At 50.1% G+C, this 69,787-nt stretch overlaps 2 protein-coding genes and 1 long non-coding RNA gene across 5 annotated transcripts; 2 read left to right on the forward strand and 1 right to left on the reverse strand.

The window, feature by feature from the left end:
- Nucleotides 1-13,751: 13,751 nt before the first annotated feature.
- Nucleotides 13,752-19,177, reverse strand: LOC119539689. The gene is made up of 5 exons (XR_005217919.1): nt 18,963-19,177; nt 17,987-18,052; nt 16,465-16,615; nt 14,964-15,125; nt 13,752-14,340 (listed from the first exon to the last, which is right to left on the reverse strand). It is a non-coding gene; the product is annotated as an uncharacterized LOC119539689 (long non-coding RNA).
- Nucleotides 19,178-20,516: 1,339 nt separating this feature from the next.
- MLN (motilin) lies at nt 20,517-28,323 on the forward strand. The gene is made up of 5 exons (XM_037843392.1): nt 20,517-20,551; nt 23,183-23,306; nt 25,113-25,229; nt 27,245-27,353; nt 28,194-28,323. The coding sequence occupies exons 2-5, from the start codon at nt 23,190-23,192 to the stop codon at nt 28,202-28,204; spliced, it is 354 nt and encodes a 117-aa protein (XP_037699320.1). The 5' UTR covers nt 20,517-20,551; nt 23,183-23,189; the 3' UTR covers nt 28,205-28,323.
- Nucleotides 28,324-33,830: 5,507 nt separating this feature from the next.
- Nucleotides 33,831-59,558, forward strand: LEMD2 (LEM domain nuclear envelope protein 2). Of its 3 annotated transcripts, none has more exons than XM_037843389.1 (9): nt 33,831-34,578; nt 36,313-36,353; nt 47,438-47,513; nt 50,067-50,143; nt 51,006-51,085; nt 52,768-52,913; nt 53,883-53,984; nt 54,062-54,164; nt 58,164-59,558. In XM_037843389.1, the coding sequence occupies exons 1-9, from the start codon at nt 33,861-33,863 to the stop codon at nt 58,312-58,314; spliced, it is 1,494 nt and encodes a 497-aa protein (XP_037699317.1). In that variant the 5' UTR covers nt 33,831-33,860; the 3' UTR covers nt 58,315-59,558. The 3 variants fall into 3 exon arrangements, with proteins under 3 accessions (XP_037699317.1, XP_037699318.1, XP_037699319.1); XM_037843390.1 differs by lacking the exon at nt 58,164-59,558 and adding an exon at nt 57,978-58,147; XM_037843391.1 differs by lacking the exons at nt 53,883-53,984; nt 54,062-54,164; nt 58,164-59,558 and adding an exon at nt 53,183-53,872 and having other exon boundaries at nt 52,768-52,911.
- Nucleotides 59,559-69,787: the final 10,229 nt, after the last annotated feature.

Raw genomic sequence — 69,787 nt, forward strand, 5'->3', positions numbered from 1 at the left:
CTGGGTACCCGCCCTCCTCACATGAGGAATGTTAGGAAATTCCCTCTTCCTATTTCACAGTGGGGGTAGGGTAGGGGGTAGGGGGCCCTGACCACACAGTGTTCCCCTGTCCCAGCCTCAAAGAGCCACCCCCCACCCAGCCCACCCTTCCGCACTTTATTTCTTTCCACACTCCTGGTCTCCCTCTGACGCATATATTTTTTAGTTTTTGTTTGTTTATTGTCTTTTTCTCCCAACTAGGATATAAACTCCTGGAGGGCAGCTGACTTTGCCTGTTTTCTTCCCTGCTGTTTTCCATGGTCTGGAACGGTGCCTGGCACATAGTAGGTGCTTGATAAATGTTTGTTACATCCCATTCACTTCAAAGAGTGTCTTTATGTAGCAGAGGCTTTCCTTGCCTTCGTTCACGAACACAGATCACACGGGTGACCCATGGGAAAGCACAGGGGAAAAGGGAGCCCTTTTATAACATTTTAGTCTCACCACATCCCCCTCGAAAATCACCCCATAAATTCCCTTTATCTAGAACGTAAACTCTCAGAATGCTCAAAGCACATATTTTTTGTTCGTGTATTTTGCTCGGACATATTGGAGAACATCCGTAGAGCACTCTGCCCTTTTGAGATGGAGGAAGTACCCCGACTCGCCCTATACCACCCAGCAAGCAAGCGGCCCAGCCAGACCCCCACTGCCCTACTCCAGGTGGGGGGGCACCTGCCACGGCCCACACTAAAGACCAGACCACGTGCTGACTTTGGGGTTTTGTTCCAAAATAAACTTCATGGATCTGTGGTAGAGTCAGCACCCCCTGCACCTCCAATCCTGGCTGGAACCTGGGTTTTGAGGGAGGCCTGGGTACAGAGATACCCAGATCACCTAGGCCAGTGGTTCTCAAACTTGAGTGTGCAAGAGCCTCCCCAGGAGGCCTGGTTAAAGCACAGACTGCTGCCCGCCCCTCGCCCCATGCCCCCATCCCCCCACCCCCTGCTGCTGATTCAGTAGGTCTGGGGTGGGGCTGGGAATCTGCATTCCTCACACATGCAGCTGCTGCCTGTCCAGGCACTGGCTATGTGAAAACACTCCCAGCTGTTTGTAGGCTCTCTCTGGGGAATTAGACTGGGAGGAGGAGAAGTGGGTGGGTGAGGAGGGACTTTGGCTTTTTATTTATCCACTTGGGTACCCTTAAGATTGCTTAAAAACCATAGAGATCATTTTAGTAGTAATTTTTAAGTTTTAAAAGAAAACGAGCAATTCATGCATGGCATGAATGGCAATTATCTATTCAAACTAACAAGCATCTATTACATGCCTACTGTGTGCAGGGCAAAATTTTAAAGGAATAAGACCCAGCCCCCATTGTATGGACACTTAGAGCCCAGCGGAGAAGTGAGACAGATAAAGCAGAATTAACAGAAAGAAGGAGGACCGGATACTCGGGGTGTTCACAGGTATAAAAGGAACACAGGTGGCGATCAATTCCACCTGAGGAGGCAGGCAAAGCTGCCGGAGAGAAAGCAGCATTTCGCTCAGCCTTGAAGAACCCCAGCCAAGGGGAACTGCATGATCAGAGCGTGAAGAAACATGGTAGCTGCATTTTCTAAAGAACTGAACCAAGAGCCTGGGGGATTGGAAGCACTGGAGGCAGTCCAGGGAAAGCAGGTGGCAGGCAGGTGGCAAAAGTCCCTGCCTAAGGAGCTAAGTGGCTGTGCCTTCGCAGAGAGCCCTCTAAGTTGTGAAGCGGGAAGACGTGCCCTTAGAAGTGTGTCTTAGAAGCGGGTCCCAGTTCCTATGGGGGTGGGCTGGATGGGATGCAGCGGAGGAGGGAGGCTGGAGACCACGGAGGAGGTGATGGGGTCCTGGATTGGGCAACGGTAAGGGAGAGGACACCGGGAATGGGTGGGCGTCAAAGCCTGACCTCAGAGAAGGGAGAGGGAGGGGCCCATGTGCTCTGAAGTTCCCAGCTTGGCCACCAGGTGGTGGTGGCGCCGTGGGCTGTACCATGTAACTCCACCCTATTTCCCGGGTCACAGCCAATTGGTCCACATCTGGGCACGTGATCCAATGGGTTGGGGGCGCTTTGGGGGCTGAGTTTCTGCCTGAGACCTGCTCTGGATGATTCCTTGTGAAATATATATAACTAAGGGCTCACCCCTGATACCCCCTCCTCTTAGCCCCAGCCCAGGGCTGGCACTCAGCCTGGTATTCACAGAAAAGGAGGTCAGAAGGGCTGGTGCAATCATAGAAGGCTTCCTGGAGGAGACAGTTGGATTTGGATGGGCAGAGGGAAGGGCAGAAGCAGACCTTAGGAGTGCAGGACCAAGCGGGTCCTTAAGGCCATCTCTCCTCTATCCCTCTCAGGGATAGAGCCCTGCACATCTGGGTCAGGACTCTGGTCCTCTCCCACCTCCCCAGCCTGGGGACCCTGAGAGCCACTCTCGCAGGAAGTATTCAGGCCTCCTAGCCCAACAGATGAGGAAAAGAGCAGAGACTTGCCTCAGGTTGCACAGCCCTGCAGGACCCAAATCCAAACCCCAGTTCCCCCTAGGGAGGTGGCCGGGGCTGGCCAGACCCCCATGTGGCGAGAACTCCCAGCCTATTCGGGACATGGAGGACTGGCCCAGGGGTGCCAGCTCAGGAGCCCCGTGCTGAGGGCTGGCTTCCGAGGGGATGGCATCTGAGGAAGAGCCACAGACCTGCAACAAGCCCTTCCAGGACCTCCTCCAGCTCCAGCCCCTCCTGAGCCCCGGAGAGGAGGCTGGGCCTGGGTGCCAAGGAACTGACTTCCAGGAGCCACTCTGACAAAAGGCTTGGTGACTTCAGTGACCTCGTTCGGATGCCCCCCTGCCTCTCCTCTAAGTCCCACCTACCTGGCACAGAGGGGCCTCTAAACCCCCCTTCGGTGCTTCCACCACAAGCTGCAGGTCACACGGGACAGGGGTGAGGGGGCTGAGAAGGGGTGCTGAGTGGGGGGCAGTAGACCTCATGGTGGCAGAGGTCGCAGTGGAAGCGACAGTAGTGGCCAGTGTGAGGTGCCCAGACCTGCAGATGGATCCATCCGGGAGGCAGGTACTGGTGCAGGAGAAGTAGGGTGCAGATACATCTACAACTGAGTCCCCTTACCCCCCCAAATCAGGATTAATTCCACCCTGTTAACACCTCCGGGCTTGGGTAGCAGCAGGAATCACTGCCACCTCCTCTCTTTCCCTCATCCCTCGCTACCAACCTCTGTTCTCTTCCGCCACCCCACCCCACAACACCCTCCATCCTTTCCCTCACACATTCTGACCCACCCCACCCACCCCCACCTCCGCAGCCCTCGACTTCCTCCTTCCTCCCATCCCGTGTCTGTCCCATCCCTCTGCTCTTCTCCTTCCCTCCTCCCCTCCCTCCTCCCCCATGGATGTTATTCCTTTGTGTTAAGCATTGCCGTCCTCTTGTGTCCTCTTGTTAAATATCTCTGGGGAAGGACTCGGTATATCCGTGACTTCCCTTAATGATAGGAAGACAGCTGGCCTAGCAGGCCCTGGAAGGAGGAAAATGAGGACACAGAGAAAGTAGACAGGTAGAGAGCAGCCCCCCCATCCTCAACAGGTGGTAGGAGGCCAAGCGGGACTCCCTTGAACCCTACCTTGGGAATTACAGACACAAAAGGAGAAGCCAGATAAAGAAAGGGAATACTGGGGAAGCTGAAAACTGTCAGCTTTTTCCCACAGAAATGGGTTGGGGCAGGCAGGGGAGGGAGAATACTGGGATGACCCAAAATTTCAACCCCAGAAGTGCTCGGAGGCCAACAGACAGGGGCAGGGACCTTGGAGAGTCATCTTCCTCCCGTCCTTAGGTGAAATGCTTGTCACCTGCCTAAGGTGATGCAGCAGGTGGAATTAAGTTACAAGATGCAAATGAAGCCATCCCCCATCACACACTGTGCCCAGGGGCTGGCCTGTTTTAATTTCCTCTTTGCTAAAGCAAATACCATGCAATGGGTTGCCTTAAACAATGGGAATTTATTGGACCGCGGTTTTGCACGTCCAGTGCTGTCTTCCAGAAGACTGTGGAGCTGTGGGGCTGGTTGTTGGTGATCCTTGGTCTTTGGTCCTTAGCCCTCGGCTCCTCTGCCACATGGCAATGCCCATGGCGGCCTCTCTTGACTTCTCCCTTCTCTTCCAGGTTCCACTGAGCAGTCCCGGCTGTTCCCTCTGGCTTTTTTGTCTTTCACTTTGCTTATAAAGGACTCCAGCAATCCAGATTAAAGCCAGACCTGATTCATTTGGGCCACACCTTAACTGAAGTAACATTCTGAAGAGATTTTATTTACAATGGGTCTACACTGATGGGGATGGATTAAGTTTAAGAACTTGTTTTTCTTGGGTACACAGCTGCAAACCACCACACAGCCTACCACCCCACCGGCAGCATCTCCAGGGGAGGTTCCCTGAGCCGCCCAAGTCCCCGCCCTCAGCCTCCAGACAGCTTTAGAATACGTCAAAGATTTCCTTCATCACGTGGCAACCAAACACAGTCTACAGACAGTGTCACACACACTTGGACTACCATTTTTTTTTCTAATTTACACACTCTTCATATCCGCCAAATGTACAATCCTTCTTCTCCCACCCCTGATAACCTCTAATATAATTTCTGTCTCTGAAAATTTGCTATTTCTAGACATCTCTTATAAGTGACATCAGACAATATTTGTCCATATGGGTCCTGCTTGCTTCACTGAGTATAATGTTTCAAGGTTCTTCCGTGTGGCAGCATGTCTTAGAACTTCATTCTTAGGGCTGAATAACATTCCATTGTATGTAGGTACCACATTTTGTTTATCCACTCATCCGTTGCTGAACACTTGGGCTGTTTCCACCTTTTGGCTCTCGTGAATAATGCTGCTGTTGTCATTGTTGTGTATCTGTCTGAGGCCCTGTTTTCATTTTCTGTGGGTGTATACCTAGAGAATTGCCAGGCCATAGCACTACCATGTTTCAAGTGTCTAAAGATGCTATTGTGATTAATAAAATGCAAATTCATCCAAAGCATCCTTGACTCCATAGCAGATTTGCTTCATTGTGAATTTCCTACATGGTGACAGATACTAAAAGTGCAGTTGAAAGTTTTTGTTTTCGAACAAAGTGGTGCTGCTCTTTTATTCTGTTTTGTTTTGTTTCGATATTTTATTATAGAGAATTTCAAAACTACCCAAAAGTAGAGAGAATAGTCTAATGAACCACAGACACCCATCACGTACATCCACAATCACCGACTCACCGTGCCTTGTTCTGTCTGCACTCCCGCCATGCCCCCTCCCATGTCATTTTGAAGCAAACCCCAGACATCATATCATCTCATCTGTCAATATTTCACTACACATCTCTAAAAGATAAGGGCTCTTTATTTTTAAACAGTCATAATACCATTTCCACACTTCAAAAAAAGCTTAATGGTAATTCCTTATTATCCAGTCTGAGGGTGTTCAAAGCTGCTGATTTTATTTTTTATGTCTAACATGGATCCTTAAACTTGAAATCACAGAGAATCCTTGGCCTGCATGTTTTCCCCTATTTGACTGGAACTGTTCATGTGTGCCTCTCGTTCCCACCCCAGCCTCTCCCCAGCATGGTGGGTGGGAGCGTTGCCAGGCCAGAAGGAGGATCAGAATCCTCTCCCTCCTCAACCTGCAGGAGAGAAGCAAGTGATGGCCACCGTGGGCTCCTCAGCGGATGTACCATACACATGCTCAGTTGAATTGAGTGCACTTTTATGCTGGGCCTGCAGGTGTGGCTCTAAGGCCCGAAAGCTTGGAGGGTAGAGAAAAGCAGTGGGCACCCCGCCCCGGGCAGGAGCAGACTCACCGGCGGAGAGTCCACCTCCAGACACGGGTGGGGACAGCCAGCTTTGCCCTCTCACTGCCCAGAACAGTCCCCATCCCTGAAGGGCTGAGCTCTCTTCACTTCTCCCCAACTCCATCAGGTCTTGTGAGAAGCTGTCCCTGAGCATTCTCATCTCCACTTTGCATCTAAATGCCACCTCCTCCAGGAAGCCCACTCACCACTGAAGTCTCACCAGCCTTTGTCCTTTCCATCCTCTGGACTTTTCTTTGCCCACCCTTTACTGGGGCTTTGGATCATTTGCCTCCCCTCTGATGTAGCTGTGAGCTCCTCAAGAGCAGGGACCATCCATTGTCCATCTCTCTATCTCCCCATCCCACCCTTATTGCTTCTCTCCAACTCTTAGATCATTTTCTTGCTTTTTAAACCAGTGCTTCTCACAGTCCATTGATTTCACAAACAGTTAGTAATCACCATGTGTGCCAGGTACAGAGCAAATCCCTTGGGGGAATAAAGGGAGGAGAAGGTGAAGTCACTCCACTCAAAGCAAAGTCAGCAGAATCGCAGGTGATGAGGACAATGTCAAGCATGTGTAGATATGTGTGCAGGCAATTTCTCCAAACTTTCCACACACAGATTGGCCCCTATGACCCCTCAGTCCACACAATCCCAACCCCACAGGGGCTCTGCCCCATGTCCAAACTTTGGCAACTCAAACCCAAATCAGATACTCAGGCCTATCCTTGGCATGGATGACATTTAAGATGGCAAAATATTTTCACATCCACATCTGTTCAAATCTCAGACAAACTTGGGGGTGGTGGGTTTGGAGGTGGGATTAACATGCTCAGCTGATGGAAATGGGACACAGAGAGACACAGCCAGGCAGCGAGGGAGAGTCTGGACCCGAACCCAGCTCTCCACGCCTGCCAGTGGCCACACGACCGACCTCCAGGGATTCACATGGAGCGGAGACCAGAGTCCACACCCACCACCCTTAGTCTGGTCCCTTTGCAACCCCCATGTGGTCACACAAACGAGTTTCCCCTTTTCACTGTTGGGAGGGGCCTCTAGGACCCCCAGTGTGACCTTTTCCCCACCCTACCCCTTAAATTACAGTTAAAAACTGAGCCAAGATGAAGAAAATGCCTCAGCATTAATTGAACACACTATATACACCAGGCTCTTCTCATCATTATGTTATTTAATGCTTACAAAGCCCCTGTAAGATAGACCTTGTGACCCCCCCATTATTCACATGAAAGAAACTCTAACCAAGGCGATCCCCAATATGTTCACAACCTCAGTGCCCAGAATTGGGAGAAAACTTCTACGTCAAAGCTGTCACTGATTCTCTGATTCACATGGCGCAAGGACCGCTCTTTTCTTCTAGGGAAAGTAATTTAGCAGGCTTTTTGTGTAAAAGTGCATCCAAACTCCTCTTCTCAACTTGAAAGGATGGATCTGATGGGAGGCACATGATCTTGAAGTCAGTTCAGCATCTCAGCAAATTATGGGTGCCATCTCTCTTCTCTTCTTTGTCTCTCTCTCTCTCTCTCTCTCTCTCTCTCTCTCTCTCTCTCTCTCTTCTCTCCCCCCCGCCACCCCTGCCAGTAGAGGTTGGGGGCCTGGTCTCTGGGTCAGAGGTCAATGGACACAGTCACTCTCATTAGAGGCTGTGAGCATGAACCCATCACATCAGGCCCAGCTAAGGTGAGAGCTACCTGGTGTGGGGAGGGCATAGAGGCAGGGGTGGGGATGGCGGGCATCTGCTAACCAATTCTACTTTTCTGTTGGCTGAGACCTAAGTAAAATTTGCTCCAACTCCAGAGCCTGGTCTTAGCCAGGCTTTTAGAATTAAGGGAATTAGGCTCGTGTCCAAGCTTGGAGGAAAGAGGTTTGAGGAGGAAGGAATTGGTGTGAAGATGCCCACAGTGAGGAGGTGGTGGGCAGAACCCAGGAACAGCTGCCAGCTGGATAAGAAGCTGGAGGAGCTGTGACCATGAATTTGGGGGATGTGCAAGAAGTCCTTGGGGATCCCTAGAACTACTACTCCTATTTCCACTTCAAAGGAGAATATGCAAAAGTCAGGACTTCCTGCACACAGAAGGAGGGTGCAGAGTATTGTTGTGTGGGCACTGAAGGGAAGTGCAGCCTCCAAAGACTGGAGAAACTGAGGCATCTGTGTTGCTACAGATGAGAAAATCGAGGCCCAGAGAGGAGAGGTGGGCTGCCCACGGCTCCGCAAAGCTCCTGCTCTCCCAGCCAGAACAAGAAAGCCACTCTCCTGGCTCAGCCCTTTCCATTTCTCAGTGGAACTAGTTTCTCCTCCAGCTTTATTGACTGATTGATGGAGTTCCCTTTGGTCTCCATCTCCTTGCCTCTCAATCTGGAGGCTCCTCCATCTTGCAAAGAGATCCAGAGTTCTCAGCAGGGGGGAGCCCGCCTTGACACGTCTATCTGCCTCTCCCTCAGCTCTGATTGACTTTTTACTTCCCTGCCTATCCAAGCAATAATTAGGATCCCTTTTTCCATATTAAGAAGCTGCTGTCATCACCACTTCACAGCACTCCTAACCACATTTCTCCCGTGCTGTATCCTGGAGGCAGGTTTCTGACAAGTCCACTGTTTCCATTTCCCTGGGAGGAAGGCACAGGATGTTGGAGATTGAGGCTGGGGGTGGCAGGGGGTGGTGATGGGTTTCTAAGGAAATGAACAAGGCTGGCTCTGACTTCTGGGGTACACTCACCCTGGATGGAATAGAAGACCACCCCCAGTCTCTGTGGGGCAACTAGGAGAGACCCTCATGACCCCTTCCCAACAGGTGGACCACTCCCCAACCCACCTGTCCCTGATGCCTGAATCCCCCCATTAGGATTTGGGGCAGGCAGAATTAGGGCATTATCCCATGTTAAAAATACAAATATTCCTGGAAGGAGACATTTTACACTGTTACAGTGATTCCCATGTTTGGTAGATGTCTGTGCTGGTCTCTTACCTACTCTGCTCTGTATCACAGCAAACTACATTTCCCAGGCTCCTTCCTGCTGGCTTCCTGTCAGGTTCAGCCAGTGGGAGCCCCTGGCTGGAGAAAAGGAGAAGTCAGGGTATTCCTTCCCCTTCCTCCGCTCTGGGTGGTGTCACAGTGGCCACAACTCTGCTGAGGCCTCAGCTACCACGGGTAGTCCCCTTCTCCACAGTTCTAGTTCCAGACTGGCAGCTGGCCACACAGCCCCTTGGGTGGCCCCTTGGGCAGCCCTTCTCCACATGCCGGCTCCCACTAGACAGCCCCAGCTCCTGGGCTCTGGTAACACTGCCTCTTAGCCTTGTACCTCCACTACACAGCAGGAGCAGATTGCTGCCATTGGTGATGTCTGGGCTGTTCCATTGTCTTCCATTTTAGCTCTTCCAGCACCTCTGTAACTGGTTCTGCACATTATATTCCCTCTATTGAGCTACCTGGCAAAATTCTGTTTTCCTCCTTGGACCCTGTGGTGGTTTGGAGCTGTATGGACCTCCAGAAAAGCATGTTCTTAAACCTAATCCACTCCTGTGTGTGTGAAGTCATTGTAAGTAGGACTTTTTGATGTGGTTACTACAGTTAAAGTGTGACCCACCTCAATCACGATGGGTCTTAATCCAATTACTGGAGTCCTTTATAAGTAGAGTGAAATTCAGACATAGGGAGAGAAAGCCACATAGGGAGCAGCCAGAGGCCGAAATCAACAAAACCCAGAAGAGAAGGGAGAGACCAGGAGATGCCACCACGTGCTTTGCCATGTGACAAGCTAAGGACCAAGGATGCCAGCAGCCAACCCCAGAATGTCACAGTCTTGGGAAGAAAGCATCACCTTGATGATGCCTTGATGTGGACTTTTTCCCAGCTTCAAACCATGAGCAAATAAATTCCCATTGTTTAAGCTGACCCATTTCATGGTATTTGCTTGAACAGCCCAGGAAACTAAGAGAGACCCCTACTAATACAGCAGCTCACACATTAGAAGTCCAAAATGGAGCTGTAATTTTCATCTCTCCCCATGCATGCTAGTCCCTTCCTTCTTCAGTCTTCTCCAGTTCAGTAAACACTACCACTGTCTACGCAGTACTCAAGTCAGAAAGCTAAACACCATCCTTGATTCTTTTTTGCATACAAAATGTCACCAAGACCATTTCCAAGAATATATCTTGAACCCTTGCTTTCTATCACTACTGTCATCTCTCACCTGGCCTATAGGAATTGCTTCCTAACTGGTGCCTCTGATTCTTTTCTTGCCTTCTCACAATCCACTCTTAACACAGTGCCCAGAATGATCTTTTACAAGCATATCTCAGATCATGTCCTCCCATGTCTAGAACCATTCAATGACATCCTATGCAGGGTCAATCAGGATGCATTCATTTGTGTGTAACAGCACCTGTTTCTGGCAATCTTAGCCAAAAAAAAAAGCGGGGGAAGAGGTGCTCTGCTGGAAGATATTGTGACCCTCAAATTGATGACTTGGAAAACAGGAAAGAAGCATCTTCTGGCAGCAATAGCCTGAACAGGACATTCCCAAGGCTGCTAGGTGACATCACCCTTCACCACCAAGAATGAGCCTCACTTTCTTTTCATCTTTGGAAATTTAAGATTCAAAGTCCAGACTGGGAGTGAGCAGTTGGCCACGTGAGGTCAGGTCCGTGATGTAGTTGAGAGAGAGAGGATCTGGCCTCTCTGGCCTCCCTTTCTCTGATCCAAAATGGGAAGAAGGGTGGATGCTGGATAGTCAAAAACAGGATAAAAGTCCACCAGTGGCCTTCAAGGTCTTGCGTGATCCAGCTTCTGCTCCTCCTCAACCGCATTCACCCCCCAGGGCTCAGTCCATGCCATGCCAACCTGTCAGTTTCTAAAAACATGGTTGAGCTCTTTCCTGCCTCTATAGTCCCCCATCGGGGCTGCCCCTCGCAGGTGGTGGTGCCCCATGACCCAGCTGTCCCTTGTTCTCCTGCTCCCTCCACTTTCCCTGCTGGAGGGGTGGGAGGAGTAAGGGACATAGCCCTTTGGCTGGCCAGTGCCCGGCCCATGCTCCAGTCAGCCGTAGTGGGTGACCCTAACACAACCTTCTGGGCCAGGACATTCGTGGAGCTGGGTATCATCATCCAACCTGAGTGTTGTCAGAGGGGTTTGGGGTCCTGGGCTGCTCCCCCAAGGGAGCATGCTCCACTGCCGGCCACACCCTCCCCCAGGCCTGGCATCAATGAGGGACGGGCGCTTGCAGAGGCAGGACTCATCCTCAGCGGGCACAGGAAACCTGCCCCTCTTACCATCCCTTCTCCCCAATGCACCTCCTCCCACCCCTCCCCACTCCCAACTTCTTCACCTCCAACAGCTGCAAATTTTCAGCTGAGAATATAAAAGACAGGTGCTTGTCTTTAGCTTTATTCTTTTAAGAAGAAAAACAATGAAGAAACAAACCCTAGGAAATCAAGTGAGGGAAAAAAAAAGCCTACGTCCTAGGGAAATGTTAAATCAGCAAATTGAAATGCTGCAGAGGAAAGCAGGAAGGCTGGGTGGAGCCTGTCACACCCGCACTCTGACAATGACAGTGGAGCGATTGTGGGGAGAGGCATGCCCAGCCGGGGAAGGGGGTGCCCCCCCAGTCAGCCAGGCCTGGGCTCCCCAGGGCAGGCTGCGTGGTGCCCCCACAGCAATGCCAGCCTGTGAGGTTTGGCATCAGCACTGCTGGCTCATGAATTCCCTTCCCCCTTGTGACTCCCCTTGGACCCTCCTCTGGCCCCAGGGTCCTCACAGTCTCCCCCTCCACCTTTACAGTATGGTTTAAGGAGCACGCTTTTGCCTCAGCCCCCACTCTCCACCACTGAATTGTATGTAAGTACCTCACCCCACCATCATTTAGAACATTCCCTACTGGTCTCAGCAAGTTTGGCCAAGAGATGGTGGCCTCCTTGGCTCTCCAGAACTTGCCCCTCTCAGAAGCTGGACCTTCTGGAGGAGAAACAGCACTCCTGTCCTCCTCTCTCCCCACAAAGAGTTTAGTCCTCAGGGAGGTGGACTTGCATCTGTGTTTCTCAGGCTTGCACCACTCAGTCCCCTGGCCATTAACTTATGCCCATGGGCCTGCTGGACACAGGGTTTCCTGTGGGTTAAATACTTAGGGGAAAGGAAAAGAGAGAAAGAGGTGCTGATGTCGTGGAGAAGGACCCATCTGATGGAGCCACTTGGTGCTGGGCTTTGAGATGGAGTGTTAGGCAGGGAGCAGAGAGTGTTTGGAGAGGAGAGCAGAAACCCAGAGAGGCAGCCTGGGAGAGGGAGCAGGTTAGTGGGAGGAAAGTGGAGGCCACAGGTGCCCTTCCCCAGTACCTGAGCTGCACCCAGGCCTAAGGGGGTCATGCAGGACCTCAGGGAAGGCAGCTTGTGAGCCGGAGGGTGAAGGGAAGCACTTGATGCCCACTCTGCATGGTTGACACCAGGCCCAGACTGTTTTCTCCTCTAATGAGTTGTCTTCTTGCTGCACAGCATCTGCCCATGCAGCTTCTGTGTGGAGCTTGTGTCTGAGCGCTTGGCCGCAATAAGCCAGCTGTGAGAGTCTTCTAGGACAAAGTGGGCCTTCTCCTTGGAACAGTGCTGGGACCATCATCATGAGCTTTGAGGGAAAATGCTGGGAGGCTGGATTGAATCCTCCCCCCCACCCCCCACCCCCACACACACAGGCCTCAGAAGGCCAGAGGCTGGGGAGTTGGGGGGGAGGGCTGGAAATGGTTGTTATGGCTGGTACCTTCTTCTCAGGGCTCCCTGCCTTTAAGCGATAACCACAGGCATGTCTCCCTCCTCCCTCCACCTTCCCAAATCTCTGGTTTCTCCCAGCTCCTGGCAGGGTTGCCCAAACCCACACTACTGAGTACCCTTGAATGAGGGATAATCATTCCAGAGACACAGTAGGGGAAGTTTTGTTGCCCTTCAGGGAAAGGGAAATATTCGTAAGTCTATTTGTTTAAATTATTCAGCCTTCCAAATTCCAAAGTTGCATGAACAAGTGCTGTGGTGGCCAGGGAGCCTGGTTACATGGGGCAGCTTGAGATCTTCAGCACCACAGACAGCGGTTGGACGTTGGGGAGGGGCTGACGCCATGCCCAGGGAAACCCCACTCTTCTAAGCCCTGAGAGCACATCCCTTTCACTGCAGCTTGAAGGGCCATCAGATAAAGAATGTCACTGCCGGGCCCAGATGCCTGGTAATCAACCATCTTCAGTGCCATGCATGGAAAGGCAATTAAAGCAAGAATTAAAAAGCCATTGCATCATTTAAAATCCAATAACACGGCTGGCCTGAAAATGTGTCCTCTGTCTCTGGGGAGGGGGTGGACGGGGGTGTGGGAAGGTTCTGAGGGCAGAGGGATGCGGCAACGAGGAAGAGAATGAGGCAGAAAGTGGGAAAAGAGAGTGACAATGGGAGTGGAGACAGTGATGTTTGCATGCCTCCCACCCCACAGCCAAATTCTATTCATCTGAGACCCTTTCCCCTGCGTGGACGCCCTCCCTAATGACCATGGCCTTAAGGGTGTTTTCCCTGGAGTCTCACAGAGCTTACTGCCCATGCTCAGACCATCTTAGGGTGTTCGGTATGGATTACTGGCTGTTAATCTGTCCTTCCAAAGCAAAGCATGTGGCACTGCAGGATACTCATATCATCAGCCTTGTCTCCCACCCACCCCCCCACCAAGGGCCTAGCACAGAGCTGAACATTGGATGGGTGATCATTAAGTGCTCATTGATTGGTGCATTGGAGGAAGCTTTTGCACACCACCCTGAACTAAACATAGGCCGATCCCACCCCCCACCCCCCACCCCCACCCAGCACAGCCATCCCCAAAATGAGAACAGTAAAATTCATGAGGAAGTCCATCATGTGCAACACAAAGCAAGTCTGGCCATTTCCCCTTTTATGTCCAGTGTCAAAAAGGGTTCGTGCACACACCTTCACGTAAAATCTCTGTATTTGCTTTCCCATTCCTAAGAGACCCGGACAATTTCTAATCTAGGAAGATGACGTTAACCCTGTTCACATCAAATAAAGCCCTCCTGCAGGTAATCTTCCTGTCACAAGCTGACTGCCTTGATGTGACTTGGAAGAGAGTAGGAATACTCAGTTCCCTTTCATTTTCCATCCTTAGTAAAATCCTAAACCGGGAGGATTCAAGTTTGATGAGAGCCATTCTCACAGTTTATGCCTCCCGTCCCCTGGGAGCTTACACGTGTCTATTTTAAATAGATTCTCCTTTTTTCTCTCATTTTTACAAAGAGCAACTGCAAATCTTCTCTGAGGAGAGCTTTTCTTTGGAGTGGAATTCAGTTCTGACAGTCAAACCTTCATGAGATGGGGCCCTGAGTGAATAATGATTAAACGAATTCTCTCTGATTGGATCTTGCCTGAGATCTGGAGATGTTCTCTCAAGGTCCTGCAGTGTTTTTGGCTGCAGTTTCCCAATAACTTGTTTGCTCTTCCAAGAAGAATTTTATTCTAAAAAGTGAGGAAGGGAAAAAAGGGATGGGCAGGAGAGGCAAGGGGAAGCTCTCGTGCTCCCCCATCTTCAGAGCTGCTCTGGGCAGTCCCTTTTTGCTTTAGATCCTGGTGAGAGTGAGCTGAGGCTTGCCACTAACCAAACCACACTTTCCAAGTTCACCTATCTACATCCTCAACCCTGTGATGTGAGCACAAAACAATGCCTCTGGCTCACCTGCATTCCTGCCTGAGATTTTAGGACCTGCCCCATTTGGCGCCTATTTCACTTAGATATGGCACATGACAGACCTCAAGAATTCAGGAAATTAAGAACGTGTTCAGTTACAGAAGCAGACAAGGTCTCAACTCAGCCAAACATCTATGAAGGGGTTGAGGTCTGAGCTTCCTGGGGATATGGAGCTGTGAATGGCCCCTGAGAACCAGATCTGACTAATAAATAATTCCCACACAATTTCCAGGCACCCTCCACCAGCCCTCCCCCCTCCACACACACACACACACACACACACACACACACACACACACACACACACACACACTTCCCCAGATCCCACCAGGCCACCCAGCCCTAGCCCTGAACCACAGAGGAATCAGAATCTTCCCCTTTCCCTGCCACTCACCTCCAGAGTGGGCTGGAAGGAAGGAGGCCTGTGTTTCTGCCACAGCTGTCATCGCCAGAGGCTGCATGTGGCCAGGTGCTCCCATTAGCAGCCACTGGCAGCCCCCCAAATCCAAAAAAATGTCAACCCAGCAGAAGTGGAGAAGTCAGCGACTGAGGTTCTCTGATGCAAAGGAAGAGAAAAAATTTGGACAGTTAGCGCCTTTTAATGGAATCTGCCCTGGATTAGGCTGACATCTGAAATGACTTTGGCTCTCATCCACCTGGAGTAAAACCTCTACCAAGACTTCTTTCCTTCTTTAACATGAAAGCACAAACTTTTTTCAACCACAGACTTCCTTAATCATTTATGAAAACGTGTCAACTGTGCCTGCCTCCTTGTTCTAGCACTTCGTGCCCTTGGATCAGGGAGCCAGGGACTGCCTGCCCTGAAGAGGTTGAAGAAAAAGGAGAGGCTTTGCCTTATAAGACACCAACCTTCCCTTATAATTAATTTGTCACTTCCAAAGCCATCTGCTTTCTCTTCAGACACATCCATCATTGCCATAAAAAATATAAATACATGTATTTAAAATTCAATTAAAAGGAAACCTAGTGTCACCAGCTCAATTCAAGGAAGGAACAGAAAAAAAACAAAAAATCCCACAGAAGTCCGACTGATAGACCCTGCTCTTAGCACCTGCCCACTGTCCCTGGAACAAAAGTTATGTGACCTCTTCTTGAAATTTTATAGCAGTAGCTTTCTGATAAACTCTCATAAATAGAAAGGGAACCCAGAAGCAAGTCGGTGACTGGGATATTTCTAGGACTATTTTAACAACCGGGAGAAATATCGACCGGGAAGTCGGCAGGGATGTTATTGTAAAACTCAGCTGAGCCCCCGAGTTGTGTGAACACTGTCAATAGTCCATGAAGCTGAATCGAAAAGGAAAGCATTTTATCGGATTGTTTCGGGTCCACGTTGCTGGCCCTCATTGAGTGGGCTCAACAGGAAGTGGAGTTTAATTCGAAAGGCAGATGTAACACACAAACAAGAAACTCGACAAATTGGAAATTAATTCTGGGAGGGCCCTCTATGCGTTTGTGTGCATTTTCTCTCCCACTCGCGTTATTGCTACATCATGGGGTTCTTGGTGTATGGTTTCTGCTGTGCATCATTTCTCACCGAATCATTTGTGAGTTCCAAAAAAAGACCCTGAGCCATAGAAGGAAAAGAATAACAATATCCTGCGGGTCACCAAAGCCTGTGTCCCCTGGGCCAGGGCATAGTTGTTGCCTAAAATACATTGCTTGGCCTAGTTTTAAATGTCATCCCCATCAACTAGTATTTTTGCCCATGAGCTCAGGTGCACCCCTCTAGCTCTGTGAGGGACGTTGGAGACCTTGAAAGTGAAGGCTTAGCCAGCACTTATCCCACCCCCTGTTCTTCCATTCTTGAGAAGCTGGGTTCTTTGCTTCTCCTTGGCCTTTGCTTAACATGAGCAATGTAGTTTAATTCTTACCAGAGTTCTGGGCAAGCCAACCTTTTGAAGCCTTTCATTTTTCACTTTTATACCTTCAGCTTTGGCATTCCCAACAATCCCTGGGCTATTTTGGCTCATCTGAACTCTGCCTTCCTTTAGCCACCATCCTCTGCTTCTTTGCAGGAGCCACCTGGAAAACAGGGCAGTGTCTGTGCGGCCTGGCCTCTCCACAGGTGCAGCTTGCTTTCTTTGCTGGGCCCCTCCCCCTTGCTCCATCCTGTGTTCTCAGCCTTAGTGACATGCGCCCAGCAGCTCACCTGGCCATTTCCAGCTTGTAGTTCTGACCTCCCCACGTCTTCTTGTATTAAGTCTCTGTCCTCCCTGATGTTTGCTACATCTCCCAATTTAGTATCATCTGCAAATTTAATTAACATACCGTTGCCTCCCTGTTCCAGGCCACTAATAAAGATGTTATGACAGCACCCGGCAAACAGTATTTTCAAGGTCAAGAGGAGAGGCGAACTAAACTGCTAATACCTCTGCTCGATAAGGGGAAAAAAGGCAATCAAGTGCCCATGGGTGTTTGAGTCATTTCCTCTGAGTTTTGCAAACTTCTTTTCCCAGACTTCAGTTAGACTTTTATTCCCTCCCTCTGCCTCGGTGGCAACTTTTATTTGGAAAATGAAGAACAACAGAACATGCATTCCGTTTATTTTTGTCCAGTTTCTAGCAGGAGAAACAGCTGCTAATTGAGCATTTGTAGGGATAGACAATGTACACAGTAAAGACAAAGTCAGTGTTATTAAGCTGTCATCTACCTCTCTCCACTCGTAAAGCACTAACTGTGACAGTAGAAAATACATATCAAGGACAAAGGCAGCCTGAACAAAGATGGGAGAGAAAACATGCTCCTGGTCAGAGGGTCCTAAGGACCCACCCACAGGTCTGCAGCCAAAAGGGGCCCTAAGGAGGGGCCACTTCCTCCTAGCAGCTTGGGCAGCTAATGCTGTTGACCCAGGAGCAGACTTTGCAGCCCCCATTAGTCTACATTCCCCTCTAGCATTACAAGGAGTAGTTCATTGTGAACCCTGATTTGCCTGCTTTCCACACCAAACTGCAGCTATCACACTGTAGTCCTGCAAATTGCTTGGATCAGAAATACTGACTCATGAGAGAAACCCAGGATAATGCTATTCCAGCCCAGAAAATTGAGCTTGGGTTATTTACTGTTTCCAGCCCTTCCCTTCTCCCCATCCCTCATTTCAGGCCTGTCCCGGAGGCTTCTAATCACTTCTCAGTGTGTCTCGAAGGTACCTCTGGACCACAGCCCAGACTGGCCCCACAGAGGCAGGACACAAATCTCAAAGCCCTGGAGTCGAGGGGGTTTCGGGGAGAGGGGAGCAGCTTTGCATTTCCTCTTGCACTCAATGGGAACAACTGGCCCACCATTTGCAATCCTCCTCCTGTTCAGGTCTGGCTTCTGCAAACCTAAAAGCACATGAGAACGGCCTGCATTTGCCCTATCGATCAGCTCAGACTACATCACGCTCAGACAACTTACCAGGGGCAAATTTGTAGAATTTGCACCTCCCCAGGGATAGGCATCCATATATTCCTACATCAGGTGCTGAGAGGCAAAAAAGGCACAGTGGTTGAAGCTTGGATTCTGAAGCCAGACTTACTGAGTTCAAATCCTGTCTCTGCCATTCTAATAGTCTGTGTGACCTTGGGCCAGTGGCGTCACCTCTATGGGCCTCAATTTTCCATATGTAAAATGGGATAATAACTGCACCAACCTCCTTGGGTTCTTTTGAGATTTCAATGATCTGATATGTGTAATGTCTGGCTGATATTTATTATATATACAGCATCTATCACACTGCAGATACTGTCATGGTCAGGGGGTGAGTTTTTTTGTAAAAGACCAGATAATAAATATTTTCAGCTTTATGGAACATAAGGTCTCTGTCACAATGACTCAGTTCTGCCGTTTAACACAAAAGCAGCCACAGACAATACATAAATAAATAAGCAAGGCTGCATTCCAATAAAACTTTATTTATGGACACAGAAATTCGAATGTCATAGGATTTTTGCATGTCACAAAATATTATTTTTCTCTTGACTCTTTTCAATCATTACAAAATGCAAAAACTGTCTAAACTTGCGAGCCATACAAAAACCAGCAGTGGGGTGAATTTAGCCCACAGGCCACATTTCCCCCGCATCTAGATAGAGATGCAGATGTCAACACCCCCACCCCCAGGTGCCCTCCGCATGGATGGGGCCTCCCTGGACCCCGAGAAACCAGTGGTCTGCTTCAAGACCCTCGTGCTATTTCACCCCCACCAAGGTCTGTGGCCTCATCGCAAAAAGCCCCTCTTAAAACTCAGGCAAATGAGACTCCAATCACGCCCAAGGTTAAGGAAAGGCGGTTCCGTTCCAAAGCCTGGCATTTCAAGCTCTAATTCCTAAAAGACTGCAGAGACACAATGTGCACAGCCAAGGCTGGCCCTGTGTGCTAGCAGAACTCTAACCTCAGGTTCGGAGAGTGGAGTGCTGTGCGCCGAGACCCCGCTGGTAGGAAGCAGGGACACTGAACAGCCGTCTGTTTCCAATAAGCCTTGCTGAGTAGAGAATTTTAGAGGTTACCTGGGTTTGGTGTGAAGCATCACAAACATTTATTTCTTTCTGAGGGGAAAGGGAAGGGCAGAACAAAGAACTGACTGGGTAGGGGTTTCTGGGCGAGAAGCAGTTCCCCTCCGGATGTTCGGGGCAGCCTTTCTAGCAGGTACCAGTGGCCGGATGGCCAGCCTGGGAAAATGGCCACTGCCCAGCTCAGACCCTGCGACTTCACACCCAGGCGGCTCCAACTTCCTCTTCGCTGGTTTCCCAGCCTCTAGCCTCTCCCCGCTCCAGTGCCTGCACCCCACCATTGAGTGGCCTTTGGCATGATGCTTTTGTCTTGTCATCCCCTTCAAGACACCCAAGAAGACCCCCGATTTTCTCCCACATCAAATCTAAATCCTCTGCTTGGTTTTTAAGGGCCTCCCCTCTTGGGCCCCAGGCAGACCCACTCCCCACCCACATGGGTGGCCTCCTGAGATGCCCCACATCCTCTGAGCCCATGTGTGCCCTGCATCCCTGCAAGCCCCCGCCCTGCACCATACCTGGCCACATCCGGCCTTGACCTTGGTATGAAGAAACCTTGCAGTGGGGTTACAGATGAGCTATTTAATCATGCCTCAGTCTCCTTATCTGAAAAACGGGGAAAAAGAAGCACCAGCCTCATGGGGTTGTTAAGGTTTAATTAGAAAGTGCATGTCAAGAACATCATCCCCTGACCACATTCACCTCTTCCCTGTTTGAATCTTTTAAACATATTATTTGAATTACCATGAGCCATTTCCTGGATAGGTGTCTTGTCTCCCCCTTTAGGCTACAAACCTCAGACTTTACAGACAGCCACAAGGCACACATTTCCTCAGCTCCCTTGCAATATCCTGCACTGCACGCCCTGGGTCTGGACTCAGGCATTTTCTTTTCAGTGCTCAATTGAAATGCTGCCACCCACTTCTGAACCCTTTCTTTTGTGAGGGGCTTTGGGAGGAAGACTGGAGAGAAATTATTCTAATACAGCGCTCTGACAGGCCAACAGGGAATTTGCTCCCTAAGGAGTTGGCCTGGAGACCATCAACAACATCATGCGTATAAGTAACAGAAAAAAGAGGTTTTTGCCAAAATGACTCTGTGAGCAGCAGCTGAGGTTTTTTCTTTTTTTTTCTTTTCTTGTTTGTTTTTGGTTTGCAGCAGCTGAGTTTTAAATGAGCAGGTGAATGCCATTTAGGTGGGGTCTGGTTTCCAACAAATCCTGCTGTCACTTTCAGAAGAGGCCTTCCAGAAAAGAAAGGCATAGAAACCCACGGCATGGCAGTCCCAGCCCATTGTTTCCATGAGCCCCAAGCATTCAGGCTCACCCACCCCAAGCCCCCAAAGGTGTGGCCAAAGGTTAATGGGCTCCAGAGGGAGGGCAGGGGGTATATAAGGGCCCGCCAGACTAACCAGACATCCAAAGACAAGCAGCAAGAGAATCCCAAGTCCCTCTCAGACCACACACACTCACGCTGTAAGTATCCGAAGAAAAAAGTTGGGGGTGGGGAGGGCGGGGGTTGTTGGCATGAGCCCTAAAGCAGAACAGTGGTGCAAGCTGGAGCCCAGGAGCAGGCCCAGTCAGACATCCCTCTGGCCTGGCTGGCCTCAGATTCAGGGCCGGAGCTGATTTCCAGGGGAGTAGGTTACAGCTGAATACTGTGAGCCTGAGGCCTGGAGGTAGAGAGAGGAGAGAGGCGGCAGTGGGCTCAATTCCTGGTAGGGGAGACGCTGTTTGCAGGTGACAGGGTTGGGGGAGGTCTGTGTTGCAGACTATAGACCAGGAACCCAAGCCAGAGCTTGGCATGTTCACAGGCCTCTGCTTGGCAGGGCGGGTCTGCTCTGGGCAGTTAAGAAGGAAAAGCTGGTCTGTAGGGAAATTACATGGCCTGGCCTGGTGCCACTGGGGAGGGGAGGGAGATAGGTACCACCTCACCCGATCACTGAAAAGCAGAACACTTAAAGGCCCATCCATGATAATGGAAAAGGAAAGTCAGCACCTCATCGCACAATGAAAAGCTCTCTCTCTCACTCTGAGCTCTCCAGAACACAAATGAATATAGGTGACATGCCAGCTGCCAGTTGGATCAAGAAAATGAGCAGCAATTGGATTTTGCCTTTTTTTTTAATTTAAAATTTTTATTTATTCTTATGGCGTGAATTAAATGAGAACATCAGAATGAAAAGGGATCTATAGCATCTCTGAAAAGGAAATGGGGCACCATAAATACAACATATCCATCTCCGCTGGGAGGGAACATGGGGCCCCAGAGACTCTGCTATAAAAGATAGAGGCAAGAGGCATGATGATTCGGAGCCCACCCCACCCCACCCTCTGTTCAACTCAAGCTCCTCCTGGGGGGGGGGGGGGTCTGTACAGGTCCTCAGCTTCCCAGGTGGTCTTCAGTGGGTGGTCCTTTCATCCCTACCCAGAACTTGTACGCAGTTTATGGGGGCAGAGGGTGCAGCTTTGCTGTCTGAGCTCCTGTGCTCTTGCTTGGGGGTTTTATCGGGATGGAGAAAGTAGGAAGGGGGGAGGGAGAGTGGGAGGTGGAAGAGAGCGTAAGAAGAGCAAGAAGGCAGATTGAGTGTGAGTGTCCTGCTTGGCAGAGGACAGAGGCAGGACACAAGCTCATAGCCTTGGAAGATTCTCTCCACAGGGAGAGTCAGGGCTCTAACTTAGAGAAGCTTAGATGCCAGCCCAGACCAAGGACCCCTCTGCAATGGAATCCAAGCTGTCTGGGGACTAGGGAAGCCTCTTTATCTGAAGTCCCTGTAGTCACACACACACACACACACACACACGCGCACGCACGCACAGAAGAGGCTGTCCCTGGTCTCCCCTCCCTGCCCTGGGTTCTTGCCACCGTGCTCAGCAGTCTGTCCAGCACAGGAACGTTGATGCCCAAGAGACAGTCAGCAGGCCTGGCCCCTGCAATGCCCTCCTCCACCTTCTCGTGAGAGCACGTGGGCAGAGGAAATATGGAGTAGGGTATTGGCAAAAGCACCCTAACTCAGAAGGCCAAGGTCCCTCCCCCTCCCCAAGGTTCTCCCCTCCCCAGCTTTCACCTGCTCCTGGTGGGTATGTGGATTGGGTGGGAGCAGGCCTTGGAATTGAACACTGCCCCAGTGTAAGGAATCAACCAGAGCCAGCACCCAGCCAGGCCACACACCCCACAGGACCACACAGACCTGCCCCAAAGTCCCTCCAGCTGACCCCCTTTCTCCAGTCTTTGCACCCCCTGCAGTCACTCTGCCTACCGGTTCACCCAGCAGACCTGAGCCCCTGAAAGCCTTCTGCAACCCGCTTGCCTGCCAGCCATTCCAGAGACACCCCTTCCCAGGATGCCCGCAGGGAATCCCTGTACCCACTGGCACCCTGCTAGCACTGATGGCACTCCAAGGTGCCAGCGGGATTGCAGGGAGAAAGTGTCATCCCCGTTGTCTCTGGATGGCCATCGAAAGGGGAGTAGCTCAACATGCTGGAGCTGGAGAGGGCTTGTTCCAGAACGATAGCACACCTACTCTCAACTCTTACATGCTGCTCCATGCTGCATTTTTGCATCCAGCTCTGCCTTCAGCTGGCCAGAGGGTCTTGGCCTTTTCCTCTACAGACCTGGTGTCTTGGCCTGGTGTTCCCAAGCAGAGCCAGCCTCATCTGAGTCCACTGCCTTTCATCATCCTAATCAGCCCAGAGAGCAAGGAGGGCCCCCTGGGTCTTGGGACACAGTTCTGTTGATAATCTGGGAGTCCTTTGTCTAGACACAAGTTCCCTGAGGCCTCATGAGTCCAGCTGAACCCAGAAGACCTCAGCTGTAACCAAGAAAAGGGTTGACTAGTGGAATGGTTCCTCCGTGGTGTATGGTAGGGAGCTGGGTGGCCTTCCCTGGTCCCTTGATCAGCAAGGATGGCTCTGGGGCAAAGAGAGTGCTCAGAGCTCAACTGATAAAGCCCCGACACCAGGCCCAAGTCCAGAGAGGCTACGTGGCTTGCTCAGGATCATACAGCCTCAGGTGGGATGTGGAACAGAACTGAGGCCTGCCTGCAAAGGCAGGAGTCCATCATTGCACCCTAAACTTGGTGACTGGGGCCTGTTGTCATTGTCCAGCTCCAGGATGGTGTCCTGCAAGGCTGTGGCTACACTGCTGGTGGTGCACACAGCCACCATGCTGGCCTCCCAGACGGAAGCCTTTGTCCCCATCTTCACCTACAGCGAACTCCAGAGGATGCAGGTGAGAAATACCCAAAGCTGCCCACCTCCACAGATGTGGCTGAGATGCCTCACAGCCTGGCTAACCACTGAGGGGGTCAGTAAAGCAGAAGTGGGTTTTCAGTCAGCCCATGTCTCATGAACTGCGCCAGTGACACCAGAGAGAGCATGAGAACAAGGGCCCAAGATAACCTCGACTCCAGCTGTCTCTCTGGCTACCTTTGTTCCCTCACTAGCATCACTCAGAAGTGTCAGCGGCCCCCATGAGTATCATTTTTTCTCTACCCCTGCCCATCCTTTGGAGAAAATTTTCAATTAGTGAGCCAATGAATGTTTACTGAGCATCTCTGCGGTACACAGTGATGGGCCAGAGCATCCAAGGAAATCTAAGATCCTCCCCTTGTCTTCAACAAGCAGTCTGGGAGCCAAGACACAAACATAGGAAAATTAACTAACAATAGAAGATAAAAGGGAAATGTTACAAGGCAGGGCATGATTAATTGTCCAATAAGTGATGTTGATCATAAGAGCTAAGAGGAGGGAAAAATTGCTCTGGGCTGAAGTTTTGTTGGAAGCCTGCAGGGAAAAGGTGAAACTTGAGCAGTGCAAGAGATAGGTGGGAGGACTTTACAGGAGCGAACGCCTGGAGGTGGGCAAGAAGGCAGTTTCCATGGAGTGCTGGCATAAGAACCCAAAAGGAAACAAGGGAGGCCTAATAGAACTCAGGCACCGGGGCCTAATGAAAGGACTGCTGGGGCGACCTTCCTGGTGCCTCTTACTTTGGACTTCAGGGGATTCTGAGCATCTGGGCAGGCATTTGGTACTCTATAACCTGAGTGGAAATGTGACTTTTCATGTCCCACCTGTCTGAGACCAAGGTTCCAACAGGGACAAACACACAAGGTTAGTTCTGCTGGGAGGCTCTCAAGGCCCTGAGGTGGAGCCTGTCCATGTCTGCTCTCTGTATCCAGGACAGGCTTCTGGAGACCCGGTAAAAAGGGTCCTTTGCAGGGGCCAGACTGAGCCCAGCTCCCCTTCTTCGGGGTCAGAAATGGAAACCGAAGGAGGAGATGCAGCAGGCCCTCTAACCACACCTTCCTCCATGCCAGCTCACTCTCCCGGGGAGATGACCAGTTGTTCCAGAACCACCACATCTCTGGGAAGGCCAAGAGCAAAATCCCAAGGGTGTCATTAGAGAAACCAAAGGAACGGTGTGTGTCTGATCTCAGTGCTGGGGGACTTGGCAGGCAGGGTGCCAGGCATGATTGGGGGCAGGACAGAAACAGTCAAACTCAGCAGAACATCAACGAGCAGAATGGCAACCAAAGGAGACTCTGCATTCATCTGCTCCGTGGTTTGTCTCCTCTTAATTGCCAGGCACCAGGGTTTTTATGAAGAGCTGCACACTCCTTCCTCCATGATTCATCTCCCTGTCTCACCTCTTATAAATCACTTCCCAGGGTCTCCAAGTTCTGGGCTACCCCACAGAGCCCTCAATAGGCTGTGCTGCCTTGCCACCTTTTTTATAGGCTCTCTGCTAAGAAAGACGCATTTTCATGCTTAATGTGCACAAACGGCCACCATTATTTTCAGCATTTTAACTTAATTAACAGTAACAATCTGGGTGCGATGTTTTAATTCAAAGGAATGGATTCCTCTCCAAGTTGACCTCTTGGTGGGCAACTCCAAGGGTTATTCTTGAGCCACTGGTGTTGGCTTTGTCCATGTTCTCATGGACGAAGGGGCTCTTTTGGTCTGTGGGGAGCTCAGGTGGGCAAGGGACCAGCTGGGTGGGCAGGTTTTGTGCAGACTGATGCTGTGCCCCTAGGAAAAGGAGCAGAACAGAGGCCAAAAGAAATCCCTGAGTGTGCAGCCAAGGTCTGAAGGGGCCAGTCCTCTGGACTCTGGGGAGCCCATGGAAGAAGACAGAAACAAAATCATCAAGGTGAGCAGCCATCCCGGGAACGGTGCATGCCCTCATGGAGCTCACACTCCAGTGGGGAAGACAGACCAGACAAGATAAATAAGCAAACGTTCTAGCATGATAGGTGCTGTGAAGGAAAATAAAACAGGGAAAGGAGATCGGATTGGCTGCTATTTTTAACAGGGTGATCAGAGGAGGCTTCATGAGAAGATGCTATTCATGCAAAGACCTGAAGAGAGTGAGGGATGAATCACAAGGATGTCTAGGGGAAGAGTGTACCAGGCAGAAGGGATAGTCAGTGCAAAGGCCTTGCGGCAGGAGCGGGCCTGCTACAGCCTGGGAAATTGAAGCCTGTGGTAGGGACACATTGGTGAAAGGAAAGTCAGGAGGTCAGACTGGAACTGTAAACTGTGCGATGCCAGGTGACTATCTAAGTGGAGACGTTGCACAGGCAGGTGGATATACAAGTCTGACATTCAGGAGAGAGGTTGGAGTCATCAGCGATTAGGTGGAATTTAAAGCCAGGACTGGCTGAGATCCCCGAGGGGACGGTGTGGGAAGAGCCCTGAGTGTGGGGTGCTTCCATGTAAAGGGGCCAGGGAGATGAGGAGACTGTCATTCAGAGAGGAGGAGGACCTTGCCCAAGGTCACACAGTAGGCAGGCAGAGCCCAACGCGGGCGCCATACCCCGCCAGGCTGCCTGCTCTGGCTATAAACGGCGAGGTCAGGCGGGGGCCCGGGGAATGATCAGTGGTGCAGTCACCGCACTCAGCAGGGTGGGGCTCCTCTCCTTCCCCACGACGCTGTGACCTCCTTGGGCTGGCAAGGAGGGAGCTGGGAGTGAATCATGCACTCACTCAGAATTGCCCTCTAAATGTCCCCTAGGAAGAGTTTAAGGCACTAATTCCAAGGTTTCGGTGGAACATTCATATTCGAGTTAGCATCCTTCTCCAGGGAAGCCTGGGAATGAGCATCCCTTGCTCCTTTTGGATCTCCCTAGAGCCATGATACATCGGGTTGGTGGTCCTTTATGGCTCACCAGTCCAGCCTCCTCTTTTTAAAGTGAGGAAACTGAGGCCCAGCGAGAGGCTTGACCACAGCAAGGGAACAGCACAGCCAGGACTGGACCCGGAGCCCCCCAGAAGCATCTCTGCAGTTGTCCTTCAGGCATCCTGAGCCCCACGGGTCTAGCAGACAGGCCCAGGCCCATTTCCCACTTGTGGGGAGCCAGGTGCGAGGTGAGGGCCCAGGCCCTGGGAATCCTCCAAAGCAACTCTCTGGAAAGCCAGGGAACCTGTGAGCCTGCCAACTGGTTTGTACTGCAAGACCACTGACCCAGAAGCTTGGGGGGTGACAGTGGGATCAGACAGCCCTGCTGGCTCTGCAAGGGGCCAGAACAACCTCTCCCGGTGGGAAGCCTCCATGCAGCTCCTCTGGGGTCCAGCTCCTGATCCCATATCGCAGGAGACAGTGTAGCCTGTGGTCCAAGCACGGACCCCAGAGCCAGGCCCCCTGGGTTTAATGTCGCCTCTCCCTGCTACTTACTACCCATGTGTCCTTGAGCAAGTTATTTGACCTCTGTGTCTCAGTTTCCTCATCTGCAAAATGGGGGCACTAAAAGACCCTACCTCAGGGTTATTGAGAAGCTGAATATTGTAAAGCACTTAGATCACTGCCTGACACATGGTAAGGCTCTATCTTATTAGCTCTTATGATTGGGAAGGGGAATTGAGCTCCCTCCCCATGTGAAAAGCCAGGTGTGGTTCCTGCTGACTGCCCCTCCTGTCCCAGCTTCCCCTTCAGAGAAAGTTTTTTTTTATACTTCCTGCAGTTCTCAGCTGCTCCTGGGATTCAGCCCCCTGGTTAGAGTTGGGGGGATGTGCCAGGGTTCCCAGATAGCCCCAGAGGCCCAGAGGATGGGGAAGCATTGGGCGGCTGATGTTCCCCACGGGTCCCCCTGCCACCTGTAGGGCACCCAAGGGTTAATAGCACTCTCCACTCTGCTCCCTTCTTGTTAACGCTGCCTTATTTCACAGCTGACTGCTCCTGTGAAAATTGGAATGAGAATGGACTCCAGGCAGCTGGAAAAGTACCGGGGAGCCCTGGAAGGGTTGCTGAGCGAAGTGCTGTTGTCCACCCAGAATGGTAAGGGGAGGGCTGGTGTCTGCGTCTTGGGCCTGTCCTCTGCCCACCCTGCTGTTGGTATTCCAGGAGCGCCTCTGAGCAGGGTTTGGGGAACGCAATTTGTTTTTCTGGTTTACACTTGAGAACATTAAGCTGTCGTCTCCTGCGGGTGCGCCCCCATCTCCGAGGGGAGCCAAATCACAGAGCAGGGCTGTTCTGATGGCTGCTGCTGGCTGGAGAGGCCAGTTCTCCAGCAAGGGGCACCTCAAGGACTCAGGCCCATTTCCGCAAATGCCTTTCTGGCAGAGGGCCACGGCAAATCAACAACCTCCCCCAGCCCTCCTCCTGCTCCAGGTATCTTCACTTCCCTCCCTAAAGGCCACCAGGCCAGGTGACTGACTTGAAGGAAACCCTGGCTGCCGAGCATGTGGCCACAAAAGCCTTCCTTTCTTTCATCCTTTCTGCAAATCAAATTCCTGAGCCCCATTTGGCCTTGCCCAGTTCCAGATCTGCCTGAGTTACAAGTGCAAAGCTAGATCTTATTTGACAAACAGTTACTAATTACTTCATATGGTCTCCAGGAGGAGAGAGAGACATGGAGGAAGTGTGGTTAGAGATGGAGAAACTGGGATGCTAAATGACTTGTCCCCAGCTATAGAGAAAGAGGTAGAGCTTCCAGATGCCTAGCAAAACCTCTGGCCAGCCCCCAGCCTGCAGCCTGCCTTGGATGCCCCCACTCCGTGCACATCCCCCACCTCCACCCCCACCCTGCCAAAGATCTGCAGGCAAATTTTAGAAAGTGGTTTCATAAGCCGTCATGCTGACACTACTGATCTGCAAATCTCCTTTGCTTTTCCCCAGCAGCCAAATGACCTGCCGGCTCCCGGGGGACGGTGGCCAAACCTAGGAGCCCCCTCCTGCCCTAGTAAGGCCCCAGAAATCTGCATGGTCCATCACCTGAGCTCAGAAGGAAAACACCTTCTCAGAAGCAATTCCCTTTTCAGCAAATAAAGAGTGAAATACACAGAAATGACTCTTTAATTTAACATTTTAATTTCTAAAGGGGAAACTCAGGTCATGAGAAAAAGGGGGGGAAAATAAAGCTCAGGGGGAGTTGGTCATAAATGGTGCATACCTTAGCAAAATGAGTGCCTTTTGTAAAGTCTATGTTCAAACTTAACTGAGACCCACAGAATCAGAAGCTTGGCTTCAGCCCTTCCATTATAGGGGAGGAAACTGAGGCCCAGAGAGATGACATTTTTTACCCACAAACTGAGTCAACAGCAGCACAATGACTGGCATTTGGGACTCCTCAATCCTGGTCTGTTTTCCATTTGCTGATGAGTTCAAGGTCTAATGGGCCCAAGGATTTTAAGGCCTCTGCACTCAACCCCTTGCTGAGTAACTTCCAACCAGCCCTTTAACCTCAATGAGCCTTTGCAAAAGCAAGGTGGTAATATCTGTCTTGAGATCTGGGAATGGAGGTACCAGTAAAGAGCAAATCACTGTTATTATTATCACCTTGCGACTAGACGCTCTAGCATCTGCAGCAAAATTACACAGCCAACCCACTTATTTCTGCCTTCTAAACAAAACTGGTTAGGAAATTTCATTCTAATTTAATTTAACGTTAATGAATGTTCATTTATTTATAAACTGGGGCCATATAGAAACCACAGCCTCCTCCAGTCATAGGTTACCAGAGATTAGACCCAGTATCCATTCTGCATCTCCACCCATCCAACCACAGCGAGGACTTAGCCATGGAAAGTGGTTAGTAGGGGAAAACGACCCCAACTCTTACAAAGGACCTTCAACTGGAGTGCTCTGAATGCTCCCAAGGAACACCCAAGCCCTCCATGGGACCCAGACTGACACGCTGCACATCCACACGCATTTCCAATGCACATACTGATCAGCCCAGGCACAGCTGCAGGTTCCTGGGAAACGCTGCCAAGGCGTTGGATAAATGGAGGGTGAGGGCTGCAGCAGGGCATGAAGGGAGAGAAAGGAGGAAAAGACACTGGAATCCATAAAGCACGCGATGGGAGGAACTGCATCCAAGACCTCTCCTGGCCCTTCCCAGTTCCACCACACCAGTTCAATCCATTATCTGTAACATACTCCGAGAAGCAGAGAAACAAATGCTCACTGCCTCTTTCCAAGTGGTAAACACAGATTGTGTGTTCTCCCCACACCCTGTGCTCACATCCATCCCTGGAGTGTGACTGCCTTCCTCTGTTACCAGCAGGGGGTGCCCATTTCTGGAGCTGAGGCCCTGGCACCCTCTGGGAAATGTTCGCTAAGATCCTGGGGGTTGAGCTACAGCATTGTAACAGGTGCCATGGAGGGAACTGGGATCCCTAAGACATTTTCACCCCAGGTAGCATGCATTTTTTAAAATGGGAATTGGTTCAGCGACTGCTGTACCTGGGAAGCTCTGTTCAAAGCCCAGAGCTGCGGCCCTGCAGTCTCACCCTTCTCAGTAATGAGCAGCAACAGGGACCCAGTTACCACCCACATCTGTATGCACAGCGTCCTGGCAGGCTACTTAGGTGTGTCAGCTCCTTTCTTCTCTCATTTTCCTCCTCCTGCCACTGTTCGATTTCTCATGATCGGCTCAAATAATTCTTTTTTGCCAATGAGCTCCTCCAGTTTCCAGGATAGCGGACTCGATTGCTTATGGGACACGCACAGCCCTAGAAGAAATTAAAATTGGGGGGTTGGGGAGGAGAAAATAGCCACGTTTTCACAAAACAAAAGGAAAGAGAGATACATTGCCCGTTCCCGCTATAGAATGACCGGACCAGAAACCAGCCAGGATCAGAGGGAGCAGAGTGCCCAGACGACCAGCAAGGCAAGGCCACGGTTCAGACAAACCTCACGTCTCGCTGAGGTTTATCTGGCAAGATCTGCAAGAAACTCTCCAGATACCTGGCAATTAAGGAGAGCTGCAGATTACACTATCTTCATCTGGAATATACTTCACACTTAGCAGGACCACTGGTAATTATAGGGCAACCTGAACTTAGCTTCAGAAGATGGAGATGATGAGGTAGTTTCTCAGTAACCACATCAGGGCGATTTTATAATTACTGAGCTACATGGAGTTGCCATGAAATTGAATAGTTAAAAGCAAAGAGTAATTGCCTGATATCTGTACTCTGTAATTTAGTATAATCTAATCATGGACAAAGCCCAAAAGAAAATGTTCTGAAAGCATTACATTTTTCTTCATACACAATTTGTTATTGACATTGTGTAAGGTATTCCATGCCTCTGAAAGAACGCTTACCCACAGATATCAAAGAGTGAGAATCCAGAAGAGTGAGAGTTTCATTTGATTTTCAGCAGATTATGAAAAGCAGGTGACATAACTGCTCATTAAACCCATTTTGGCATTTCTCTTGACTCTTTATTTGCCCCCTTCATTGACACACCCCCAAACCCAGAGAGAGATGAAAAAATGACCCTCCTCTTCCACAGGGAACTGAGACCATGCAACAAGAAGCTGGGTGATCCTCGGATGGATGCAACGGTCATTGTATTAAAATCTGAGCCTCAAATGGCACCCATTTGTCCCCCCTCCTCAACTGCACTCTCCCAGTGCCCTTCCCAGGGTGATAGCAGTGGTGAGGTGACTCTAGGGAAGCCCAGAATAGCTGAGAGGGATGCAAGAGGGCCACGGTGGAGTGGATCAAGGACTAGTCCGTGATTCCCAAGCAACTTTGAGGACCTGATAAATATGTGCAGGGCTTTTAGCAGGAGAATGGAACCCACTAAAAGATTTATGGCTGCTCTTATTATAAGCTCTGCTGAGACAGAGAGAGGTCAGCAGGACAGAAGGCAGCAAAACATCCCCCCAGGAACTCAGAGCGTCCTCTGAGCAGCCCCTCACCTCTGCTAAATGTGTAGATGTGGTTACAAGTAGATTTCGACATCGGAGCTTGTTTTTCCTCTTCTGATTTTAAACTATCAGGAGAACCAACCACAGCCTGAGCTCACTAAAAATCCCCACAACAAAGTGATGAGAAAAAAGGGCACACAGGGTAGCTGTTGACTTTGCAAGGTTGCCCTTTTCTTTAAAATGTGTCTTCCCATCATCGACAGGTCCAGCATAAGAACCACACTGGAGACACATCAAGGCAGACTCAGAGAACCCCGAAAGGGCCCCGGGGGCAGCTGCCTGCTGACAAGGAGCAGCAGTGGCCAAGATGCACTGAGGTCAAGCCCTTCAGAGGAGAAGCTAAAAGTTTTAGTGAAGGAGGTGTGCATGGATGGTTGTGTGGAGAAAAATAAAAAGCCAAAAACCTACTTCACTGAAGTGGGTAAAAGGGCCTTGGGGGTGGAGACAGTTGATGGAGGACTGAGGAGGGATTACAAACCCAGGGAAGTGGCAGCACTGGAGCCAGGAGTCTGTGAGAAAAACAGAGGCTGGAGGCCCAGGAGGTTTCTTTTCCGTGGGGTCAACAACAGAGCAGAGGGGCTGGGGAAGGGAAGAATTGACAAGGCAAGTATACTGTCAGTGGTTGGCGCTGCCTGGGTCCCTGTGCGCACACCGAAGGCCCATTAGACCCAGCCAGATGAGGCCATCATTGGCCAAAAGCTACAGTGGAGGCAAAAGGAGGGGCCTGGGTAACATGGGAGGCAAAAGACCACTGCTGCAAATACAGTGGGTTCCAGGCTCGATGGGACAGAGCAGGGTTCACAGGGGAGAGGGCTGTGGCTCATTCAGTCCCGGCTCTGTGTAGCAGAGGAAGCATCCCCAAACACAGGGAAAGCTGACAAAGCCCACCCTGTGTACCACCACTGAGGGTGGCTCCAGCTCAGCTCATATTTTCAAATTGCCCTGAGATCCGTTGTGATGAAATACACCATAACTCTGTGAAATGCTGTAATGTTAACTTTGTTTAAGCATCAGTTTCAAACCCTCTTAGAATACACAGGGCTAGTACTGGTGCAGAAAGGCTCATTCTTTATATATTGAACTGCACAGCTGCAAGAAGTTGCACAAATGTTACCAACTCATTTGTCATGCAAACAGTGCTTCAGAAAGAAATAAAATACTATTATGTGGTATATGTGTTAGGCAATCACTATATCAAATTCATGGCATTCCGTGCAAACACAGGCAGAGAAAAGGAAAACAACACTTGGTGAGAGAAATCGCACCACATGGGAGCAGCTAAGTCGGGGGAGATGGGAGGCTAACAACGGAAGCCAGAACAAACCCAGGCTATAATTTTCCCAGCCATTGTGGCCAGGGTTGAATGCCCCTGTGGTAAAGCAAGTGGCAGGAGCACAAAACATTGATAGAGGGTCCTTGCCAGGGACCCAGGGAGGGCAGGAGAGAAGACAACGGATGGGCCTGTGGGGGCAGAGCTCCTAAATGGGAGGGGTAAAAATGGACTGGAACCTATAAGGCAGGCAATAAATGTTTGGGAAAAGGAGTTGATGAGGGATGTGGAAGGAATACAAAGAGAGGGAGGGAGATGGCAGGAAATCTATGAACTCTAGACCTACTTCCATTTGACACCAAGTTCCACACTTCCTTCAGGGAGTTCCTTGCTAAGAGCCTTCGAATAACCAAATGGGTGCCCAGCCGGAGGCCCTACACAGCTCTGCTGCATTAGAGATGGAGGTTAAGTATAAATACTCATGAGCATGTGCCAGGCACTGTTCTAAGCACCCTACACAAATTACCCCTTCTAATATGCAAGGCAACCTTATGAGGTGTCTAGCAAACCGGCAGAAATGTTAATTGGATAGGCTCACACATCTAATAGGGGTGGACTTGGGATTCGAACTGAAACTTTCTCACTCCGGAGTTCTGTCCTAAACCACGACTGACAGCAACAAGACTGTGTCTCTGGGGTTTCCCCTACCCATCTCTCCCTATGAAAACTCCACTACCTAGCCACACAGCCTCCTCTGACAAGCCAGGCTGGAGATCCTTGAGGGCCGCGTATATCCTAGGGCAGGCACCCACTGGATGCTCGATGTGGGCCGGGGGAGCGGCAAGGAGAACAAAGGCCGGCCAGCCCTGACTCGAAGTCAGGACCGATTCTCAGAGCATGCCTGCGGTCCCCTCCACCACCCAAACTAACCCCTTCCCTGGGCGCAGAAGGGATCACACGGAGAAAGACAGATGCTCCCGTCCTCCACACCAGGCAGTGGCTTGTCTCTCACCATTAAGTAATTCACCCATTAAATCAACGCGACTTCATTGAGTGCGGATTTAGCAATAAATACCTTGCGGTCTTACAGTTGCAGTGAAGGGCAGAGCCGGAGTTGGGAAAGAAAAAAAAAGGAAAAAACAAAACTATTTTGATCTATCTATGCTTATCTCTATCTTTATATCTATGTAGATACCGCGCGCGCTTACCATCCCTCAGACCTTCCCAACATGGCGGCTTCGGCCGACCTCCCCATCATGGCGCCGGCCCCGCCCGCTCCGTCGCGGCCGCCGGCGGGAGCAGTTCCGGGTGCAGTGAGCGCCAGGGGCGGGCGGGGGGCGGTGTCCTGGCCATGGCCGGCCTGTCGGACTTGGAGCTGCGGCGGGAGCTGCAGGCCCTGGGCTTCCAGCCGGGACCCATCACCGATACCACCCGGGACGTCTACCGCAACAAGCTGCGCCGCCTGCGGGGCGAGGCCCGGCTGCGGGAGGAGACCCGGTCTCGAGGCGAGGAGCGGCTGCGGGAGGAGGCCCGGCTGCGCGAGGAGGCGGCCCCGCGCGCCCGACCCGCCGTGGCCTCTCTGCGGGCGGAGCCCTGGTTCTCCACTCCAGCTTCAGGCTCGGCGTACGCGACCTTTGGGGCCTACGGCGATCTCGGCGCCTCCGCGGCTTCCTGGTCTGGGAGCCGCGGCCTCGCCTATCCCGCCCGCCCTGCCCCGCTCAGACGCCGCGCTTCAGCCCGGGCCAGCTCTGAGGAGGACGAGGACCTCCGGACGCCCAATAGGGCCGCGCCGGGCCCGGGCCTCGGAGTCCGCCGCTGGTGGGCTGCGGCCCCGGCCCCGGCGCGGCTGCCCTCGGCCCTCCTGGGCCCCGACCCGCGCCCGGGCCTGCGGCCGACGCGAGCGGGCCCTGTGGGTGCGGCGCGAGCCCGGCCCGAGGTGGGGCGGCGGCTGGAGCGCTGCCTGTCCCGGCTTCTGTTCTGGGCCAGTCTGGGGCTGCTGCTGGTCTTCCTGGGCATCCTTTGGGTGAAGATGGGCAAGCCCTCGGCGCCGCAGGAGGCGGAGGACAACAGTACGTCCCGGGCCGGCGCAGGGGAGGGTCAAGGGGGCGTGTGTATCCGCCGGAACGACCACCGGTTGGTTCCTCCCAGCGCTGGGCCGCGTACTCCCGGGCCCTGCCAGCTGCCTCTGGCCGTCTTTTCCCCTCCAGACCTACACTTGACTTCCACCAGCTATGGGAGGAGAGGGACGGGTTCCCGTATCTGTAATTTATGTCTTCACTTCCCCCTGTTCTCGTTTTCTGCCCTAGCCTTCCTTTCTAATCAACTCCCTTTCAACCACATGCTGAGAGTAATCTTCATCTGTAGTTACTTTTACCCCCAACTTTTGATTTTCCCTCTTTCAGAGAAAACCACACCCCCTTTTTCCAGACATGTCCACCCCATCCCTTTTTAGTTCTTTCTCTCCTTTTGATCTCTTGCTCATGCACAAAGTAGTACCCATTTAAGGGCACCCGAGATTTCACAGGCCACAGATGGGATCTGGTTGGGGTCCCAGTTTCGCAGCACCAGAAAGGCCACCTGCTCCACTTCTTTGGACCACAGAACTTAGTTTCTCAAAAGGAGATTATGGTAGCCCGGCCTGTGAGACAGGTGTGGAAGGACCTTCCAAAGAGTTTAAACATGTAAAGGAGAGACATTATTGCTTGCAGCACCCTCATAGAGTGTGTTAGGAGAGGGTCCCGTGATTCAAGGACATTCCAGCCATGCTTCCCTTCACATTTAGCTACATGATTAGGCATGCTAATAAGAAGTCTGCAAAATACACTATGTCTCCTGGATGGCTGAGGATTTGTGTGTTTCCTGAAAGGGATTTCCCCTCCAGGTAATGGTGGGCTCTAGTCCAACAGGAAACAACATAGAGATCATTTCCTTTTAAATTTAAGTATAAAGTGACACTAGTTCACCAAATTTTAATAATCTTTGTGAAGCATGATGATCAATTCAGTGTGATTAATACTGACTGTTCCCAGCCTGGAGCCAAGGCCACATCTTTCCGCGTCTTAACAAGAACAGCCAAAACACAGGAAAAAGTTAAATTATGCCTTAGCTGTTGAGGCAGATGGATGTTTGGGTGTATGAACAAGCTTGTGGGGACAGGGATCACAAACTTGTGCAGATATCCAAATAATTTCTCGACTATGAGAGCAGTTTATCAACCATGTGAATAGTTTATCGACCTGCTAGAGAAATTAAGCAGACTCAGGAGTATCATGGCACTGTACTGGTTCTGCAACTATACTGATGAAATCAAACAGTATCACAATTGTGCTCACTTCTAGATGCTTTAAGCCAACCACTGTTGCATATATACTAGAATTTACCTGGAGTTCCCTTTGCATGATGGGATTGATCCCTGTTTAACATATTGTCTGTAATTTACAAACTAAATTGTCTGTATGTTGTCTTGTTTAAGCCTAACTCCTTGAGTTAAGCAGGGAAGACTTTTATTAACCCTTATTTTACACTTAAGGAATCAGAGGTTTAGAGTGGTTGAGTTGTCCTAGAGCCCATAACTAATTATTTTCAGCTGGGATCAGGACCCAGATGTTCTTTTTCTTGATCCAGGGTTGGAAAACCCTAATAGTTTACTGTGTCCATTTTTAAAGTACTTTATTTAGATGACATCTTCAATCCCCACCCTTGTGTTGGTAATGTTTTACTTCTGCATTTCGAGAGGGGTCTCTTTTATCCCTTTCCTCAACCCAAACTTTTAATCTTCTTTGTGTTTCTTTTCTTGGTCTCAGTGAAATTATTGCCAGTGGACTGTGAAGGAAAAGCAGATGAGGTGAGTTTGAGTTTCTCTGGCTTTTATTATTCCTCCCAAGGATGTTGGCCTCCATCAGGAGGTAAACTTTCCCAGAAAAAGATCATACTAGGATCATTTTCAGGGAGTACTTCCTGTAATGTACCAGAACCACATCATGTTCTGTGATGTTTGTGTCAGACTCAACTGTGGCAGCGAAAGAATACTTGAAATACGGAGAACTGGATTCCCCAAGAGCCAACCCTGGGCTTGTTGGAGAAGCTCTCCCATCAACTGTAGCATCAGGACTTTGATCTGCCTGTGTCAGTCTAGGAGAATGCAGTAGGTTGTTGTCAAAGGACCGCTGAAACTCCCTGGCTTCAGCAGGAAAGGCTAGCAATTTTTAAGCATCAGGAGGCCAGGCTTTCAATTCCACTTTCTCCTCTCCAGGGCCCAGAAGTGTATCTGTGGCTCTGAAAATGCTGTTCTGATCTGAAACATCATAGGGGGTTTGTTTAAAATACGTCCTGAGTAGAAGTAGCCCTTTTAGTCTATGTTTAGATTTGTTTTTTTGTTTTTTGTTTTTTTTTGAAACTTTAATGTTCCCTACAAATAATATTTGGGGAAGCCAAGCAGTCCCATTCATTTATGAGTCATGAAGGCAGCATTAACGAGATGATGGGATGTGCAGTACTTAGCGATCGTCTGGGGAAGATACGAGGCAGTAAATTTTCAGGTCATAAATCCTACCAGGAGGAGTTTTTTGCTGCCAGAGGGCATGACTTAGTAGTCTAATTATTGAGTGTGCAATGCCAGGCCTCCCCAAGCCCTCAGTTAACAGCTCTGGAGGCTGGAAAAGGAAATGGCGCGTGGTCATCTTGGACACCCCTTCACTAACCCTTACCCAAGTTAATGAGGGGGCATCCTGGTGCAGATAACCGGTTTTATTTCTTGTTGGCCTCTGATGTATTTTATTACATTCATTTATTGTATTCATCTACCAAATATCTTTGCTTCCCAATTGTTTTGTAAAAACACATCATAATAAGTTTAAGCTCCCTTTCTTCATAAAAATCCCAGCTGATGATTAGAGGAAGTGGCCCAGGAACATAGGCAGCCAGAGGAGAAACTAGAGTTTTGAAGACTGAAAAGAAAAACAGAGAAAGGTAATTTTGTTGTTAAGACTTCTCTGGTGATGCTAGTTGTGCTAGTCTTTAACTAGAAAAGGGTTCCCTGGTTTTTATTTCCTGGTCCTTCACATCTCCTAATACATCAGACCCACCACCAAATGTCAGGTTAGCCCCCTTTCCCTCCCCTGAGCTGGACACCCGATGCTCACAGCCCCCCTGAGTGAGCCCTGACAGGTCCGGGCCAGGTACCCACCAAAGGTGTGCCCAGAGAGCAGGCTGGCACCCAGCACCTGCCACATGGGGCTGCAGACCCTGGATAATTTAGGAGCTTCGGGGTTCAAAACCACATCAAACATTGAAAGGCAGGGTCTGGGGCCATATTGCAGTATTCACTGAGCTGTGATTCATAGGATGCTTGGCCTTGGAGGGTGAGCACCGGAACAAGTAGTTTCTTGGCTATTTGTAAGGCCCTTGCTGAAAGTCTAATGCCTTGTGTGGCTCCAGGCTCACCCAGAACTCAGAAGGGCCTTTGAGTTTCCGGATAAATGTTCTTTCCTTTGCCAGGCATTGATGACTCTGTGACACTTTGTGTTTTTGTTTCTGTCTTTGTGCCACTGAGAACGCAGGGACAGGCTGGGAGTGAGTGGGTGTGTTGTCTTAATCAGGCCGTCTCGGTTGTTTGGCACCTTCTGTGCTGTTTCCTTTTAAGTGGTATCAGCCCTGCTTTGTCTACGTGTCCATGAGTTTGGAACAATGTTAATTTCTACTGCTTTTTTCTGGTGGTGACAGATGCTTGTTGTAGAATATTTGAAAAATTTAAAAAAACAGAAAAATCACCTGTGATTCTGCCACCTATTGATAATCATTAACACATTTCTTTGCCATCTTACCTTTCTGGGTATGTATGTTTATAGAATTGGGATCTCAATGTAAATTCAGTTACATTTAACATTTATTATCAATATTTCCTGTGTCATTTCACATTCTTTTTTTTTTTTTTTTTTTTTTGGGTTGTCCATTTGCTTTTTTTTTTTTTATCATCATTTTATTGAGATATATTCACATACCACGCAGTCATACAAAACAAATTGTACTTTCGATTGTTTACAGTACCATTACATAGTTGTACATTCATCACCTAAATCAATCCCTGACACCTTCATTAGCACACACACAAAAATAACAAGAATAATAATTAGAGTGAAAAAGAGCAATTGAAGTAAAAAAGAACACTGGGTACCTTTATCTGTTTGTTTGCTTCCCCTACTTTTCTACACATCCATCCATAAACTAGACAAAGTGGAGTTTGGTCCTTATGGCATTCCCAATCCCACTGTCACCCCTCATAAGCTACATTTTTATACAACTGTCTTCGAGATTCATGGGTTCTGGGTTGTAGTTTAAAAGTTTCAGGTATCCACCACCAGCTACCCCAATTCTTTAGAACCTAAAAAAGGTTGTCTAAAGTGTGCGTAAGAGTGCCCACCAGAGTGATCTCTCGGCTCGTTTTGGAATCTCTCTGCCACTGAAGCTTATTTCATTTCCTTTCACATCCCCCTTTTGGTCAAGAAGATGTTCTCCATCCCACGATGCCGGGTCTACATTCCTCCCCGGGAGTCATATTCCACGTTGCCAGGGAGATTCACTTCCCTGGGTGTCTGATCCCACGTAGGGGGGAGGGCAGTGATTTCACCTTTCAAGTTGGCTTAGCCAGAGAGAGAGGGCCACATCTGAGCAACAAAGAGGCATTCAGGAGGAGACTCTTAGGCACAAATACAGGGAGGCCTAGCCTCTCCTTTGCAGCAACCGTCTTCCCAAGGGTAAAACTTATGGTAGAGGGCTCAACCCATCAAACCACCAGTCCCCTATGTCTGTGGTCATGTTAGCAACCATGGAGGTGGGGTAGGAGAATACCCCTGCATTCTCCACAGGCTCCTCAAGGGGGCACTACATCTTTTTTTTTTTTTTTTCCTTGTTTGTCTTTTTCTTTTTTTTTTTTTTTAACTTTCCCTTCTTTTTTAAATCAACTGTATGAAAAAAAAGTTAAAAAGAAAACAAACATACAATAAAAGAACATTTCAAAGAGACCATAACAAGGGAGTAAGAAAAAGACAACTAACCTAAGATAACTGCTTAACTTCCAACATGTTCCTACTTTACCCCAAGAAAGTTACATAATATAGCAACATTTCAGTGAACTTGTTCCTACTACATCCATCAGAAATTAACAGACCATAGTCATTTCTGGGCATCCCCAGAACGTTAAATAGCTTATCTGTTCTTCTTGGATTATTGTTCCCCCTTCCTTAATTGCTCTCTACTGCTAGTTCCCCTACATTCTACATTATAAACCATTTGTTTTACATTTTTCAAAGTTCACATTAGTGGTAGCATATAATATTTCTCTTTTTGTGCCTGGCTTATTTCGCTCAGCATTATGTCTTCAAGGTTCATCCATGTTGTCATATGTTTCATGAGATCGTTCCTTCTTACTGCCGCGTAGTACTCCATCGTGTGTATATACCACATTTTATTTATCCACTCATCTGTTGAAGGACATTTGGGTTGTTTCCATCTCTTGGCAATTGTGAATAATGCTGCTATGAACATTGGCGTGCAGATATCTGTTCGTGTCACTGCTTTCCGATCTTCCGGGTATATACCAAGAAGTGCAATCGCTGGATCGAATGGTAGCTCTATATCTAGTTTTCTAAGGAACTGCCAGACTGACTTCCAGAGTGGCTGAACCATTATACAGTCCCACCAACAATGAATAAGAGTTCCAATTTCTCCACATCCCCTCCAGCATTTGTAGTTTCCTGTTTGTTTAATGGCAGCCATTCTAGTCGGTGTTAGATGGTATCTCATTGTGGTCTTAATTTGCATCTCTCTAATAGCTAGTGAAGCTGAACATTTTTTCATGTGTTTCTTGGCCATTTGTATTTCCTCTTCAGAGAACTGTCTTTTCATATCTTTTGCCCATTTTATAATTGGGCTGTCTGTACTATTGTCATTGAGTTGTAGGATTTCTTTGTATATGCAAGATATCAGTCTTTTGTCAGATACATGGTTTCCAAAAATTTTTTCCCATTGAGTTGCCTGCCTCTTTACCTTTTTGAGAAATTCCTTTGAGGTGCAGAAACTTCTAAGCTTGAGGAGTTCCCATTTATCTATTTTCTCTTTTGTTGCTTGTGCTTTGGGTGTAAAGTCTAGGAAGTGGCCGCCTAATACAAGGTCTTGAAGATGTTTTCCTACATTATCTTCTAGGAGTTTTATGGTACTTTCTTTTATATTGAGATCTTTGGTCCATTTTGAGTTAATTTTTGTGTAGGGGGTGAGGTAGGGGTCCTCTTTCATTCTTTTGGATATGGATATCCAACTCTCCCAGCCCCATTTGTTGAAAAGACCATTATGACTCAGTTCGGTGACTTTGGGGGCCTTATCAAAGATCAGTTGGCCATAGATCTGAGGGTCTATCTCTGAATTCTCGATTCGATTCCATTGATCTATATGTCTATCTTTGTGCCAGTACCATGCTGTTTTGGCAACTGTGGCTTTATAATAAGCTTCAAAGTCAGGGAGTGTAAGTCCTCCCACTTCGTTTTTCTTTTTTAGAGTGTCTTTAGCAATTCGAGGCATCTTCCCTTTCCAAATAAATTTGATAACTAGCTTTTCCAAGTCTGCAAAGTAGGTTGTTGGAATTTTGATTGGGATTGCATTGAATCTGTAGATGAGTTTGGGTAGAATTGACATCTTAATGACATTTAGCCTTCCTATCCATGAACATGGAATATTTTTCCATGTTTTAAGGTCCCCTTCTATTTCTTTTAGTAGAGTTATGTAGTTTTCTTTGTATAGGTCTTTTACATCTTTGGTTAAGTTTATTCCTAGGTACTTGATTTTTTTAGTTGCTATTGAAAATGGTATCTTTTTCTTGAGTGTCTCTTCAGTTTGTTCATTTCTAGCATATAGAAACATTACTGACTTATGTGCATTAATCTTGTATCCCGCTACTTTGCTAAATTTGTTTATTAGCTCTAGTAGGTGTATCGTTGATTTCTCAGGGTTTTCTAGATATAAGATCATATCATCTGCAAACAATGACAGTTTTACTTCTTCTTTTCCAATTTGGATGCCTTTTATTTCTTTGTCTTGCCGGATTGCCCTGGCTAGCACTTCCAGCACAATATTGAATAACAGTGGTGACAGCGGGCATCCTTGTCTTGTTCCTGATCTTAGAGGGAAGGCTTTCAGTCTCTCACCATTGAGTACTATGCTGGCTGTGGGTTTTTCATATATGCTCTTTATCATGTTGAGGAAGTTTCCTTCAATTCCTACCTTTTGAAGTGTTTTTATCAAAAAGGGATGTTGGATTTTGTCAAATGCTTTTTCAGCATCTATTGAGATGATCAATTGATTTTTCCCTTTCGAGTTTTTAATGTGTTGTAATACATTGATTGATTTTCTTATGTTGAACCATCCTTGCATGCCTGGAATGAACCCCACTTGGTCATGGTGTATGATTTTTTTAATGTGTCTTTGGATTCGATTTGCAAGTATTTTGTTGAGGATTTTTGCATCTATATTCATTAGGGAGATTGGCCGGTAGTTTTCCTTTTTTGTAGCATCTTTGCCTGGTTTTGGTATTAGATTGATGTTAGCTTCATAAAATGAGTTAGGTAGTGTTCCATTTTTTTCAATGTTTTGAAAGAGTTTGAGTAAGATTGGTGTCAGTTCTTTCTGGAAAGTTTGGTGGAATTCCCCTGTGAAGCCATCTGGCCCTGGGCATTTATTTGTGGGAAGATTTTTGATGACTGATTGGATCTCTTTGCTTGTGATGGGTTGGCTGAGGTCTTCCATTTCTTCTCTGGTCAGTCTAGGTTGTTCATATGTTTCCAGGAAATTGTCCATTTCTTCTACATTATCCAGTTTGTTGCCATACAGTTGTTCATAATATCCTCTTATAATTTTTTTAATTTCTTCAGGATCTGCAGTTATGTCACCTTTTTCATTCATTATTTTGTTTATATGGGTCTTCTCTCTTTTTGATTTTGTCAGTCTAGCTAGGGGCTTGTCAATCTTGTTGATCTTCTCAAAGAACCAACTTTTGGTGATATTTATCCTTTCTATTGTTTTTTTGTTCTCTATGTCATTTATTTCTGCTTTAATCCTTGTTATTTCTTTTCTTGTACTTGGTTTAGGATTGGTTTGCTGTTCATTTTCTAGCTTCTTCAGTTGATCCATTAGTTCTTTGATTTTGGCTCTTTCTTCCTTTTTAATATATGCGTTTAGTGCTATAAATTTCCCCCTTAGCACTGCTTTTGCTGCATCCCATAGGTTTTGGTATGTTGTGTTCTCATTTTCATTCGTCTCTATATATTTAGCAATTTCTCTTGCTATTTCTTCTTTAACCCACTGATTGTTTAGGAGTGTGTTGTTTAACCTCCAGGTATTTGTGAATTTTCTAAGTCTCTGATGGTTATTGACTTCTAATTGTATTCCATTGTGGTCAGAGAATGTGCTTTGAATAATTTCAATCTTTTTAAATTTATTGAGGCTTGTTTTATGTCCCAGCATATGATCTATTCTGGAGAAAGTTCCGTGAGCACTAGAAAAGTATGTGTATCCTGGTGATTTGGGATGTAATGTCCTGTAGATGTCTGTTAAATCTAATTCATTTATCAGATTGTTTAGGTTTTCAATTTCCTTATTGGTCTTCTGTCTGGTTGATCTATCTATAGGAGAGAGTGATGTGTTGAAGTCTCCCACAATTATTGTGGAAACATCAATTGCTTCCTTTAGTTTTGCCAGTGTTTCTTTCATGTATTTTGTGGCACCTTGATTGGGTGCATAGACATTTACGATTGTTATTTCTTCTTGCTGAATTGCCCCTTTTATTAGTATGTAGTGGCCTTCTTTGTCTCTCAAAACATCCCTGCATTTGAAGTCTATTTTATCTGAGATTAATATTGCTACACCTGCTTTCTTTTGGCTGTAGCTTGCATGAAATATTTTTTTCCATCCTTTCACTTTCAGTTTCTTTGTGTCCCTGTGTCTAAGATGAGTCTCTTGTATGCAACATATTGATGGTTCATTTTTTTTGATCCATTCTGCGAATCTATATCTTTTAATTGGGGAGTTTAATCCATTTACATTCAACGTTAAAACCGTGAAGGCATTTCTTGAATCGGCCATCTTACCCTTTGGATTATGTTTGCCATATTTTTCCCTCTCTCTATTAATATCCTTTATTGTACCCATACCGAATCTCTTTAGTACTGAACCTTTCTCCAAGTCTCTCTGTCCTGTCTTTGTTTCTCTGTCTGTAGGGCTCCCTTTAGTATCTCCAGTAGGGCAGGTCTCTTGTTAGCAAATTCTCTCAGCATTTCTTTGTCTGTGAAAAATTTAAGCTCTCCCTCAAATTTGAAGGAGAGCTTTGCTGGATAAAGTATTCTTGGCTGGAAATTTTTCTCACTCAGAATTTTAAATATATCGTGCCACTGCCTTCTTGCCTCCATGGTGGCTGCTGAGTAGTCACTACTTAGTCTTATGCTGTTTCCTTTGTATGTGGTGAATTGCTTTTCTCTTGCTGCTTTCAGAACTTGCTCCTTCTCTTCTATGTTTGACAGTGTGATCAGTATATGTCTCGGAGTGGGTTTTTTTTGGATTTATTCTATTTGGAGTTCGCTGAGCATTTATGATTTGTGTATTTATGTTGTTTAGAAGATTTGGGAAGTTTTCCCCAACAATTTCTTTGAATACTCTTCCTAGACCTTTACCCTTTTCTTCCCCTTCTGGGACAGCAATGAGTCTTATATTCGGACGTTTCATATTATCTATCATATCCCTGAGGTCCATTTCGAGTTTTTCAATTTTTTTTCCCCATTCTTTCTTTTATGCTTTCATTTTCCATTCTGTCATCTTCCAGGTCACTGATTCGTTGTTCAACTTCCTCTAGTCTTGTACTATGAGTGTCCAGAATCTTTTTAATTTGGTCAACAGTTTCTTTAATTTCCATAAGATCATCCATTTTTTTATTTAGTCTTGCAATGTCTTCTTTATGCTCTTCTAGGGTCTTCTTGATTTCCTTCATATCCCGTACTATGGTCTCATTGTTCATCTTTAGTTCTTTGAGTAGCTGCTCTAGGTGCTGTGTCTCTTCTGGTCTTTTGATTTGGGTGCTTGGGCTTGGGTTATCCATATCGTCTGGTTTTTTCATATGCTTTATAATTTTCTGTTGTTTTTGGCCTCGTGGCATTTGCTGAACTTGATAGGGTTCTTTTAGGGTTTGTAGACCAGTTGAAGTCCTTATCTCTAATTTATCAGATCTACAGCTTCGTGGAGTACACTTTCTCTAACTAACCAGCAGGTGGCGTCCACGAGCCACCTGTTCTCCACAAGCCAGATCTCCCCTGCTTAGCCTTTTTGGTGAGTGGGGGAGTGAGTCTTGTGGGGCCCAATTGGTGTACCAAGCTTGCGTGTGTAGTTGGTGTTGCCTGCCCTGTATGTGGGGCGTGTTTCTGGGCAGTCGGGGAGGGGGGGTGGCCCTAACAATCAAATCTCCCTGATGATCCTAGAGTTTTAAAGCTGCTGCAATAGTCTAATCCTTCAGTTCAGTCCTGCCACAGTTTGTCTCTGCCACTGACCCACAAGTCTTTGGTATTGGCGTATGGCTCCTGAGACTTGCAAGTGGGCCCCTCTTCCAGGCCGTGCACCCCGGGTCCTCTGTTGAGGGATGACTGTGCTATGTCACAGGTGAGTGCCGTCCCCCCAGGGCAGTTCTGGGCTGCTGGGCTGTGTAGGGAGGCTCCCAGTCTGCTCAAATGATGGCTGAATGGGGCTTTGTTAATTCACACTGCTCCACCTTCCCAGCTCTGGGACATTCAGCTGAGGTTGCAGGGAAGGCTAATGTCCACGCCCAGTTTTGTGGTGTGTGCCTGTTATTTGAAGCACTTCCGTCACACTGGGTTGTCTGGGGCAGCTCTGGGCTATGGGGCTGGCGATGGGTAGGAGTGTTTCCTGTCCACCAGGATGGTGGCTGTGAGCGGACACCCCCCTTTTCTTGGGAAGTTGTGTTGTTTAGTGAATTTTCTCAGCCACTGGATTCTTGCCTTTTGTCTCAGAGCTCTCTTAGTTCTGCTCTTGACTTGCCGTGCCCAAATTGCAATTCTTTGAAGCTTTCTGTATTGAGCTTCTTAGAGTAATTGTTTTAGAAAAAGCAAAAAGGATTTAAAAAAAAAAAAAAAAAAAAAAAAAGGCCCTCCTCAGAGATCTAATGGGTTATTGAAATGCTAATAGACAAAACAACCAGGGCCATTAAGGAAAGGTGCACAGGGCAGAGAGATCAGCTTTGCTTCGGGATTTGCATATGCGCCTCAAGGCCTGAGCTCCGCCCTTCCCCCCTCTGCGTTCACCAGAACTCCAAAAATCCTCCGCTTTTATTTTGGAGTTTTTCGTGTTGTTTTTTTTCTATGCCTGTCTCCTCTCTGCTGGGCTGGCTGCTCTCAGAGTCTCTGGTGTCTGGTCTCAGTCTATCTATGGTTGGAGTTTGAATCAGTAGAATGAGTTTCCGATAAGAGCAGCCACTGCAATTCTCCCTTCTCCTTCCCGGAGCTGACAGCCCCTCCTCCCCCGGGACTGAGCCTGGCAGGGAGGGGCGCGGGTCCCCTGGCCGCAAAAACTTACAGATTTCGCTGATCTCAGCAGTTCCACGTTTTCATGAGTGTTGTATGAAGTATGCCCAAAGTCAGATTGCTCTGTGGTGTCCAGTCCACGCAGTTCCTGGTTTTTTACCTACTTTCCTGGAGGAGTAGCTAAAACTTACAGCTCACCAGTCTGCCATCTTGCCCCGCCTCTCATTTCACATTCTTTAAAAAGCAGTTTGGTATATAACCCAATTATTAGACATTTGAGTTGTTTGTGAGCGTTTATAGTCATGTGTGTAAAGCTTGAGTTATGTCACATTGCACCTTGTACAGTGGGTCTTTTGGCAATGTGAAGGGACAGATTTTGGCCTCTGAGACTATTAGAAAGTGAGCCCCTCACTTTACAGACAAGGGTGACAAATGAGCCCTGAAGAGGAAAGCAACTGGTTGCTCCTGTGATTGCAGAGCCCGGCCAGGGCTTCTCCCAGTGACCTGCAGGGAGGCCCGACAGTGCATAGGCTGGGCTGGGCGTCCACTCTCTGGGCCGTTAGAAGCTGTGGACTCTTGGGTGACTTACCTGAAGGCTCTAAACCTCGTGGTCCCCATCTGAGAAGCCAGAGTATAGTAAGGATTGGGGGCATATTTAACATGAACTCATGCTTGGTGTATTGTCCACTCTCAGCAAAGAACAACCCAGTTTTTTTCTTAGTGTTCTAAATCCAGCAAAGTGCTGTCAGTTCTGTTGCAGGTGCCAGAGAAATGGGCATGCATCTATTCCTATTTTCTCATACAGATGAGTTTTTCCCCCTACAGTTTTACAATTTCCAGAAATTTTCCATCTCTAGGGGAATCCAGTTTAAGGTTAAACGTTTGCAGCAGATAACCCACAGGCACGTTGTAGGTGGATAGGAATGGCCCAACAGGGAGAAAAGTCATTGGCTTTCTGCCCTGTCCCTCCGAGCTTGGCAAACTCTGACACACGTGTGCTCTTGCCTCCCAGGAAGCTGGGCTCTGGCATTTGTCCCCAACCACATCGCACCTGTTCCGTGGCCCCCGCTTAATGGCCTTTATTTCAGTGGGAACTGTGGGACAGTGGCCGGGAGCCTCCAGGATGACAGACCCTTGGTTGCTGGGGCTGCTTTCAGTCCTCCTCTGCTTACACAGTGTTCCTTTTCAATCAGTTAACCCAGTGTTTATCAACCCTCTCTCAGAGCCCAGCACTTTGGAGAATTTGATTTTATTTTTTTAAAGTATAAAATGTTCCTTGCTGCTCAGTACTTGACAGCTGTGTAAAATTTACTCACAGAACAAACACCCCAGCCCTGTCCTTGCTGATCAGTTGCCTTTTCAGTTCTGTCAGGCCAAGCAGAAGGCAGCCTTGCTGGAGCTGCTGCATGAACTGTACAACTTCCTGGCCATCCAGGCTGGTGAGTATATCACATAAGGCCCAAGACTCCTCGTTAGTGGGCTGTGGGCTGCTGTCCCGGATCAGCTAGGTCATAGCTGGCTGGCAGGTGGCTAAGATGCCCTGTGGTTGTGTCTCAGAAGTAAGTCTGATGCTGCTGGTCCTTGGACCATACTTTGAGTAGCAAAGGTATGAAATACCCTCTTAGGTTAGAATTCCAATCCCAAGCTCCCAGGCCATGGTGAGGAATATCCATGATGCCCATCATGCTGTGAACAGCTACCCAAACTTCTAACTTTTCTCCAAGGTACTCACAGATGCTTCGCTGTCCACTTACAGTCTTCTGACAGTCAGGAAGGAGGAGGTGGCAGAGCTGATGCCCACAAAATTAACCATAAGGGCTGAGGATCCAGTACAAGTCCACCTGGCCTTGTCTTCCCAGCAACAACCTTAATAAGGGTTGGCCCCACAGGCATAAGGCTGGCCCTTGGCTCCACATAACTGGTGCCTCTTGAACATCCGTTAAGACTGAACAGCTCATTTTGATTTTTTGATGGGTTCCATTACAAATCTGTTAATTCAGGATCTGCATTTTAACAAGATCCCCAGGAGATGCTCACACACCCTAAAGTTTGAGAAGCTCTGCTTGAAATCATGAGTCCCAGTGGATGTTGCTCCTCCGTCCTGCACTCCATATGTGGCTCTGGCTAATGCCATCAAGGGGCTTGGCCCCACTGCCCTCTTGACAGGCCTAGCAGTGGGCAGCCCTGAGGGTGGGGATCTCTCTGAGACAGGCAGGGTGACAGGAAACTGTGGGCTCTCCTGTAGGCCTTGTTCCTCCCACCGCCACTCCCCATTGGGTATCAGCTGTGAGCAGGGCATTGCGCCTGCCCTTGGAGGATAGGAGATGCCTCAGCTAAGGATCCTTCCCACAGTCTGCTTATAGTCTAGTAGAACAGGCCACCGAACTCCCTGAACATTGGGTGGGTCACACAAGGTGCAATTGGATGAGAACCAAGAGGCCACAAGTTCCCAAAGTGATCAGAAAGTCACAAGGCCCTTTAGCTGTAGCAGTCGGGAAAGCATCTTATGGGAGGTGGCACAGTGAGCCAGGCCCTGAAGCCTAGGATTGGTTATGTGTGTTTGGGGGAAGAGTGGGGCCAAAGAGGCAGGACATGATAGGGTCAGGGATGGGAAGCAGCTGGCTTCATGAGGGAAGGAGTAAAAGGCCATTTGGAGAGGTCGATTGGGCTGTACTGTGGAAAGCTGTGGATGTCGGGCCACCAGGGCTTGAGCCAGCAGCCAGCAGTCAGCGAGGACCAGGGAGGCTTTAGAGCAGGGGATTGAAGCATTGAGAGCCAGGTGGCAGGAAGGTGAAAGTGGCAGCAGCTTGAGTGGTATAGTATCATTTAAGCAGACTATTATCTTAAAGCTTTATTGAGAAAACATGAATTAGAAGAGGGGGAACAAACTAGGAGGCAGTCGCAGTGGTCCAGGCAGCCCCACCTAGAGTAGGGATGGTCTGGGTGGGAGCAGGAGGGCAGGGGCAGCCAACTTGGTCTCAGGGACCCAAAGCATCACGAGTAACTTAAGAGTGGGGGGATTTGCCTTGGGGGAGCTTCCGTTCATTCTCAAGATTTTTTAATATTACCTCCATCTACTCCACCGTTCTCCTACCCCAACACACACGCAGAGACTGGCCACCTGAAGCCTCCCAGGCTGTGCCAGATTGAGGTCTGTCAGGCCGTGTGAGGGGAACAGATCCCGTACGTGCCCATCCCCAAGCAGGACAAAACTGCCGTCCCTGCTCTCGAAGAGTCTAGCTGGCCCACAGAATCAGCTCATGACAGGTGAACCACAGCATGTGATTGAGAACCATGGGCTGGGACAGGCCACTGAGTCTGGAGCGATTTCGCCAAAGGAGAGGGTCCCATGGGCTGGGGGCTTCTCAGAGGGGGTGGGCTGGGTCTGGAAGGCTGGGCATTCCCAGCTCCATCCCAGGCGGGACCAGCTGCCCAGGACTCTCAGAAGAATCAGAAGGTTGAGGAGAACCAGGCCAAAGCCCCTCTGCCCAGCACATAGACCCTCCCTTCCTCCACGAGGACATCTTGGACATCCCTCCCCAGGACCCCTCAAAACAATGGGCCTGGCAGCCAAGTCCCCTGCCTATGATGAGTCAGAATCCCTGTGGTGGCGGTGGCCTCCCTGCCTTTGTTTTTTCCCAGGCTGTGTTTATTTATAGTACCATTCCAGTACCTTCCGAAGCTATCTGTCTGATCCTTTCAGGGATCAATTGCAAACAGACCTTGGTATTGGGTAGCTTTTTAGTCATTTAATGCAAATAGCCGCACTGCTTTGCAGGTCGGGTTTTAATGATCTGGAATCAATCCAGGCTAAATGGCTTTTGATCTTGTTGCAGAATGAAGATGCCCCACAGAAGCTGGGGGAGCCACCAGCCCACATGCTCCTTATTAGAGCTGATGGCTTGATTCTTGCTGCATTTTTAAGTCTGTTTCAGAGTAATTTTTTTCACCTCTTCTTGTTGTTTGAATGTGTGTGTGTGTGTTTCTCCTAGGTAATTTCGAGTGTGGAAATCCAGAGAAGCTAAAAAGCAAATGCATTCCTGTTACAGAAGCCCAGGAATATATATCAGTAAGTAGGTTGCAGTGTTGATCCATTCCCAGGAGGTCCTGGTGCTTTTGTATTGATATTTCAAGCCCTGTCAGTTTTTTCCCCTCTTTATTTTGTTTTGCTTTTTGGATTTTTTCCTTTTTTTTTTTTTTTAACTTAGTTGAGCATTAGACACCCTTAAGTTAAGGCAGCCATGGGGGTGACGAGGACCCAGGGCCAGGCCTGCTGTGTATGTTGGTGAGCTCATGACTGACCTGCTGCTCCTGCCCCAGCTGGTATGGGCCACTGTCAGCTGCCCCTTCTGTAAGTTGCCGTGTTACTTATTCCTCCAGCTCCCAGGATGCACGCTTAAACTGGTCCATTTCTCTTCTCTTAGGATTGCTGCTCACTTGGCCTCAGGGTGTTAGAATTCTGGAACTTTGGAGCTGGCAGGGACCTTAGGGATCATCTAGTTAAGTTCTCATTTCACAGATGAGGAAACTGAGGCCAAGGGAGGGGAAGGGACTTGGCCAAGGCCTCACAGCTGAGACTGGCAGCCAGGCGCCCTAGCCGACCCAGGCTCCCCTTTTCCCTTTTCCCCAAGATGAGCTGCCAGCTCTCTGACCTAATGCGCCAGTCCTAGAAAAGATAATACTCTTTTTGACCTCTGCAGGCCTGCATTGTTTTCCTCCATTGTGCGTCTGCATCGCCGCCTCTGGTTATAGCCTCTTCCTTCACTTTCATCAGCCCCAGATTTCTTTCCTGCCAGTTTGTTGTGCATTTAGTAGAATGGGGCTTTGGGGCCCATAGAGGCCGTGGGAGAGGGCTTCCTTAACACAGCAGCAGAATAACATTCCAGCCGCTCTGCCCTGACGCAGTCCTAATCTCCTGACCCCTCCCACAGAATGTGACCGGCAGCCCCTTGGATAAGTTTGAAGCCGCACTGACCTGGATACTGAGCAGTAACAAGGACGTGGGCATCTGGTAAGTATGGGCAGAGCATCACCAAGTGGCGGGACAGCCATGACATGTGTGGCCACTGTCCCCAGCCGTCAGCTGACTTCTGTGTTCCAACAAAGGTGTCTCAGGTCTGAAGTTAGGGCTGGGTCTCCGAGTTGAGTTGTTATGGCCCAGGTTTGAAGCCTGGAAATGGAAGGAAGAAGCAATAGGAATATTAGTAAAGGAGGTGTTTTTAAGTGGAGGCACAAGATCCAGGTGTTAGGATGGTAGCCTGGCGTTCAAGCTAAATCCTGTTTCAAGTAACTCAGCCTGTGCCCTTTTAATTCACCAGCTCCACACGGTTTGCTGGAGAAAGCATTTTCTGCATTTCCTCCCTTTGGGTGCTAGTTTTCATTTGTAGATGAATTCATTCTGTATGTTGGTTGCTTAATATGAAAATTGCAAAAGGCACTGCAGGATTTTATTCTATCACTTGTGAGCACTGTTAGCCAAGATAGCAAGCCCTTTCACCCTCCCCAAAAGGCCTGAGCTGACTGCTCCACACAGGGTCGGGGGTGGGGGTGGGGGGCCCACTGTCCTATTGGCCAAAAGCCCCTAGAGTTCCTCCTGCTGAGAAAGCTGTCATCATGTCACCCCTGCCCATTTCTCAGTGTTTGTCAGAATCTCTGTTCAAGTTACTGCTTCTGACATTAAAACAAACTCTGGGGTTTGTTCTCTTCCTCTTTAATCCACCCAAATTACTAATTCCATCAGCAGTGCATCCAGCAGAAGCCCCTCGGGTGGCTCAGCCTAAAGCTTGATAACTGGATGCGCAGCATGATTAAAGTACGTCAGCTTAAAAAAAAATAATAAAGCTTCCCTGAGTGGCTGAGTGACATTCCTGCGTGTTATAAAAGGCGGAGGAGAATACAGATTTCATCCTCAGCAGCGCCCACTGAAGCTGCTAACACAGAGAAAGAGTGATGACACTTGCCTTTTCATATGCGAGAAGGCAGCCTGGATGGCAGCTGAGCCTGGCTCACATGGCCAGTGTTAAAGTGGGTCGTGAGAAAGTGGGACACTCCTAGTGCTAGCCATGCCAGGGCAAGGCCCCCAGAGGATACGAATTATCACCCCGTCACCTTGCCAGAAGAAGGCACAGTGTTCGTGTCCCTGTGCAGGTGGACGCCCCTTGCTGGGGGCCAGGGTGGAGGCCCTGGCAGGGGTCTGGCCTTGGAGAGTCTGGCAGTTTTCATTCCTCATGAACCTTGAGGATGCCCCGTGATCTTTACACTTAAACAGCTTACATGCCTCCTGGTCACGGAGGGAGAGCGCAACCTCCCAGATTCTGTCTTTCGGTTCCTGCCATGCAATTGCAAAGCCAGTGATTCAGTAAACATTTCCATTTCTCTATGCTGGGAGGTGGGAATCCAATTTACAGTTTAATCGTCTGCACGCTGAGAGGGGCTGTCAAAGACCCGACAGAGGGGGACATCACTTTAGCAGTAGGGGTTCAAGCCTGCTGCCTTCTTTAAAGCTTTATTCTTCCTAAGTAGCCAACATGGGAAATTTCTGGAAAAAGTGCAAGCAAGATACCAAGCCTCTTTTATAGGCAAGTGGAGGCCTTGAAACCCCCCCTTCCTTCACCGCCTCCTGTTTAAAATGGGGCTTATTTGGCAGCTCCTTGTAGCTTTTGAGCATGTCTAGAACTGTGTGTCCTGTTTCAGGTTGAAAGGGGAAGACCCAACAGAACTGGTAACAACCGTGGACAAAGTGGTCTGCCTGGAATCTGCCCGACCCCGCATGGGTGTTGGCTGCCGCCTGAGCCGCGCCCTGCTCACTGCCATCACCAACGTGCTCATCTTCTTCTGGTGTGAGTCCTCGGCCCCTCTCTTCCCTTCCGCTCACCTCAGGACTGTGTGCACACAGCGCCTCCCGGGAGCGCAGCTCAGCCACGCTCCTGGGCATGAGTGATGAGTTATAGAAATTCCAGGTCCAGAGAGTTCATTTCTGTCTCGTGAACCTGAGATCTGCCTAATAAAACAGAGGAGATGAACAAGTCAGCCTCTGCCCTGGATTGTCTTTACCTTAGGAGATTGGTGGCAGGAGCCTAAGGATAACTAGAAAATGTCTTTGATTCAGGGCAGGGGACCTTCAGCTTCCTGGAGAGGCAGCCAGTCTCAGGCCACAGCTGGGCGTCGCCCCTTCCAGCGGCTCTGCCAGAGACTCACTGTGCAGCAGGCTCCAAGGAGAAGGCACAGTGTGGGGATTCGGCCTAATTCTACTCCCTGAAAAATGTAAACATCTCCTGGGGAGCTGCTGATACCCTGATGAAAGCTGGAAGGACCCAGGGGGCTGAGCTGAAAGGGAGAGCACAGATCTTGGCTCCTGACATCAGGGGCCGCCTTTGAGCAGAGACCTCAGGGCATCTGCCGCTCTCCAGAGAGAGCTGGAGTTACAAATCACGGGCCCCTCTCCCATGCCATCAGGCATAGAAGCCATTATCAGCAGTGGTAGCAGCATCTCTGAATACAAAGGGCCCCGGTGTGTACATTTGTAGGAACTGGCTGTGGAGGAGATGAAAGCCCCAGCATGAGGTTGAGAGGGGCAGGTGTCCTGGCAGCTGAGGAGGAGGGGGATCCTGTAAGAGCTGGCCTCTCTGCATTTCTGCATCCTTTTTTCCTGCCTGCTAGCCCTGGGCTAACACATAGTAGGTGCTCAAAGCCCATTTTGGGGGATCACCCATAGCCTCCAGCCCAGTGACTAGAGCATAGTGAGACCCAGGGAGTGTCAGAACAGCTAGAGAATTGTAGTGGATCAGTGGTGTTTTATTCTTTCACAGGCTTGGCTTTTTTGTGGGGACTCCTGATTCTCCTGAAATATCGGTGGCGGAAGTTAGAAGAGGAGGAGCAAGCCATGTATGAGATGGTGAAGAAGATTATAGGTGTGTGGCCCCTGATGAATGGGCTGCCCAAGGCCTGCAAGAAGATCCTGGCCCTAAACCCTGTCTCCTTCCTGCAGACGTGGTCCAGGACCATTACGTGGACTGGGAGCAGGACATGGAGCGCTACCCGTACGTGGGCATCCTGCATGTGCGCGACACCCTCATCCCTCCGCAGAGCCGGTGAGTCCTCCTGTCGCTGAGGTTAGAGGGGCGGTGAGGCCCGGCCTGACCCCACTGAGCTCCACGGGAGGCATCCCAAAGCCTGTGTCAGTCGCCAGCTGTGGGTAGCTCAGCCCCCAGTATCCCATGTTGGGGTGTTTTCACACCTCCTGCTGCTCCTCCGGAGAAGCTTGGCTCTTTAGGGCAGGAGGAGCTAGACAAGACCTGTAAAAGCATGGGCCCATTCCTCTGTAGAGATGATACCTCTGTTGGTGTTGGTTGGGATGTTTTGGGCTACAAGTAATTGGAACCCACACACACAGTGTATACACACACACACGTACATGCACACACACACACTGGTTCAAGGGGTAAAGAATCTGATAGCTTCACGTAAGCGGAAGCCCAGAATTGTCTGGGCTCCAGGCCCAGAACAGTCAGGTCTGCGGCTCCTTTTCTCTGTGATTCCCAAGATTCTGCCTCCTCCGTGGATGTTGTCAGCAGACCTGAGTCCCTCGTGGCCACAAGATGGTGGCCTGTGGCAGCTGGAGCAAGGGCTGCTGTGTCAGCCAACAGGGGAGAAGTGGGTTTCCCGTTGCTCTCTTAGAAGCCAGAGAAACGTTCCCTGAGCCTCCAGTGGCACACGCCTTAGGCTAAGTTGGCCAGAATCAGATGCTGTCCGTTTGTGTCTCAAAGGATGGTATGTGTTACAGTTCCACCATTTCAGGTCTTCCCTTCTAGCTATTCTAATACCCTAGCAACTAAGAAAAAGAAAATTATAAAAAGATTCAGTACTTATAATCCTTTGTTAAATTCCATCTTGTCTGTTGCTACCCCTTCCTCTAGTTTTATCACTTTCCCGATCTTCAGGGATGTCTAGGCAGTGACCACCCTAACCTGTTCATGTTGAAAAGGGGTGTCAACTTTATGAGAAAAGGGGACACATCCAGTTGATGTTCTTGAAGAGACTGTTGCCTCTGGATTTTGGGACCTAGCTGGCAAAGGAGTTCTCTGAAGGATTTAAGTTTCTGACGAATAAACTTAGTGAGTGAAACTTATAGAGTCTCAGATAGGGGTCTGCGTATCTTTAAGGTTTTCGGGACTGCTGTTGACTTGGGCTTATCATACTGTGGTTATTTTGCATATCTAGGTGAAGCTTGCATAGGAGTAACCTCCAGCACAGCCTCTCGACTCTGTTTGAATTGGAAGGGATTGGTTTTCAAACTTTTTTAGCCATGACCTAAAGTCAGAAGTGAAATATCATGGTTCTATTCCCACACACTCACACACACACACATACACGTAACTAAAAGTAGAATCTCACAGTGGTAGAAGGGGTCAGCTTCCCAGCACTGCCATGCACATCTCCACTGGTACCTTCCACGTGGGTTGGGACTGCTGGAGCTGGGCCCTGGGCCCTAGAAGTGGATCCCAGACAAAAGTGTTGGGGCAGGAGAAGTGGGAGAGGGGGGCACAGTCCCAGTAGGTAGCAGCAGGGCCCACGGCAGTGTCTGCTCAGGTGGTGCTTCCTCCACAGCAGGGTCTGCCGTGGCCTCTGGCCAGCTGCTGTCATCTGCAGATGATGCTGAGAACTCAAGCTGCTGAGCGCTCACTAGAGCGGGTACCACTCTGAGCTCTCCCTAGGTACAAGCTGGCTCTCTTGATCCTCACAGTGGCCCTGTGAGGCAAGAACTGTGAGTACCCCCATTTTACAGATGAGGAAACTGAGGCCCAGAGTGGTTACGGGACTTGGTTGGAGTCCCATGCTAGTGGCATTTCTATGCACCCCATCACCAGGCTCTACTGTTGGCCTCACCCTTTCCTGTACAACCCAAGAGGAATTGGAAGAGTAGAACATTTAAGGGCCCACTTTAAATATGAAGATGCTTAATCACTGTCAGGCCCACCCTAACCCCTGGAAAGGAGGAAAGCAGGAATCTTAGAGAGAGCCAGACTGACAGTGGTGTAGCTTGTGCTAATCAGACCCAATTTCCAGTCTTGCCCTCCCCAATCCGTCAACAGAGTTTGCTGTTGGCCTCCAGTGTGAGGCAGTCACACAGCCCTCCAGCTGCCTGGGGAAGGCCACTTGGTGTAACAAAGTCCCTCCAATTCCTGGCCCTGCCTCTCAGTCACTGTATATCCATGCGTAACTCTGTCTCTCTGATCCTCAGTTTCCCATCCATAAAACAGAGATAATACTACTACCTTGTGGAGAGCTGAGGTTGTGCATTCGTTTACTCAACAGATATTCACTGAGCACCTACTACATGCCAGACACTATACCAGGCCACAGGGAGATGGCAGAGAATGGAACAAGCAAACAGCCCTGCCCTACTGGAGCATTTGTGCTAGGGAGAGAGACAGAAGAAAAATGTGTGGTATTAGGTAGTGATGAGTCCTAAGGGACAGGGCATAGGGAGTGTCAGGGTGGTGGCCGCACAGCTCCTCGCCATCGGTGCCTACCTCTTGAGCACTCGTCAAAGGGAGCCATCATCATTTAGGCTGGAATTGCAGCTGACACACACACTCACTCACATAAAAATATGAAATGGCATTGAGCTTATGGCCTGGGTCCCACCCCTCAGCTCTTGGGTATTAGCACAGAGGAGAGCTGCCTCCTGGGGTGTGTGGCTGCTCCCCGGGGTGGGGGTGCCTGGCCAGAGGGCCTGAGCCCTGTGGGTGAGCCCTGGAAGGCTCACACCATGCTGACTGCTGTATTTCTGGTGCAGGTTTGCTCAGTCCTCAACCGCTTGATTGATTTCTCAAGCCAGCCAGCCAGTCCAGGCCAAGCTCTCAGACACTTAACAAGACATTAGCTACATTGTAGCTCATGGGTACAACCAGACGTGCCCTGTAGATGAAGCCTGTTTGTGTGAGAAATTGAGAGAGCTTTGAAGAGCTTGTTTAGTGAGAAAAGCAGGGGAGCTGATTAGAGCAGCCTGGCTCCAGGCAGGCTTGTTCATTACCTGTTAATGGGCAGCCAGGAAGGAGGGGCTGGGGGCAAGAACCTGGCCCTCACACAGTGCCAGCTGCCTCCTCCTCAGGCACCCAACAGGAGGTGCAGACGTCCTCAGAGCTCAGTCCTCGGGGTGTCACTTTGGCCAGCTCAGCTGCATGGGGACCGCTAACCAGGCCGTGGGGGTTAGTTGGTGGCAGGGCCTTATTCAGTGAAGAAAGCCCCTACACCCCCATTCTTCCCCCCGACTTACCACCCAACTCGGGAGCATCACCTCCATTTATCCTTTCCTGTGGTGAACCTTCCTGCTCCCCCCACATTTGCTCTCTCTCCATCCATGGGACCATAGGGACATGGTCTAGAGTGCTGAGGAAACGTGACACTGGGATTCATCAAAGGATGACATCAAAACCACCCCCCCCCAACTGCTGGAATCTTTCTATTCTGAAAGGGGGGAAGAGGAGGGAGGGGGATGTCCAAGGAAATGCAAGCCCCAGAGACCCAGCAGAGGAGGGACCATGGCCACTGTCCTGAGGCCCAGGGCCAGCCAAGGAGTGGCCCCAGCTTCTTGGCCTCCTGATCAGATGGTCAGCTCATCCTCAGCCTGAAGTGCTATGGAGTTTAGACTCAACAGCCCAGTGGCCACTGTTTAATTAGCCCACATGAGGCATTAAAATGTGGCCAGCACTGGTAGTGTGGCCATCCCAGTGAGGGCTGCTGCAAGTAACGGGTCCCAGTGAGAGTTGGCAAACCCCAGCACAGCCCCTTCACACTGAACCTGGGAGGTGGCTCCACACACCTTCCCTTTAGTTGAAAGGTTTTGATTAGAGGTTGAGGAACTATTTCTCCCTGGCCCAAGAAATTTCTCTGCTCTGCAGGAGTTGGCGCCTGACAGCTTCTCATCCCCTAAATAAATTCCATCTGGATCTTGGAGCCTTGTTTCCCCTGTGCAAGAAGGGCACCCTCAGGCCAGCTTGCCTCTCTGCAGTGCGGTGAAGCTGCGGTGAGGGGCAGAACCTGGGAGGACATGACTCGTCCTGCTGAGCCGGCCCCTCTTCTTGCAGGAGGCGCATGAAGCGGGTCTGGGACCGAGCCGTGGAGTTCCTGGCCTCCAACGAATCCCGGATCCAGACCGAGTCCCACCGCGTGGCTGGAGAAGATATGCTGGTGTGGAGGTGGACTAAGCCCTCTTCCTTCTCTGACTCAGAGCGATAGGCCCTGGGCAGGGTTCTGTTCCCAGCCAGCCTGTCCTGGGACAACCCACTCCAGTGGTGCAAGGGGTCACCAGACCTGCCGGTGCTGAATTCACACTTGCCTTGACTTTTCCCCCTCATTGTGACACTGATTCCAAAGGTCTCTCTCTGTAAGACTTTCTTTCAGAGGGGATTAGCTGTAGGAAAAGGTGGGCTTCCTTTAAGGGGAGAGAGGAGAAGCCAGAGGCCAGGCGAGGAGCTTTTCCCTGCATTGGTCCATTCTCTCTGCCCTATTTTGCTGGCAGAAAAGGGGAGAATGGTTTGTTTTTCATGAACAGAAAACATAAAGTAGCAGCCACTGTAAAACCGTGCAGAGCAAGTGTAAGGCTGGGTGAGCTGGAGCTCGCCCGCTGCTAGCCTGTCCGCTCTGCCTGGGAGGTGGGCCTCGTGCCTGTGGGAGGTGGGACATGGGATGGCAGGTTGGGGCAGCAGGGGGATCAGGGGAGCAGCTTGGTTTATGTGCCTTCAGGGGGTCTTACCTGGGAGCTCTAGGGTGAGGGGAGAAAGCCTGTCCTCTGAAGGGGGAGGAATGCTAGAAATTAGAAAAAGTGATTCTAGAACTATCTAGAAACACAGGCCCCTGACATGCAGGGCCCTTAGGTCAGGAGGAGTGAGTGGCCAGCGTGGCCTCCTGGGAAGAGCCTGGAGTCGGGCCAAGCAGCCAAGAGTGGAGAGGAGTCAGGGCTGTCACGCAGCCACCACAGCCCCACGCCCTGAGGCAGCCACCCAAGGGTGGTCTCTCCAGTGGTGCTTCTCACGGACATTGCAATTTGAGACCAAACCTGCTGCCCCTGGCTTTGCATCGGGCCAAGAGTGCAGGTTCCTGGGCCCTGGGAATCACGTCGGGGCTGAGAACCTGGCACCTCCTGCCCTGGGCGAACACGGTGGCAGCACTGCCCCCTGCTGGCCACACGAGAGCGGTGCTCGCCCGCACCGCAGACCTTCACTCAGGTCTTCCACCAGCTCATCAGACTGCATCCGCGCGGGAGGCAGGCTCCAGAAGCAGAGCGGTGGGGGGCCTTATTAGTTAAGTACGAGACAGCCTCTCCAGCGGAGCCTCATCCCCATATGTTCTCATCTGCGGCAGGAGATGGGGGGCAAACACAGGAGACACAACAGCTGCCTCCAGAAGACATTAACCACCCCTTTCTGGTCTTATTGGTATTTTTTTGTTTCCTTAATAAAGCTCCAGTCTCCCTCATTTGAGCAATATTCTCATTTCCTCTGATGTCTGGATGAGCGGCAGGGCTGGCATCTAAGTGCTGGCCCTGTGGTGAAGAAATGTTCTCATAATCAGGCTCCAGCCAGAAGAATAAGAAACACCGAACAAAACAGGCTTCTGTATCGGGGCTGAAACTGTTGGATGAATAAACTATTTATTAAAAATGGATGTGTTTCTCATCCACGGTTCCTTCCCCTTTCCCCCCAAGCAATGTGTGGAGTTAGCACTGGCTCAGGGACAGGTCAGCTGAAAGGGAGGGCGGGCAGGGGGCTGAGGGGTCTGGGCGCCTCCTACCTTTGGACCTCAGTTTCCACGCCTGTCCCTTGGTGTGAGAATTGGAAATCTCCCAGCAACGGGGTGAGGAATAGAGGTAAACAGAACCTCTTTCCTTTGGCCTCATTTCTGCCTCCATACAAAGCCCCAAGTCTCCCCTGGGGTGCTCAGCACCCCACCCTGGGGGGAGCGCAGAGTGAGGGTGGGGCTCTAAAGCAGTTGTCTTGTCCCTTAAGGCAGCAGATTTCTTGTCTCTTCTGGGTCCCAACTACTGGGGAGAAGATGACTCACAGCAGGGCCAGAAAAGGACCCAGCCACCTCGTGGTCACCATGTGGGCTGGCATGTCCGTTGGGTCCCTCCCCTGCAGGGACAGTTGTGACATCACAGGAGGAGTTTTGCTGAGTGTGCTGTGAGCATCCGAGGAATCTACCAGCACTACCCGGGAGGCCGGCGGCAAGAGGAGTGGGTCAGGAGCACCACAGGCATTTGGGATTGGCACTGAAGCCAGTGAGGGCCTTCCGCTGGCACGGGCCCCAGGTCTCAGTTTCCCCAGGAAGAAGGCAGCCCTCTGAGGTGCTAGGCAGCTGCCACCGCCCTGCTGTGCCTGTGGGTTTCGTGGCCTGTCCACACTGGGCCCCATTGTGCAGGTGACTGGTGCGTGAGCACCATCCAGCCTGTCCTCCCATCAGCTGGAAACAGCCAAACAAAGGACACGGAAACAATCCAAAAAAGACTGAGCCCATCTTTCCCTTTTCTGCTTTTCAGTGAAAGATTTCCCCTTTGCAGTGTTTTGTCTTAAGCTGAGAAGGGAGCTAATGTAGGGCTCTATTTCTGTGAAGCTGTTTGGAGAGCAGGAGCGAGATCAAAATAAACTAACAAAAGGCCCCCGCCAGCCAGGCTCCTTCCTTGATGGTGCACGGAGCGCCGAGCACAAAGGCCCCGAGGTGCATCCTCAGCCTGGCTTAGTGCTGCAGACATTTCAGATCGTGCTTTTCAGTCTTCCCAGCTTTGAAGGGCCAAGTCTCATTTTCAAGCAGCTTTTATTTCACAAGGGTGGGAGGTGGGGTTTGCCCAAGGACGGGGTCCGAGGGCATCTTTGGATGGAAGCTGTTGCGGAGAAGTTTCTGTTGCTCTTCCCGAATCCCTTTCAAGTGCTCTCTGGGGCTGCAGACCTGTCTCCTTGGTGACAAATGGTCCTCTCGGATCTCAGCAGGCACCAATAAAAGAGCTCCGGTGGGATGAGGGAGGGAGAGGCTGTACCCCACAAATCTCGGCCACAGACATCCATCCAGGAGCTCCAGGCCACCTCTGGAGTCTCTGCTCAAGAAAAAGGTAAACATGGCCATTTGTCACTGACTTATCATAAGAACTGTGGTAGCAGCTGTTCCCCCTTAATTAATACACCATTGACTTTGAGCCTCCAAAAGAAATCCTTTCTTTTAGGCAGGTGGGTGAACTCAAATCCATTATCCTGTCAGCCTCCCCCACAGGCAAGGGGCAGGGGAGCAGTTATGCAGTAAGTCACCCCAACTGTCCTAAAACAGTCTGGGGGGGATGGTGGAGGGAGGCAGTTCAGCTTCTCCACTCCCATCTTCAGAGAAAGCTCTAGAGACAAGGAGGGAATCTGGACATGGGGCCCCAGGATGTGCCAGGGAGACGAGCAGCCGAAAGAGATTCGGTGAGGGTGGCCAGACTCCTCGTCCCCACAGGCACCCTGCCTCCTGGTGACACCATCAACTGGAGACCTTGGGCAAATCACTTTATCTCTGTAGCCAAGGGCGCTGTTAAGAAAGGGATGATCAAATTAGCCAACACGTGTTAGCATCATGACATGCTAGACTCTGCTCTAAGTGCCACAGCTCATTGAGTCCTTGCAACAAGCCCATGGGGTAGATGCTGTTGTTGCCCCTTTATATGGCGAGGAAACTGAGGCACGGGGATGTCTTACCTGTAGTGGAGGTGGAGTTTGAGCCCAGACAGCCTGGCTCCAGAGATTGTGCTGTCAGCCCTTCCCATCTCCACTTCTCTAAAGAAAGCAGGGGAAGCCGTTCTCAGATTTGTTGTGCTACTATGGATTTGTCAGAAAAGAATGAAATGACTTGGCTCCAGAGGAAGAGCTAAGATCTCACAGAGCCTTCTGGGAGGCCCACTGTGACCTGCACCCCCGCTCCATGGCTCCTCTGCCCTCACCCACTACTCCCCCAGGCTCACTCCACTGCAGCTCAGCAGGCCTGCTGCTGCCTCGGAGCCTTTGCATGTGCTACCTGCCTATTTCCCTTGATCCCCCTTTTTCCCTTGATCCCCCATCACCTCCCCTGAGCTGTTTGAAGTTGTGACTGCACCCCCAGCCCCCACCATCCTCTGAGACCCGGCCTCCCCCATTCCTCTCCTCACACCTCACATGCACGCATGCCACACCTCTTCACTTACACCTGTTGTCTCACCACCACCACTCAAATCTCAGCTCCATGAGAGTGCACAACTTTGTCTGATTTGTTTGTTCCTGTATCCCCAGAAATTAGAACTGTGCCTGGCACATAGTAGGTGCTCAGTAAATACTTGATCATTAAGATGAATGGAAACCCCCAAACTAGAACGTAAACAGCCTGGCATTGCAGTTTCTAAGGTCTGAATTCTTCCAGACCCCTGTTCAGACTGGCTTTGTTTGGTCGGCATGTTTTAATTTTCTCCCCCTTTTTAATCTGTCGAGGCCAGGCACCCACTCCCTGATCTGCCTTGCAGGTTGCAACTTCCCCCAGCACCTGTCACTCCACCCCCCACCTCACCCCAACCCACCAGGGTCACTTTCTCCTCTGAAGTGTCCACAGGCCCCGTCCCCAGCAGCTGCTACCACCTGGCCACAGAGGGACTCAGGCTGGAGCAGCTACCCCCATGAGAGCTGAGGTGTTTGCAAGGCTTCCTCGCCAGTGACTCCCGACAACAGCATTAGATAACAGAAGGCGCCTAAGTGAGCCTGGTGTCAGGACTAGACCCCTCCCCAGTGCCAGGCAACAAACCAGACAAGCCCCAGGGTTTGTATCGTGTGCTGGTCGGGGAGGCCTCGGCCCCTCAGTGGCTGAAATGTGATTTCTCGCCAGCCCTGGGGAGTGAGGATTTGGAGCAGATTTAACCTGGTGTCTAAAGAAAGCGATCGGTTGTTTCTTCCTCCCGAGTGTGGGTGACCGTCCACACATAGCCCCGAGGCCATGGAGCAGCTCAGCAAACCCCGACAGCGACTGCTGGTGAGAGCGCCAGGCCTGGGCTGCCCGAGGCCAGCAGTGAGCGGGCACCGTGCAGGGGAGGGTCTCAGGATGGAGAAACAGCTACACAACCAGCTCCGAGAAGAAGGGGTAGCGAAGGTATCCCCGGAGATTACAGGCCAGTTTCTAAGCTGCGTCAGTTTAGTGAGCGACGAGGGAAAGTACAGTAATTTTCTTCAATGAAAACAGGCAACACAATTCCCTTTGCCTCATTCCCCTTGCAATTAAGCCCTTCTCCACAAATGAAATGATTTGGTTTTCATGGGGACTAATTTAAGCAGACTGGAAGGACCGCTGAACTTTTTGATTGCTAACACCAGCATGAGCAAAACAGAATCAGAAGCAGCAGTGCCATAGTGAGGGGGAAGGCAAGGGAGACAGGGCCTCGGAAAGGGGGTGAACTGGGTGAGGTCCGGGTTGGAGCTCCCAGCTCTGCCTGTAAACCCGCGACCCTCCCTGTGCGACTGATGCTCTATTCCCTGACTCCCTCTGATCCCAGGTGAGGGGAGGGACTGGATTCACAGCCTCTGGCACATTTAGGTGTGGTGATAGATGACAGGGGCCACTCATTCTGTGCCACTCCTCTACACAGAGGAACAGATATTACATGATTCCAATTAAATGAAATATCCAGAATAAGCATGGAGACAGAAAGTAGATGAGAGGTTACTGGGGCTGGGGAAGGGAGAGGTGAGGAGTTAATGCATAAAGGGTACAGAGTTTCTGTTTGGGGTATGAAAAGTTTTGGTGATGGAAGGTTGTGAAGGTAGCACAACATTGTGAATGTAATTAATGCACTGATGGTACGCTTAAAACTGGTTCAAATGGGCAATTTTATGTTATATGTTATGTACGTTAACACAATAAAAAAATTTCCAAGCATATCTATATGCTTTAAATTCTATATATGTCTATCTATAAATAAAATTAAATCATACTACCATCAAAAACATAAAAAAATAAAAAAAGGTGGGGTCTATTTCTTGACTGTGGCCTGGCCTAGTGACTTCTTTGACCGGTGGAATGTTGCAGAAGGGATGCCAGCCAGTTCCCAGCCTGCGCCTTAAGAGGCGTTGTCATTTCCGCTTTCCATCTCCTGGGCCCGAGCCACCACGTAAAGGTGCCCAGCTCCCTGCTGGGGAGGCCACGAGGAGAGAGGGTGCCAGCCAGCCCCCAGCTGCACACACAGGTGACATACTGCGCACGTCCTGCCCCAGCAGAGCTCCCAGCAAACACACAAGCCGTCCCCACCAAGCCCTGCCTGGGGTAGAGTCCTGAGTAGATAAATGGTTCTTGATTTAAGCCACAAAGTCTTTATCAGTATTATAAGTTTTTATTTTGAAATAGTTTAAGTTTCACAAGAAGCTGCAAAAACAATACAGAGAGCTTCTGTGGCCCCTTCCCCCAGCTTCACCCCTGATAATATAACCATGGCACATGGTCAAAACCAGGAAACTGATGTTGATACAATACTGTTAGCTCAGACACACACCATAATTAGATTTTACCAATTTTACATGCACTTTTGTGCACGCGTGCGTATAGTGCTATGAAATGTTATCACAGGAAGCCACCAAGTTTGGGGATGGTTTGTTGTGCACAATAGATAACTGATACAGGCCTGGAAGAGGTCCACCAGGACAGTATATTAGCATTCTCCTGTTGAAGATGACAAACACAGCTCAAGTGTGAGTACAAGGTGAATTTGTTGGCTCACATAAACCCACCCTGAGAGGCAGGGTGGGCTGAGACAGGGGCAGCCCCATGCCTGGGGGGCCGCCTTCTCTTGGAAGGCTCTGCACACGGCTGCCACACCAGGGAGGAGGGAAGGGCAGGGCTCACCTCTGGGCAGACCCCTGGGGATGGAGCATGGTGCCCCCTGCCTCCCCCGGGCCAGGCTCACCCTGTTTGGTGATCGGTGGCTCCTGGGAATCTCATGGTTCCAGGGAAGAGGGGCAATTCCCAAAGAAAGGATGGGACCCTATACCCAGAGGATAGAGGAAAGAGGTGCAGAACGGAGAGAGCTCTGAGGGCAAAATCCTGGGGCACACTGACTCTGAAGGTAGGCAGCGAGGAATATTCCACACTGGACTCGGAGAAGGAGCACCCAAGGGGTGGGAATCGGGGTGGCTCTGAGGGACAGGAATGGCTCGTATGCACAGAAGGATGACGTGGGGGTAATGGGGCCACTGGCACAAGGAAAGATTGGACTTCCCCACTCCCTTTGAAATTAGGTATGGTTGTAGGACTTTCTGTAGCCAATGAAATGTGAACAGAAGTGACCGATGGCACTTGGAGGTGGCAAGCTTAAGAACAAATGAATGCTTTGCCTCTTCTTTTCCTCTGCCATGGCAACCAGGGATCCTGCCACCGGGGAATGCCCCCTCAGCCTGGGTCAGAGTGGGAATGACTTGGAGAAGAATCCCTAGCTGACCCAGATGGACATGTAGTAGTGTGAGCAAGGAATCAACCTAAGTTGTTCTAAGCCACCAAGAATCTGGAGGTGTTTGTTACTGTAGCATCACTAGCCCGTGCTGACTGACACAGGTAACTAGCTATTGCTGTCTTCCCTAAGGAGGGGACAAACAGCTCCCTTACAGTAAAAGAGACATAGGCCCATGTCTGAGTCCTCTACACTCCAACATCTGGTGCTCAGAGAGTGGGAAAGGACTTAGAAGACCCCAGGAGGTCCATCCAGGCCATGGGTTTTGGGGGTTTTTTTTTTTTTTTTTTTTTTTTTTCTTTTTTTTTTTGCTAAGCTTTGGTGCAGATGCCAGTGCAGTATCTGGCAGGCTCCATACTGGAGACCACAGCTGGATCTTTCCAAGCTGGCTGCCCTTGCTATGCATTTACTGCAAAGACAAGATCCAGGGCCCACTGAAGAGAAGGATCAGAGAAACAAGGCACAGCAGGTGCATGCACAAGAAGGAATCCTCACCCCACGCTGTCGAGCTGGCTCTGCCATCAGCAGCCAAGGCCACAACCTAGAGGAGGGGGCGGCACTTCAGGGCACTGTCCCTTGTGGATTTAGCAGTGGAGGGAGGACCACAGAGCAGACCCAGGAGAACCGAGGCCTGTGCTGGCTGCTTCTCCCAAGCTCAGTGGAAGAGGCAGGCAGGACTCGGCCGGGTCAGAAGCTGCTGGAATGGAGGCCAGTGGAGACGAGGTGAGTATGGGCATCCTCAGTGCATCCCCTTCCCCAAGCGACACAACTGCACCACGTGTGGATGCTGAATGCCAGGTCCCTCTGTGTGTGTGTGGGCAGTGGGGGGCACCCAGGATCGCCACCGGGATGGGGAAGGTGACTGCATGGGGGTGAGAGCCCCAGCCGGGATGTGCACGCCTGCGCGCCAGCCACACAGGCGGGTGGGGGCTCCCTCAGAGACAAGCACGCTCCAGGTACTTGATCAAATTTGCAGATGCCACACGGCTGGGGGGGACGATGGCAAATATGCCAGATGAGAGAGCTGCGATCTAAAGAGAAGTTGACAGGCTGGAACGATGGGGTGGATCTAACGAGATGAAACTTCACAGGGACAAACGTGTTTATTTCATTTTATTTATTTATTTGTGTCCTGCCTCCTTGTGCGGAGTTGTTGGGGAGCAACGGCAGCTCGCAGGAGGAAGAAGTGAAGTGGCTGCACTGGGGACACGGACCTGACTGCACTCGGGGGTGGGGAGGGGGCCAGGGGCTGAGCTCCAGTGGGGGCTCATGGGGAGGTGGGGTCTGTGTCTGCATTGATAAAGTTGAGACCCACAGAGGGCACTCGGGTGTCAGACCACCTGGGTGTGAAGCCGGGAAGCGTCAGGCCGTCCTGTTGGGCAGGGACCCTTCAGGCAGCTCGTGCCCACTCCCCTCCACGCCGCCCACTGGTCCTGACTTAGGGCACCGTGGCCGTGGACTGTGGCTGGGGGTCTTCAAAGGAATGGGAAGATTCCGGACCCCTGGTAACCAGAGCTGTCCTGTATCCTGCCCCTCACCCACCTCCTCAGCTTCTCGCCATGCAGGTGACCCTGTGAGCCAGGGGGAGGCTGGGACCCCGAAACCCTCTCCATGCCCCTTCCCTGCCTTTGTCCTTTGAGAGGCAATGAAATCTACACACCCAGCCCTGCCTCTCGGGCAGGGTCACAGGCCTATGAAGCTGTTGCCACACCACCACAGGCCCTGGCCATCCCGCAGACGGCCAGCAGGAGACCAGAGCCAGGCCAGCCTCCTAAATGCTGACTCCCAGGGCCCTGCCAGGCACCAAGTGGGGGCATCAGCTCCTCCAGCAAAGCCTGGTTGGAGGGAAGAGGGGAGAGGGGAGCAGTACAAACAGACCCCGCCTCCTGCCACATCACCACAGACCCACCCACGTCACAGACTTGCCCCCCTTCCTGTCCCCTCCTTTCCTCTCCCGTTAGTCGTGAATTCCTGTTCATTTGGGTTTCTCAGGTGGTCAGGCCCCATGACAGAAGACTAATGCTGGAAGATACCTGGGGAAGAAGGTTTCCTCCCCACCCCTTGGCTGTCCCTGGTGGGCTTCCTGGAGGAATAACGTCCTATGGTGTCTGAGGAAGAAGGTGGGAGTCTATGTGGGGCAGCAGGACCTCGTGGAGAAGTGAGAACCAGCCCAAGAGGGGAGCCAAGGGGACAGTGGGTCGGGGCAGGCACTGAGAGCCACGGCATAGCCACCAACAGGTTGAGCTCTGGGTTTGAATCCTGGGCTCCACGATGCCCTGGCTGTGTGATCTTGGGCAACTCGCTTCCACTGGGCCTCAGATTTCCCCTCTGTATCACAGGAATGTACCACAGGGTACCAACCTCATGATTGTGAGGAGGACTAAGTGACATGTGACCTATGCCTGCTGCACAGTTGGTATTTTTATTATTATTACCATTATTATTATTATGTTATTATTTAGAAATGCATGACTCCATTAGAGGATATACCTAAAAACAAAGGGTTGGAAGTTATCTGTATTCAGACTTTAGTTAATTTCAAAGAACTTTTCTAAGAGGGGCAAACATCTTTGCCTGAGGCAGCTGCTGCAAAAGGTGGTGAGCCCCCTATCTCTGGAAGTATTCAAGCAGCAGGGCACTGTGGAGGGATTTCTGTGTGGGGAGGGGAGGCTGTCAGGTTGTGAGGATGGCCAGCAGGGGTCAGCAGCACAGCGGGAGAGAAGGAAGTGGCCAGTCAACCTCCTGCAGCCCTGGGGGCAGTAATGACAGCGGGGGTCAGACCGCCTGGCTGCAGGCCAGGCAGACGAGATTCTGATGAGGAGTGTCCTGCAGGGGTCAGGCTACAGAGGCTGGGCAGCAATGGTGGGGAAGGAGGGCTCCAGGGCTTCCAACAAGGCTGAAAACAGAGTGGGCCTGGGGAGTCCAGTAGAGGGGTGCAGGGAATTTCTAGATACAGGCTGGAGGTGGGGCCTGCTGTTCAGGCTGTCTGGCCCAAGGCTCGCGGCCCTTCTTCCGGGGAGTGAGGCCTTCTTCCCCTTCTGATCACTGCATGGAGGTTTCTCCCCAGACCCCATCCAGCCTGGCACAGCCAAACAGATTCCCAAAGATGCTTCTGCTCCAGGAGAGCAGGGGGTCCAGTGGAGCTGGGATGGGAGGCCACAGGTGACATCACTCCCCCTGCCCTGGTGGAGATGGGAGAGGCTGGTGTGTCCCCCTCAGCCTGCCCTTCTACACGAAGCCCCTGGGGCTGGATGTTGGGGGTACCAACCTGAGGCCGAGGGTGGGTGGGGGCTCATTCCTTCATATGACCCTCAGACTTCCCACGCAGAGAGAGCAGCCAGAGCCCCAGAGGCCGAGCCTAGGGGTAGTTAATTCTGGGCCCGAGCTGACATTGCATCAAGGCTGTCAAACCAGATTCAGATGTGGCTGGGGTGCCCTCACCCACCAGGGGCCTGGACCAGCCCCACCTCCTTCCAGGGAGGATTGTGCCAGGCAAGGCAGGGCAGGAGGGAAAGAAGCTCAGCAGACAGCAGACTAGCCCTTTAAAAAGAGAGAGAGAGTGAGAGAGAGATAAGCCTTAATTTCCTCGTTTCATACATAAAACTAGCTGAGTTGGCCACTTTTTGATGACTAGTCAAAGAGACCAAATCCCATATCCTTCTCCAGCTCCTCCTTTGCTTCAGCCTTGGCTGGGGCTGCATCAGCAGCAGAAACAGCAATGTGGCAGCCACCGGGGCAGTGTCCACAAATCAGATGGCTCAGCCAAGAAGACCTTGACCTTTCCAGCAAGTGGAAGGTGTAACCAGTCTCCACAGGAAGCCAGGACTCAGTGTACTCATTGTTGATAGAATGGGGTACTGATGCAACAGTCGGGTATGCCGTCTGTGGACATACGCTGACAACACTGCAGACAGCTTTCCAGAAGTGAGGATGCAGTTTCCTCTCAGATGTCAACACCTTTGAGGCTATAGATGCCCTTTGATTCTGTCCACTTTTGCTTCATATATTTTAGGGCTCTGTTGTGAGGTGTATATATGTTTATAGTTGTTACATTTTCTTGATGGAGTCAACCTTTTCTTTCTTTACCTTCTTTACTCTTATAACCTTTTTTTATTAACCTCCATTTTGTCTGACCATACCACCACTCTTCTCATTATATTTTGCACAGAGTATCAGAATATCTTTTTTCAACCTTTTACTTTCAACCTCTTTGTGTCTTTGTACCTAAAGTGAATT

This window comes from Choloepus didactylus, chromosome 7 (genome assembly GCF_015220235.1).
Source record: "Choloepus didactylus isolate mChoDid1 chromosome 7, mChoDid1.pri, whole genome shotgun sequence".
In the NCBI taxonomy this organism is placed as follows: domain Eukaryota; kingdom Metazoa; phylum Chordata; class Mammalia; order Pilosa; family Megalonychidae; genus Choloepus; species Choloepus didactylus.

Bases quoted from the DNA above. Each gene is read 5' to 3' on its own strand.
- MLN (XM_037843392.1), top strand. From the start codon at position 23,190: ATGGTGTCCTGCAAGGCTGTGGCTACACTGCTGGTGGTGCACACAGCC. The intron at 23,307-25,112 runs GTGAGAAATACC...CTGTGCCCCTAG, and splicing joins GCGAACTCCAGAGGATGCAG to GAAAAGGAGCAGAACAGAGG. The intron at 25,230-27,244 runs GTGAGCAGCCAT...CTTATTTCACAG, and splicing joins ACAGAAACAAAATCATCAAG to CTGACTGCTCCTGTGAAAAT.
- LEMD2 (XM_037843389.1), top strand. From the start codon at position 33,861: ATGGCCGGCCTGTCGGACTTGGAGCTGCGGCGGGAGCTGCAGGCCCTG. The intron at 34,579-36,312 runs GTACGTCCCGGG...TCTTGGTCTCAG, and splicing joins GCAGGAGGCGGAGGACAACA to TGAAATTATTGCCAGTGGAC. The intron at 54,165-58,163 runs GTGAGTCCTCCT...CTCTTCTTGCAG, and splicing joins CTCATCCCTCCGCAGAGCCG to GAGGCGCATGAAGCGGGTCT.